Genomic DNA, 63,460 nt, shown 5'->3' on the forward strand with positions numbered 1-63,460 from the left:
TGAGCAAGAACGAGACCCCGTCTCTACTAAAAATAGAAAGAAATGATCTGGACAACTAAAAATATATATATAGAAAAATTAGCCGGGCATGGTGGCGCATGCCTATAGTCCCAGCTACTCAGGAGGCTGAGGCAGGAGGATCGCTTGAGCCCAGGAGTCCGAGATTGCAGTGAGCTAGGCTGATGCCACGGCACTCACCCCAGGCAACAGAGTGAGACTCTGTCTCAAAAAAAAGCTTTGTGTTCTCTTAGTACAAAAATGGTTTCAGAGGTTGGTTGTACTTGCAAAAATTAAAGTGAATCAAAATACATTATAAATCAATAGGTAATAGAAATACAGAATATAGAATATTCCTCCAGTCGAATACCATAGAGCAAGAAATACAAGTAAACTGAAACTACACACACAAACACAAACAACTCTCATCGATTTAATGTTCACAGGAATGGAATAAATTCAACTTGCAAAAGAATAAAAAAATAAAGAAAACTGGAGTGGCTGTATTAATATCAGTAAAAGATTTTAGAACAAGGAATAAATAGGGACATTTTGGAATGACAAAGGGGTCAGTTGATTAAGAAGACATAACAATCCTAAATGTGCATATGCCTAACAACAGAGCTCTAAAGTATATGAAGCAAATTAAAGTTGAAATGAAATGGCATCGCCAACCCATCAGATTGGCAAAATCATAAATTCTGACAGTACCAAGTGTTGGCAAGGATAGGGAGCGGTGGCGATCGCAGTACGCTGCTTGTGAGCGTATGAACACAAACGCTGTCTTAGTTATCTATTGATATATAACGAAGTGTCAAAAACATAGTGACTTAAAACAAAAAGCCTTCGTTTCCTCACACTGTCATGTGTCAGGAATGCGGAAGTGGCTTTAGCTGCACACTCTGCCTTAGGGTCACTCATGAGACTGAATCAAGATGTTGGCCGAGGCCACACATATCTGGCCTTCCTCAATCAAGGGAGTCTGATAGAAGGCAGATCCTCCTGCCCCAAAGGGGAGCCCTAAAGATGTATGACCAAAGCATGCCAGGGCAGAAAATCCCTACCTGCACCCCACCCCTCAGAGGCAGCTCACAGGCATTACCAAGGAGAGGCCCCACATGTCAGGAGCTAAGGCACAAGCTTAGAATCAGGTTGCCTGGGTTCACAACCCCACTGGATCACTACTTACTCAGTAACTGAACAGGCCACTCTGACCCTCAGTATCTTCATCTGTAGAATGGGGATCATGCTAATCCCAGCCTCCTACAATGATGATGAGGGTTAGGTGTGTTGCTATGCCCAGTGCCTGGCACCCACTAAGTGCTCAGAAGTGTCAGGCACTGCCACCATCACTCTCTGGTTTCCTTGGCCACAGCCCCTCACTGCTGAGCAGAGACCCTGAAATCTAGGGATTGCCTGCAGCAGACTCTAAGTATGGTAGATGGCCCCGTGAGCCCAGCAGGCATGGCCGGCAGCAAGACCCTCCCATTCCTGGAGACTAAGGAGGTCACTGCTCACTGCACTTCCCCCCACCAAACAGGCCTGAAAAAGCTGTGGGAGGGAAACCTGCAGGAGTGCAGGGCTCCCCAGCACCTGGGGGAGGCTCGGCTGCTGCAGCTGGAGCTGGAGCCCCGCCCATGTGGGGAAGCCCGAGTTTAATAGAGGATAACTCCTAGACCAAGGGCCTGAAAGGGAAACGGGCTCAGATGACCAGACGAATATGGCTTCATTGGAAGAAAGTAACTCCCTCCCTCCTTGCGCCAACTCCAAGAGCAGAATCTGGAGAAACAAGCTTGGCAGGAGTGTCCTCGGCCTCCAGGAACAGCCTTGCTCCTGAGGCAGAACCAGGAGGCACCTCCCAGCTGTGGCCCAGCACGGAGCCTGCTTCTGGGACAGTACCCAGGCTTGGGGCTCAGGCCTTGGGCAGAGAACCTTCTTTCGCTCTCTGTGCGAAGTGCTCACTGGGAGCTGTAGGCTCCACCTGAAGCTCCCAGGCAGACCCTGGACTGCCCCGCGTCTGGTGTGAGAAGAGTCAAAGGGATTCGGCTCCTAGAGTTCCTGGGATGGGGAGCGTCAGACCCCATGCAAATGGCCCAGCACCCCCAACCCATGAGGGCTCCCCACCCCTCTGTCGCCCTCTGGCTTCGCCCCCCATCACCCCAGTGTCCATCATGCCAGCACTGCCAGGCTCCCCTCCTCTGTTCCTCTTTGCTACTCCCCCGGGGCTTGTCACCTGCTAACACACCACACGTCTTAGTCCGCGTGGTGCTGCTATTACAAAGCTCCTGAGATTGATAATTTATAAAGAAAAGAGGTTTATTTGGCTTATGATTCTGATGGCTGGAAAGTTCAAAACTGAGCAACTGCATCTGGAGAGGACCTCAGACTGCTTCCCCTCCCTGCGGAAGGAGAAGGGGACCTGTGTGTGCAGAGGGCACATGGTGAGAGGGGAAGGTGCCAGGCTCTCTCCAACAATCAGCTCTCAGGGGTACTAATGGAAGGAGAACTCACTCACCTGGGGGGACAGGCATCAATTTGTTCATGAGGAATCCACCCCCATGACCCACACACATCCTACTGGCCCCACCTCCCATACTGGGGTCAAATTTCAACATGAGGTTTGGAGGGGACAAACGCCCAAACCACAGCAGCATATAATTTAGGATTAAATCATGTCCACTGTTTATTGTCTCTTTCCCCCCAACAAGAATATAAGCCGCAGAAGGCAGGGTTCTCTATCTGTTCTGTTCCCTGCTATAGCCAAAGCACCCAGGACATAGTTAGAGCTCAGTAAATATGTGTGCGTGGAAAACAGGAGGAAGGGAGGGAGGGAGGGAGGGAGGAAGGGAGGGAGGCAGAAGGACAGGAGCAAGGGTCAGCGTCAGATGGCAGATATCCAACCACAAAGCAGGGTCCAAGGCCTCTTGAAACCCACAGAGACCAGAGGTAGCTCAACAGCCCAGCCAGACCCCACGCGCCCAGGCCCTGTGCTACGTGGGCAGGTCACAGTCAGAGCCAGGAAGGAAGGGGAGGCTGTGGACCTCACTGGGGGAAGTGTCAGAGCCACAGGGGAATAAGAACTTCTCCCTGCTCACTTCCCATGGACTCATCAGAAGAGAGGGTCAGCACCCTCTGTGGGCCCCGGGATGAAGCCGCCTCCCCCACTGGACCAGCACTCACTGGCAGACGGAAGCTGGGGGAAGGGGGTGTTTCCTGGTGCCAATCATGGGGAAAGCAGCGGGTCCTTAGACAGCAGGTGGATCTTGAAAGGAAGGCCTGGGCACAGAGACAGGCCTACCTGGGTCTCAGACCTCACTTCCTGAGGTCTTGCCTGAGGACGTGGACGGTCCCGGGTGAGGATTACTGACCTGCTGCCTGTGGTGGAAGCCATGGGGTGGGACCGAAGAGGATGCAGTCATTGCTGTCTCCAAGCTGAAAAAGGGGCATTTACCCTGTGCTCTGATGGCCCCAGGTCACAGGTCTCTTTGCAGTTCATTTCTCTGTAGGATGAATGTTGCAGATTGTGTTTTCCAAAATGCTGCAAAAGCATTTCCCCTTCCATATGTTGTCCTGGAAACTGGCCATTCCCCTGTTAATAGTAAGAGTCAGTGTCCCTTCCCCTTGCCCTTTGGCAGGCCTTTGTGACTGCCTCCATTCACAGAGTGTAGCAGAAGTGACCCTACGTGACTCCTGAGGCTGGGTCACAAAAGGTGATACAGCTTCCACCCAGCCATCTCTCTCTTTGGGACCCAGGGCTGCCAAGTAAGAAGTCTGAGGCCACCATGCTGTGAGGAAGCCCAACTAGTTCACATGGGCAGACCACAGGCAGAGCCCCTGAGACCACGTGAGGAAAGAGATGCTGGTCCGGCCCTGATCTGCCCCACCCCCACCCTTCCAACTCCGGCCACTGCCCCAGGACAGCCACATCAGAGAGCTGGTGCCAGAGCCACCAACCAAGCCATTCCTAAATTGCTGACCCACAGATCTGTAAGATATAATAAGGCCCCGGTGTCTTAAGCCAGTAATTCTGAGACAATTTGTCACTTGGCAATAATATAATTCAGCAATAGATAACCAGAGCAATGGAATACTCCAGCTGTCTTCTATTATGCTCCACTGTGCTACAGGGAATAGGGGAAAGATGGAGTATCTGTGCTTGGGTTAAAGGAGGAGAAGCATCTCTTGGGAACAGCGTGGAGGCAGCAGCTGGTTAGTAAGAGAGCAGTAAGGTAATTCTGCAGGGCAGAAGTTGAGGCTATATGTTCTGGCCAGCCAGTCCTCCTTGCCTTGAAGAGGTAGGCTCAGTTTTTAGGGCCTGGTGAGCCCCTTACAGGTATCTCCATTGTACTGAAGAAAAACCTGAGGCCCAAGTGGTTCCGTGCACGCCAAGGTCATTGTGCTCAAGTGCAGTGGAACCAGGACCTAAGTCCCAGGTTTCTCAACTGCAAAGCCTGAGTGGCTCTGCCAACACCATGGATCCCCAAGGAAGAGCCCAGCCGTGCTGTGCACACTGCACAGTGTGAGGAAGCAGCAGGATCCTGCGGCAGGCACGCGAGGCCAGCTCAAGAGGACCCATGCTTGGCCAGGCCCACGTCCTGCCCGGAGGGCGAGGCCACTCCTGCCCAGTAGCCTCATCCCCACTCCCAGGCAGACGCAGACACCTCCATCCACACAGGCGTGCTCCTCCCCACACCCCGCTGTCAGCCTGCCCCTCCCCTACTGCTCTCCACGTACCTGAAAGAACACCTTCTCCGTCAGACAGGGAGCAGGTGCGTTGGGAAAGATGCCCTGTGCCCAGGCAGGTTATAGTGAGGATGAGAACCCCACATCTCGGCCCCTGGCCTTGGGTCCTGCAGGCTTCGGGCAATGCCCAGAGGCATAGCTGTCACGAGGACCACTGCTACGGAAGGTCAGATTCATGCAAAACTAGAAAGCTCCATGCCTGGGACCTGAGCAGGGTGGGCAGCAATAGTGGGACGGGCAATGGGGAACCTTAGACTTTGTGGTGGCAGCAGCAAATTCCCCACAGCCCCCGGTCTGCTACGGGAACACCTCCCAGCTGTGAAAACCTCCCAAGAATTAGATGTTAGGAGGTGGTGCTGGGGGTTCAGGGAGGGGAACTCAGAGGGTGTTATAGGCAGAGTCAAGCCTGCAGAAGGGGAGGGCTGGCGCTTAGAGAGGGCAGCCCGAGGTGCTGGAAGCACAGGGGACCTGGGGCCGCCAGGTGAGGGAGGCCAGCAGGGGCCAGGCTCTGCCCCATAAAGCCCACCCTCCAAACTCACCCCACTGAGTAAACAGAGATGAGTCTTCCCCATAAAAAGGGCCTCCAACCGATGCCATTACTAATCGCTGGCAATAAAACTGCTAAATAAAGAACAGAGACGGAATGATGGATCTACGGGAGGGAGGCCCGACAGAACAATTAGACTTGAGAGACGAACATTCGTTCACAGACATCACCATCAGGCATGTATTATTAATAAAATAGACATTGGGCTCAGTCAATAATGAAAGGAAAGGGGACCCCAGCCTCCCCCACCCCGACAGAGTCTTCCACCAGCTCTCTGCCTTGGCACTGAGCACTATCTGGTACACGCTCGAGACCAGCAAGGCTACTGGACGTTGCCCCACCACGGGCAGGTGGCACTCCCTGTCCCACTCCCGGAGTCACAGGCAGGACTCCAGTGTTTCCCACCGCCAACCCACACCCAGATGCTGCTCCTCCTTTCCAAATTTTAATGACAGTGTCCCCCACTATTGTTGCATAACAAATTATCCTAAAACTTAGCAGCTGAAAACCGCACTTACTATCCTGCAGCTTCTGTGGGTCGGGAACTGTACGTGCTTGGCTGGGTGCCTCTGGCTCGAGGCCTCGTGTCTTTTCTCCCGGGATTCATCTGCCCACGGAGAAACAGGAGCCAAGGGTCAGATCACCTTTCCAGTCCAATGCACACTGCAATTGGGGTCCCCTCTGTCCCCGGGGCTCCATCTTCCTCGCCCCCCCAGGGCTCGTTGCAGAGCAGCCGTCACTCTGCCCAGTCCGTGGGGGGAGCGAGACCAGAAGGAACACAGGCCTTTGGCCCAGGACCCACACGGGGCAGCCAGCTCTGTCCAGATATCCGGACACTAATGAACGCTAGGGAGCGGGCACGTCATTCATTTCCACGAGTCACCGAAGACCACTTGAGCTGAAGCTCTGGAAATTCATAGAGCGGGCGTGCTGGGGGGTGGTAGGCAGCCTGGGGGCCCCACAGACAAGCGGGGGTGTCCCAAAGGCCCTCTGCTCAGGACCTTCCAAACTCACACACTTCCTTCCACATCTCATTGCAACACCTACCCACCCACCTCTGGGCTGGCCAGGGGAGGGCTGGCCTGGGGTGGAGTTTCCCTGCCCTTACCGAGTCAGCAGGAGGACCACCCCGGACAGCCCGGGGGACAGAATCCGGATCTGCACCCCAGGACGCCAGTAGGATGGCATGCTGTCGGTCTCCAGCTGGCCTCCAGCATCCCTCTCCACAGTCCCCAGGCCACTCTGCTGCGTCAACAGGAGAACTGGCCAGGAATCAGCAGGAGGAAGGTGGGGCAGGAATATGTTCCCCTGGCTCCCGGGCTGGACCCTGGGGGCTGGGCATGGCTGGCTTCCGCTCCTGGGGACCAAGGCTTCTGTCCAGCAGCCCTCTCCAGGCGACAGGGCCCGCTGGCTCCAGGGCCCTCCAGCCCTGGTGCACTTGGGCCAGGGGTGCGAATGGCTCCCCACTGTGGCCGGCCCTGCTGCTTCAGCACCTCTTGCTGGCTTCCCTTTCCCACCTACACACTGAACACCCCCGGCTCACCTAGGAAAGTACCCACGCACCTGGCTGGTGGAGATGGGGTGCAGTCGGCACAGAGCTGGAAGCTGGTGGACACACAGGGCAGGAGTGAGAAGGGGACAGAGAGGAGGAGGAAGTCGCGGTGAGAGGAACTGCCCAGGCCTGTCTCATGTCTGTGCAGATGTGTCAGCAGCTGCAACGGGCTGAGGTCAGTGTGGAGTCTCCTTCTGGGACGCCACCTGGCTGCTCGGGTCCAGCTTGACTGTGCAGCTGCCAGTAGGTACAAAGAGAAGTCACAGCCGCCCGCTGCCTGATGACAGCCTTCTCTCCAGCTCAGTACAGCCGCTCGCCCGCCTTGGCCCAGTACTCTCACAACCACAGTTGACTTAATACTTTTTCTTTAAATTAACTCACTTTTTTAATCAAAAAAAAAAACCCGAAAAGAAAACTTAACCCAAAAGAATTGCTATGCCTGTTAATTGTTTCTTAATACCTGTTAACCCCAATGCGTATCCACATAATAGCAATGTCGACACACACACAAACCATCTGAGCATTTGCCGCAGCACGAATGCAACGCACCCCACCCGCGGGGAAGCTGTGTTCCGGCTCCGCGCTTGGGACGCCCAGTCTGGTCCCAGCAAGAGGCATGGTCCCCGCAGCAGCTGGGGGGGGAAGAAAGGGGGCCCCCGGCCCCCCAAGGCAACAAAAAAGGAAACGAACCAACCAACCTAAAACGGGAAAACCAAGCCAACCAAAACAACCCAACCAACAAAAAGCCCTCCCCCCCGCAACAAAGCAAGAAGGCCCAAGAAAACCGGCAACCAACCAAAAACAACCCGCCGCCTCAAGAACGCAACAACCGAAAGGGAAGGAGCCCAGGCTTTGGCATCAGGTGACTGAAGTGGAAATTTTGGCTCTACCGATCACTAGCCATTTCCTTGACTCTGGGTAAGTCACTTAAACCCTCTGAGCTTCCATTTTCTTCAAATGTAAAATGAGAACATAAAATAATACCAGCCTTATACAGTCATGAGCACATCAAAAATAATAGGTGAGAAGTATCTGGTACGATGTCTGGCACAGAGATGGCAGCCATAAATAACCTTTATTTTCATAATCAAAGAAAAGATCCACCCAGCAACCCTTGATATTCCGATTTTTCCCTGTATCCCCTGCAGGGCAAGGCTCAGACCCTCGCCCTGGTTGCCAAGGCCTCTGGCCTCTGGCCTTACCTGTGCTCCCAACTCCTCCCTCCCCAGCCCCGGCTGTCTCTGCTCTCTCCCTTGGGACTACATTGACTCTCGACATAAGTACATCAACTTGCTCACAGGTGTCATTTCCAAACATGATAGTGGCACTCCCAAATCAACTTCTCCTACCAAAGATAGACTTTGAAACATCAGCTAATGCACAACACTTTCAGCTAACAGTGCATACTTAATGTCAACAGAATACAGCAGTGTTCGCGTTATACCAGACCACTGGCCCTTACTATCTTAAAAAAGAAAAAAAAGTGGAAAGGGAGAAGCTAAATTGCCAACTAGAATTAAAGTAGGAAAAAATAAAAATCATTAGGCACACTGCTACCAACAAACTGCTGCTTTCACTCCGATATTCACTGGGCCAATATGGGCACAGGGTGTTCATCTGTGTAAGAAATAAGCCAGTTGAAGAGCATTGGCCAAAGGCAGGAAGGAAACAGGGAAGAAGTTTCTGGAGGTTAAATGCATGGAGCTGGGGAATGGAGACACATGTATGAAGAATGAGCTGCAAAAGAACCTTCCAGAAGCAGAACCATCTGCCCTGCTATGGAGCTCTCCCCAAATGTATTTAAGAGGAAAAAAGCAAAGACCCAACAGTGTATAGGACATGCCACTATTTGTCTGAAAAGGGGATACAGTGAAATCATACCTAACAAGTACAAAGCACACTATCTGGGTGACGGGCACTTATAACTTTGACTCAAGCAGTACAAAAGCAATCCACACAACCAAAACATTTGTATCCCTGTAACATTCTGAAATAAAATAAACTATTTAAAAAAATCATTTCTAAAAGAATAAAAACAAAAAGGGGGCTACGTGTATACACACATCTCTAGAGAGACACAGAATCCAGTAGCAGAGGGCACCTGTAGAGAGAGAGGCTGGAGGAGGGAAGGCCGACAGTGGAGAGGGCCATGAAGCACTATTTGCCACACGTCCTTGTTTGTTCCTGACCATGTGAGGAGGGTGCAGCACAAGGACCCAAATGCAGAGAAGATTCAGGAGTCCATGCGTTATGCTGTGGCTGGCCACAGATTCCTCTGCCAACGCTAGCAGGCTGGCATGCCATCTCCTCTTGATAAATTGTTCCAAAAAGTTAATAAGACAGCACCAAACTCAATTTTGCATTCTCCTAGTCAATCATCTGCAGAATCCCCATCAGCAAGGTTTTTTCCACGTTAAAAATAATTTCCTCCAATAAACACATGAAGAGATGCTCAACATCACTAATCCTTAGGGAAATACAAATCAACACCCCAATGAACTATCATCTCACACCCATCAGAATGGCCACTGTCAGAAAGGAAAACAGAAAATAACAAATGTTGGCCATGATGTAGAGAAATTAAAATCCTCTACACTGTGGTGGAAGGTGAAATGGTGCACGCACTGCGCAAAATAGTATGGCGGCTCCTCAAAAAGTTAAAAAGAGAACTGCCATGTGATCCAGAACCCCACTTCTGGGTATACACCCAAGAGAACCGAAAGCAGGGTCTCAAAGCGGTATTTTACCCCCATGCTCATAGCAGCGTTATTCACAATAGCCAAAGGTGGAAGCGAGCCAAGTGTCCATCGGAGATCAACGGATAAACTAACTGCGGTACACACATGCAATGGAATATTGTTCAGCCTTAAAAAGGGAAGAGACTCTGACACATGTTACAACATGCACACCTTGTGGGCATTATGTTAAGTGAAATAAGCCGGTCAAAAAAAGCAAATATTGAATGATTCCACTTATAGGAAGTCCTTAGAGTAGTTAAACTCATAGCAATTGAAAGAAGGATGATGGTTGCCAGTGGTTACAGGGAGGGGGAATGGGGAGTTGTTATCATTTAATGGGGACAGTTTCGGCTTTGCAAAATGAAAAGTTTTGGAGATGGATGGTGGTGATGGGTGCACAACAATGTGCGTATAATTAACACCACTGAACCGTATACTTAGAAATGGTTAAGACAGTAAATTTTATATCATGTATATTTTACCACAATAAAAAATATGAAAATAATTTCCTCTGCCTCACGTCACTGTATGCTACCTAACAGAACTAGATTCAGGGGTAAAAACAAGTCTTTTAGAAGTTACGTTGTGTTATTGACTGAACGTCTGTGCCCCCCACCCCCAAATTCATATAGCGAAGCCCTAACCCACAGCGTGGCTGTGTTTAGAGATGGGAAAAAGCGATTAAGATTAAATGAGGTCATCAGGGTAAGGCCCCGATCCTATAGGATTGGTGTCTTATAAAAGATACCAGCTCCCTCTCTCTCTCTTTCTCTCTCTCCCCTGCACCCCTTCCTTCCCTCCTTCCCTACCCCCTATCCCAGGAGGAAAGGCCACTAAGGACGCAGTAAGAAGGCTGCTGTCTGCAAGCCCAGAAGAGAGCCCTCACCAGGAGCCAACACTGCCAGCACCCTGCTCTCAGACTTCCAGCCTCCAAAACTGTGAGAAAATAAATTTCTGTTGCTTAAGCCACCCAGTATGTGGTATTTTGGTATAGCAGCCCCAGCAGACTACTGTATGTTGTATATGGTTAATGTTTCTCTCTATATTTAAAGTTTTGAATCATCATAAATAACACATCATGTTTAATACTCTTTTTTTAAACTATACATTCACTGTATGATCTCATGTATCTTAACAGTCTTGAAATAAAAAAAGTGTAGTGATGCAGCACAGACGAATGGCTGCCAGGGGTTAAGGGTGGGGGCAGGGGGAGTAGCATGAGAGAGTCTCTCTAGGGCGATGGAACAATTCTGTGTCCTTATCGTGATGATGGTTACATGTGTCTGCATATGTGTATTTTGCATATGTGTGGACGTTTCATACAATCATTACCTCCTTCCCCCAAAATGAGGACATGTGTAAATTTATAAAATCCAAATAAGGTCTGTAGGTTATTAATACCACGGTACCAGTGTCAATTTCTGGTTTTAATCATTGTACTATGGTTATTTCAATGTTGTTTTGGGGAAAAGTTGGGTGAAAAATACATGGGAACTCTGTACTACTTTTACAACTTATGAGTCTAAAATTATTTCATAATAAAAAGGCTTAAAAAATGTGTCCATAGTTAAAATGGCTATTATCAAAAAGACAAATAGAGGTTGCTGGTGAGGATGCAGAGAAGGGGGTTCTCACATGCGGCGGGTGGGAGTGTAAATTAGTACAGTCACCCTGGAAAACAGTAGGGCACTATCTCAAAAACCCAAAAATAGAATCAACATACAGTCCAGCAACCCCCCCCGCCGAGCGTATGTCCGGAAGGAAGGAAATCGGTCTGTTGAAGAGATAACCTCAGTCTCATGTTCATCGCAGCACCGTTCACAGTCGCTGAGATGCAGGATCCATCTAAGCGCCATCGACTCCCGAATGGATAGACAGAATGTGGTGCTACGCACACAAGGGAACACTATTCGGCCATGGAAGAGGAGATTCTGTCATCTGCAGCAACATGGACGGAACTGAAGGACGTTCTGTGAAATGAAACGAGCCGGGTACAGAGAGACGAACCACACGTTCACACTCCTGTGTGGGAGCTGGAAGAGAAAGATGCTTCCCAGAGGCTTGGAAGGTGGTGGGGAGGGGGAATGAAGAGGGGTCGGTCGATGGGCGCAGAAATACTGTTAGACGGTAGGAATGAGATCTAATGTTCGGTAGCGCAGTAGTTGACAATAATTCGTTGTATAGCGAGTGGATTCAGAACGTTCCCAACACAAGAAATGAGAAACGTTTGAGGCGATGGATACCCCAGTCACCCTGATTTGATCATTACGCATTGCACGCTAATACCTAAATGTCACAGGTACCCCATAAATATGCACAGCTGTTATGTACCCAAAAAACTAAAAATAAAAAAGTATTCAGTAACTGGAGAATTTGTGACATTTTGTAGCTTCCTGGAGACAGAAGCCACGCTATAATGTGGGAGGGGCCGTCAGGCTTCTGCGCACAGGACTCTCGTCCCGTCCCAGGTGCCCCGAGGCCGCCGCGATCTTGCACCCCTCTCACCTACAGGTTTCTCTCTGCCCGGAGGACTCCTCTCTGGCTCCTGCAGTCTGAAGCTCCTCACCCTTGTCTGGGACTCTCCTCCGCCGCACTCCCCGCCCCCAGTGCTGGCGTCTCATCCCACCGCATCCTCATCACCTGTTTTACAGGTGAGGAAACTGAGGCTTGGAGAAGGCAAGGGACTTGCTAAGGTCCCACAGGCACGGGGTGGTACGGGATCCTGGATTCAAGGCCAGGTCTGGTGACGCCCCCAGCTGGGCTTTCATTCTCCCCACCCCTCCGCGCCGGCCACCTCAGGCTGCCACCTGCGGGCTGGCCTCTGACAGCAAGTGTGAGGCCAGCCAATGGGGACAGGGTGCTAACTCAAGGCAGCTAGCAGAGCAGCTGTGCTCTGAGTCCCTGCGGCCTGGGGCCACGCTGCTCTTACATTCCAGGGTAGATAAAGTGCTCCACTTAGGAAGAGCTCTCTCCCCTGCAGGGCCATTAGCTCCCTGACTCCTGAAACAACCATTTGGCCAGCTCTGACAGATGTGGCCATTACACAATCACTTAGCCCTCTCGCTGCTCGGCCAGACCTTGGGAGGGGGAGGGGCCTCGAGGCGGGCAAAGCCCAGGGGAGGGTCCACACGATTCACTTCCTGACACTCCCCTCCTCTCTGCTCTCAGGTTGCGTTTTGCCAGGCCACTTTGATGCAGCAGGAGGCAGCTTCAGACAGCAGGGTGTGCTGCCAATGACCTTGTTCTGAGAGTGGTTCCAAACTGCCTTCCCATGCATCATTGCCTTGGCTCCCCAGACCATCCTATGCCCTCAGAATTAGGATGGTTATCTCCCCTATCCAGATAAAAATAACAAGGCACAGAGGGATTAAGTGGCTTCCCCTGCCCCATGCTACAGTGATTCTGCTGGGGTGTTAGCCCCAAAGCAGGGTCTCCAGGGCTAAGACAAGGGCTGCTCCTCTCTGCTGGCTGGAGACATGAGGCCACCAGAGGCTGCAGCCTTCCCCCAAGGAACGCCTTGGCAGCAGCCAGGCAGCCCTTGACCCGGAAGGCCCCCAGCCTGGGTAATTTCCTCCTACACACCCCCACCACGCTCTGCGGACCCTCGGCTCAGGCTGGATGAGTGCCCCCCCGCCCGCGTGGCCCAGGCTGGGCTGGCGGCCCTCCAGCAGCTGGCGAGCCTCCTCTGCCAGCCAGCAGCAGAGGCATCTCGGCATAGGAGTGGCTGTGGCATCTGGGGCACCCAGCTGAGCCAGGCCAGGGCTGGGCAGCCACAGCCCCAGCATTGTCTGACAACGTGCCCAGCACTGGAGCCCCGGAGGCTCGGAGGGAGCCAGCACAGAGGGAGGGGCGGTGCCCAAGTCCTAAGGAAGAGTGCTAAAGAGCAATGGCCCGTCTCCTGCACACAGCCAGCCTCCAAGAAGAAGCAGATTAGCCCGGCAGGGGCCGTGCCCTCGGCTCAGAGGCCTGAGAGCAGATGGCAGGCGGCAGCAGCTAGCACAGGCCCGACTCCCAAGCCCAGTTTCCTCGGGTCCACCCAGCAATTGCAGAGACCCTGAGGCTTCTAGGGCACCAGTCGGAGCTGCTTTCCAAGGAGATGCCTTGCTTTGTCTTGGGGTGGCTCAGAAAGAGGGGGTTTAAAAGCCCATGTGTGGGCAGGGGGCAGCCCCCTTCTCTAAAATGCCCTTCCCAGAAGTTAGGGGATGGATCCTGGTTTATCCAAACCCACCACCCTGCCTCCTGCTGTGGGATGGAGAGAGCAGATGAGCCTGGCTTTGCCCGGGGACTAGCGAGGGCTGGGAGCGAGGACGGAGCCGCTGCTCTCGGACACTGAGCCTGCAGGGCCCCAGCGCCGCTGGCCGGCTCTCAGCGCACCGCGCCCTTGGACAGCAGGTGTGGTGCTGAGGCTCCGGGGGTCCAAACGCAGAAGCCAGAGTTTTACTGTCATTGGGAGGGTGATCTGGACTCAGGTGGGAAGCTGAGATGGCTCATGGGGACACTGGGTGTTCCACAGCCCCCGGGCCCATGAGTTTCCTGGGGGCGGGCCAGGCCGGGCATACCCATGTGTTCGCAGAAGCTGCCATAGAAGGTTTTGGCCAAGTTCTGGAGAGAAAAATAGCCGCAGGTTGAATTTTCTGAAGCAGGGCTGACAGCGTGCCGGAGGGGGGCCCAGAATGCAGCTGTATTACCATTTTTTAAATGAATGTTCCAAGTCCCTTATAGTCTCTGTCTTTAAGGAATATAGTGTCATCCTTGGGTTTCGTTTGCCTCAGCAGGGACTAGTTTTTCCGTATCCGTGCCCATCTCTGCCTCTGATGTGGTCTGAGGGCGGGGGGTACATGTTCCGGGTGTGTGCTCAGATCACAGGCCCTGGCCCTGAGAGTGGCGTCTCCTCCCCAGGGGAGGGCAGGGCCAGGGCAGCCACGCTTGGCCACACCTAACTGGACCAGAGGGGTTTGCCCGGCCCAAGCTGGACCAATCGCATTCACTCCCCAAGGGATCTGGCTGGGCCCCAAAGCCATGGGGAACCTCCGCCTGGCTAAACCCTGAGTGAGGCTCTCCCTGAGAGCGGAAGCAGACGGGGCGGAGCCATCGGGAGGCAGAGGGGATCGCCAGAGAGGAGCAGAAAGGAGGAGGGTCCTGACAGCCTCCGGTTCTTGTGCCTTCCCACTAGAGTCCCGGGACTAGCGTCCCAACCATCCTGAGCTCCATGAGATTGGATGGCATCCTCATAAAGTCACTTTTTGACTTAATCTGGCTTCAGTGATTCCCATTACTTGAAACTAAAAGAGCCTTCACTGAGCCAATCTCTTCCCTCCCCCCTCCCCAGGCCTCACACCCCCGCCTCTGGGTACCGCAGGTTCCCACCCAAGGTGCCTTTCCCGCCTAAGAGCCTGAGCCTTCTCCTGGAAGTCACACCACCCTGTAGCCCACAGGATTTGTTCAGGAAAAGGGTGTGACCATCCCAGCTCCCTCTGCAGGCTCAGGCATGGCTGATGCCAACCCTCCCGTTTCCTTCTTGAGAACATAAGGTTTTCACCTGGAAAAGGTCACGGCTTTGAGAGGTGCGAGGCTTCGTGGGGCAACAGCTAGCTCTGCAGGGCACTCCCTCTGTGCCAGGCACCACCGAGCCAACCACTCGCTTCATCTTCAGAGAATCGCGCGAGGCTGGTGCCATTATTACACAAGAGAGAACCGCAGCACAGTGAGGTCGAATGAGTCACCCGGAGTCATACAGCCATGAGAGCCGGGATTCTGGACAAGCAGAATGGGCTCTTCACCACTTCAGTCAGGCTCTGAATTTGTCTGAATTCATCACTTTTTCCAGTGAAGCCAGTTAATTTTTTTTTAGACAGAGTCTCGCTCTGTTGCCCAGGCTAGAATGCTGTGGCGTCAGCCTAGCTCACAGCAACCTCAAACTCCTGGGCTCAAGTGATCCTCCTGCCTCAGCCTCTCAAGTAGCTGGGACTACAGGCATGCGCCACTATGCCCGGCTGATTTTTTCTATATAGATTTTTAGTTGTCCGGCTAATTTCTTTCTATTTTTAGTAGAGACGGGGTCTCGCTCTTGCTCAGGCTAGTCTCAAACTCTTGAGCTCAAACGATCCTCCCGCCTCGGCCTCCCAGAGTGCTGGGATTACAGGCCTGAGCCACCGCCCTGGCCAGAGCCAGTTAATTAAGAAGAGTTTTCATTATGTGGATTGGTTGAGTCTCAGGCCCCTCCTTGGTGTCCCCTCCTGCTAGAAAAAACGTATGAGGGGCTCAGACGCTCTGGGCACCATTGACATTGGGAATTCCCACCGAGCCTGCTCCTACATAGGCTAGAATACCTGAAGGCCAGGTGCACTGGCTCAGAGGCAGATAAAATGGGGCAGGCTGACCCCTGTCCCTGCCAGGCTGGAGCCCGGGGAGGGAGAGGCTGAGTCATGTCTGACAGGGCCCTGGGGTGGTGCATCCTCCCCTCCCATAGGCCCACCTAGGACAGAACCCACAATGACCAAGAACACAGCAGAATTATCCCCCAACCCACATCTGTCAACCCTGCCAGCACCAACCAGCGCTAGTGTGCCTCACAGCCCAATTAACCTCATCAATTCATACATTTAGTGCTCTCAGTGTGACAGGCAGCGAGGCTGAGCTCTCCCTCTCCCTATGGGAGGCTACCAGCCATGTAACTTTGGAGAAGTTGCCCAACCTTACTGTGCCTCGGTTTCCTTATCTGTGAAATGGGAATAGCAAGACTTACCTTGTGGATTGATTGTTGGGATTCAATGTGCTAACCTCTGTAAAGTTCCCAGGCAGTGAGTACGTGCCAGAGTCTAAGGAAGGTCTTTCCACCCAACCAGAAGGCCAGGTGCTGGGCACTCCTAAATAAAGCACCAGCCCGGGAATGGGCAAGGGGACCTCCGAGTCCCTCAGTGTCCTACGCCAGGGCCACCCAGCCCCGACTCCCTGCCACGTCCATGGTTGCTCCTCTTCCTGGCAGGCCATCGTCCTCAACAAGGCTGGGCTGCTGCCCCATCACAGTCATGACGTCAGCGGTTTCTAGGCTCCTTCCCCGTAACCTGGAGTGCATTAAGGAATGCACTTCAGTGTGCTTCAACTAATAAATGAATAATAATAATAATCAATCAATCCCTGGGGCCCAGCTTTCTTCCCAGACTGAAGACCAGCTGCCTTTTTATAGTCCCATTACGAACTTCTGCAGACAGGGCAACCTATAGGGGCTCCAAGGAAGGCTGCCTGAAGGGGGCTTCACCAAGAATGGCCTGTGAGCCGTGTCTGTCGATGCCTGGTTGGGGGCTCTGGCCTGCATAGGGGCCCCTGTCTTGTCCAAACATCTGCTAAAAGGTTCCTGAGCAAAGCCCTCAAAGCCCTCCTCCTAGAAGTTTCCAGAAGGGTTCCATTTGCATGCTGGCCAAACAGGAGGATTAGAGAGTGCCACTCCACCCAGCCCTGCAGCCTCAGGGCAGGGAGGAACAAAGACAGGACCTGAGCTCTTTAGGTCTTTCTTTTAACTCTTCTAAATTTATTTGGGTATTTAAACAAACAGAAACTACATCATGCATTGGTTACTTTTTGCTTTTGTACAAGAAAACTAAGTACTCGGTATCTCTGCAGAGGATTGGTGCTTTTTTTTTTTTTCCCTTCTTTCAGTAACACCAGGCAGACTTTTCGATGTGATCTAGTTTTGCACAGTCACTAGAGTGTCGCATCATGAATTATTAAATCAGTGCTTCGTGGTAATACATAATTTCTTATCAATTATTCATGCTAATGTGTGTGTAGTTTACTTAATTGTGTTATTGACGATCAAAAGTAATTTCCTGAAAGTCCTCAAGGACACAAAATTTAATCAGCGTAACTACTTTTCAGATGCAATGCTGTTAAGTATTCTTAATTTGCTCAACAGTTCACTTATTTATGTACCTTTCTGGAGGAAATACGAGTTTAATCAAACAATTAGATTGAAGAGTTAGTGTACATAAGGGCTCGAGCTTACATCGTTCAACCGAACATTCGTAATTACAGGGAGACGGAAGCGACTTTGCCGCTTTTTGGCAAATCGTTTCATCTTTGTACTCAACAAGCAAAATACAGCAGGAAGAAGGATTTGATTTTTTTTTGTTTTAAAGGACACAGTGTGTTTATCAAATGCTTTGTGGTAATCATAGACAAGGCATTTTACACTTAGGAGTATTATTTGTGGGAACCTCTGGGCAGGAGGGGACAATGGGGGCAGGGAATCTGAAAGTAGAACCTTTTGATGATAACTGAAACACAAACAATCATCATAAAAGCAATAACTGTTTGCATGGAAACACCATCAGCGAAAGCCACCAAAGACTGCAACCTTTCAGGTCCCAGGTGCCCCTGCCAGGGAGTGGCAGAGCTGATAAGCTATTGCACATTCCCCTTGGATCTCTTTGAGGTTACCATCCACACAGGAGAAAACAGCCACACTAGACCAAAGCAGAAATCTCTACGAAATTTGGCCCTTAATTAATTCTCTTCGAGCCACAGGGAAGCCATCTTCCCCGTGCTCCATCTCTGCATATACGCCATTCCCGTTTCATTTCCTACTTTTTTTTTTTTTCAGTAAAAAACGCCACCACTGGAGAGCCCCCTCCACGTGCCAGGGACCCAAGGAAAGGTAGTTCATCCAGATGCATAATGGTTTCAGAGGCGTTCCGGGGAGGCTCATTCCCCCTCCAAGGGCTCTCAGCCTTCCCCGGCCCAGAGAGCTACTTTCAAGTTGAGCAACTTCCCACCAACCCTCAGCTGTGTTCGGGAGACAGGCGGGGCCTGCAGGTGGGCGCTTCAGGTGTGGGGCTCGCACTTGCTCTGTGCCCACAATGTCACGATGGCGGCTCCCGGTTCATGGAGCCGATGGCCTCCCTGGCCACATGTGCCCAGTGAGGTCTGCTAGGGCCAGAGCCACCATGTACCCCTGGGACAGGCTATGTCCTGTCGGCCCCTCCCCACCCTACGTCTTCTCGCCTTCTAACCAAGCCCGCAACCAATATCCTCCAACAAGAGAAAGGGCACTGTGGCGAGTCCTGGTCAGGGGAACGAGAGTCGGCTGGGATCCCACCAGTTCCTAGTTCTTAAACAGAGTGAGGGGGTCAGTCCCAGTTCCTACCATGAGACTTCAGCCCCGGGCATCTCTCAAGGATGACCCAGGCCACAGTTCTTGGGGTTGGCAAGACCTTCAGAGGCAGCCTGGGATGGGAACAGGACGGGTGGTGGGGTGAGCAATTCCATCTCCCCCGAGACCTCCGGGCCAGATGGAAACCCCAGGAGACCTCACCGCACAGTGGGCTCCGCTGCTACCAAGTACCATCGAGACCTGGCCAAAGAAGCCAGGGCAACACGGCCCCAGAGGCGGGACTCCAGAAGGACTCTCTGGGTGCCAAGGGAGCTGTGGGTCTCACTTCCCCCTCCTGGGTCCGCAAGGAGGCCCTGGGGCAGCAGGCGTCTCCTGGCTGTTCAGAGAGGTTTCCGCAGGGGCTGAGGCTGGGAGAAGCGGGGTTGGGGGAGGACAGGCCGGGCAGGGCACTCTGGACCCTCATACACTCTTCTCTCCCTCGCTCTGTTCCTTGCTGGGAGAGGTCTTGTCCTGGCTGCCCTCCGGGGGCGCCGGCTTGGTGGCGGGGCCGGGGCTGCTGCTGGCGGACGGCAGGAGGTTGGCCGACTGCAGGACGGCTTCCGAGTGCTCGCGGGCCTTCATGCGTAGGGCAGCCACACTGGCTGTGCGGTTACTCTGGCAGCCGTAGGTGGGCAGGAAGGAGAGCCCCATGGGGTCTGGGACACAGCAAGAGCACAGCGGGCCCCCTGGAGGAAGGAAAACGACAGGCTGTCATCGCTGTCCTCCGTCTGTCCCTTGGGGTTAGGGAGAGGCTGGGGCCTGAAGGAGGGACACATAGATTCCATTTGGTTCCAGATACTGAGGCCCGTCAAGGGACCTGGTGGAGAGCCCAGTGGACTGTCAGAGCATCAGGGAGACCTGGCCAGTCCTGGCTCCCTCTCCAGCCAGCTGTGTGGCCTTAGGCCAATAACTTGACTTCTCTGAGCCTTGGCCTCTGCTGCTGTCGAGTGGGATAGTGCCTCCATCACAGAGCGTTAGGAGGCTCTCATGAAGTAACCCTCACTGCCAAACTATGCGCCGAGGCACCCCTAGAACTCGCAGGGCACTGCGGGGAGACCTGGGACGTTCGGGGGAACCCAGCCACGTCTGTCAGGTGCCGTGCGAGCTGCTGGCTGGAGGCAGTGACCACGCCCTGTTCCTTTCCACGGTGTCATGTCTTGGCGAAGCTGGATTTCGCAAGCACCTCGCAAAACTCCACATGGAATATGAAATGTGGGTGGTGGCGTCCAGTACGACCCAAGATTAGAAAAGCCGCATGCAGCTTACCAAGCGCATGAGCCCACTAGAAAGGAATGGTGGCTATTTAAAAATAAAAGTATCATTTTTCTTTCAATTTATAAGTATTATTTTTCAAATGGCTACTAAGTTGTTGGGACATAAGTACTTACGGAGTTGTTTGCACCTAACCATTTAGTGAACGGGTCTTGCGGATGGCCCAAGGGTGTCGCTGATGGGTTTGAGAAGCACTGAGGGAATGAGTTTGGAAAGTGCTTAGCACAGCGCCAAGCCCAGGTTAATCCTTCTCACCCACAGCCCCTCTTGGCGGGGGATGACACGGGGCATGGCCACAGAATTTCTGAAGGGGCCCCATCCAGGATCGAGGTCCTTATCAAGGTCAACACCCCCTGTCTCCCCCATCCCCCGCTGTCCTGGACAGGCCCACAGGTTTCAGATGGGCTTTAGGCCATTGTTCTGCCACACTGAGCATGGGCTGGAACTCTCCCTGGGGCCACCAAGGGGCAGTACTCATGAGACTCGATGCCCATGCCCACGGGGGCTTGGAAGGCCACCCAGACTGGCACCCACTCCTGGAGGTCAGCCTTCAGGGGCAGCCACGGTTGCATCAGCTCTGCGGGCAGCGGAGGTGTCCCCTCCCTCCTTTCCTGGGGACAGGCTTTGCAGTGACAATGCCAGGCACCTTCCTCTCCCCTCAAGCACATCCGAGCATCTTTCTCTTCCTTGCCCAGCCTGCTGGGAGACAGGAGGAGGCTCACCTTAACCACCCCCAGCAGGCTGCCCCGAGGGGTGGGCACTGCCCATCCCCACTCTCCAGGGGAGGGGACTGAGGCTCTGCATTTGCATAGTTTATTTCAGACCTGGAACCAGAACCTTCTGTGGCCCTTCTGCAAGTATAACAGGAGGTTTAAATGCCCCGTGGCTTCCTGCCTTGATCATGGCCGAGGGGCTGACACAGCAGGCAGCGGACACCAGGCCGAGTGGGAGGCGAGGCACGAATGCACGGCGTCCCGGGGTTCTGAGAGCTCGCCCGCTGCCTGCACGCCCGGCTGCCTTCTAGCCTGGTGTGCATTCGGTCCACCCCAAGTCCTGCTGCTCCGCTTCCCCTGGTGGCTCTGACGCAGACAGCCACACACTGACACCAGTCGCGGAGAGGTGCCCTGCGGATAGTGGCAGTTTTTGCTGGGAAGGATGTCTACGTTAGCACCATGAGCCCCAAGCCTTCCTGAGAACCGGGACCCGCCCCTGGGGCCTGTCTCCCCTCCAAGTCTCCCTCCCAAATGGCGCTCAGTAGGGAGCTGCACACCTACAGTGTGAAGAGAACAGATTATTCAGAATGCTGGTTCCCAGTTTGTATTTTCCTCTCTGTGTCTATTTAGAACTTTTCTTGGTTTTCTACAATGAACGTGAATTTCTTTTAAACTTAGAAACATAACTTTAATTTTAAATGAATGTTAAAAAGAGGAAAGGTTAAATACAGCCCCTCGGCATGTCTGAGGGGGGGTTCGGGGGGCTGGGGAGCCCAGAGCCACACACTCTGAAGGTCAGAGGAGAGCTTGGCAGGGGGTGGGGGCTCCCAGGACCTGGAAGGGGCCACCGTCCACAGGCTCCACCTGTCCTAAGACAGGTTCTTGCCTCTAGCCGAGGTCTTGCTCCAGTGTAAGCATCTGATGGTGAGTTGAACGCTCTGTGACTCGGTGGTGACTGTGACCACCTGCCAGACACGGTAGTGACAGAGCCTCCTTCCCTGGAGCCTATCCCGCCAGGACACACCTGCAGTGGGGCCCCAAGAAAGCAACTCGTAACTATACTCCTGGCCCTCAGAACCCAGATTTGCAGGTTAAGAAACATAAACGAACTCACAGAACCAAGGCTGTGGCAGGGAGAAGAGTCTGTACCTATGGCCTAGCTCACACCCCCCCTACACGCATACACGCGACACTAGATTGATGGGGAAACTGAGGACCAGAGGAAGCTAAGGACTCTGGGATTAAAACCTGTAAAGAATATTCACAAAATGGAATATTATTCAGCCTCAAAAAGAAGGGAATTCTGACACATGCTACAACACGCATGAACCTCGAGGACATTACGCTGAGTAGAATAAGCCGGTTATTATACAAAAGAACAAATACCACATGATTCCACTCTGTGAGGGACCCAGAGCAGTCAGATCCAGGGACAGGAAGGGGACGGTGGTGGCCAGGCCAGGGAGGGGAGCGGGGAGCAGCTCACGGGGGAGCAGTTTCGGTTTTGCAAGCTGAAAGAGTTCGGGACACTGGTTGTGCAACAATGGGAATGTATTTAACACGTCTGAATCGTACACTTAAAAATAGTTACGATGGGAAGATTTATGTTACATGTGTCTTACCATAATTAAAAAGAAAATAAAACCGTTTTTAAAAAAAAACTATGGGCCAACTATTCGGGGCAAAGTGATCAGAGGAGACGAGTCCACACAAGGCTCCCCAGCAAGTGAGGAGCTCCAGGGTCCTTGGGGCCCACCCCACACGCACTCAGCCTCACACCTGTGTGACAGGACACCCTGCATCCACCCCACCTGCCACACCTTTGACCGTTTTCACGCTTCCCTCCAGCCCGTGTCCATGGGGTGGGATCTCCACAGCAGGGCTGACCCCGAGAGATGGACACCGGCCAACAAGACCCTTTGGCTCGCAGCCGATGCCGGCAGCCCAAGCCTGGACTGCAGCTGAAGCATCCATCAAAGGGGCCAATGCTTGTGCGTGGGCGCACAGACATCCGAACAGCCACATCCGGGAATGTGACAAATGGGCCATTGGCAGTCTGAAGGGAGGTCCTTGAGGATGCCTAAGGGGCTTCCCTTTGCCTTGCCCTGACCTGGATGAGGACACGGAAGATGCATCCCTCCAGGACGGAGATACGGGTGAGACAGAGAGAGGCCGTCTGTGCAAGAGACAAGATCAAAAGCTAGCAGGAGACAAATCTACTGAGATGATTAACAGGGAAACGTGTGAAGTCTGTGATCTATCCCAAGGGCCCAGCTGCACAAAGGGAGATGAGACCCAGCAGTAGAGCATGTGGTCAGTACCACTTTGCCGTAAGCTCCTTGTGAAAAAGGGAGTGTAAAGTCCTTCTCCCCTCTGTGATCACGGCACCCTGCCGTAGCCTCCCATCAACAGACACCTCTGTCACCTCCTTAAGGAGTAAAGGAGAGAGACAGAAACGACAGTGAGCTGGGCACATACACAATACACATACTAACTTAAATTGCCCAACAAGAGGCATCTCCTTTAAATCCTATAACCATTTTTTAGAAAAGAAAAAAAGTGATTTCCACAAATGGGATCCTTATAAAACTAACCCTTGATCTCTCAGAGATCTTACAGTACCAACAGACCACCAGGTATCCCCATAGGCCGCCTGCCCAAACAACTTCATGGACCCAAAACACTACTGAGAACCCAAAGTGACAAAACGGAGCTTGCGTGCTCTGGTTCCAGCGTGGCTCGCTCACAAACAGGTACTAAGTGAAAATCCACACCCCAAAGCCCACGCACTTTGCCTGCAGAAAGTATGCTCAAGGCCCTCACCGATGCTTAAAGACTCTTCCGCCTGCGTTTCCAACGTGAGCCGCCTGATTGAGCAAACCGCCACAAACCGGAAAAAGCGCGGCTGCCGAGGGCAGACACGGTGACAGAGAGCACTGAGAGAAGAGGCAAAATTGCATGACGCAGCCAAAACACTCAGAATGACAGTAACCTGGAGCCACCTGGAGCTGTGGCACGCGAAGCGGCACCTGGGATGGCCGCAGCCGTCAGAGCAGGGCCTGGGTGGCCACACAGGGGTTTGACAGGGCTTTGGAAGCCACAGCCAGCCTGGGACCATTAGCAATGGGGACGCCGAGCTGGCATGAGAGAGGCTCAGCACCCCTCTTTATTACATCAGGGAGGTGACAAAACACTTAGAAAACGCCTACCCCCAAACCGAACCGTCCTTGCGGCGATCCTGTCCACTGGGTGACCGCAGGACGGCCGCCGCGGAGGCAGAGAGGTGGGCTCTGAGGCTTGACCCGGGGGCCGGCCGCAGGACCACTCCCCTCCGCTCGACACACCTGCCTGCGGGATACATTCCACAAGGCACCTGGTCCTAAATCCTCGGTCATTACTTCCACAGCCCCATACAAATGGAAGGGCAACGCTAAGCCATAATTCACAGCTCATTCCAATTTCCGGCTAGATTCAACGACAGGCTGAGGAGCCCAGCTTGTTCCGAGTGTCCCCGGAGGACCCAGAACCAACGTGGGACCCGCAGCAACATGCGAACATGCGTGTTCTCACGGTGGCCATTCGCTGGCACTGCCGTCCCACCCGGCCTTGGGCACAATTTCTACACTTTTTCACAGCTTGCTCCTCAGTGAAATTCTCCCATCTGACCAAAAAGTAGAATAATTTATTCTGCCAAGAGAATTTTGAGGATTAAGCCAAACATCAGTCCCATTTTTTAATTACTAGATTGTCAGACTTGGGGCTCTAGAAGGAAGTAGCAGAGCGTTTTTTGGTTTTGCTTTTGTTTTTTCAACCTATCAAAAAGCTATCATCATGAATGGACTAAAAATTAAATTAGGTACAAAGGACGTCATACCAGTGTGGCATGTAGCAATGAAAAACTGTGAATAGCCTAATGGCCCAATAACAGGGAATTGGCTGAATAAGTTACAGTCACCCATATAGAACACACTGCAACTATGACAAAATTATAGGAGTATATTTAGTGCCATGAAAAAGACACCTTTCAAACATTAAGTTTAAAAAACAGGTTAAGAAATAGTAAGTCAACATGATCCCATTTTGGTATATGTGTATACACGTACAAGCTATAGATTCATTGTGTGTGTTCCCCCCAAAAAAATTTATATGTTGGCCAGGCACAGTGGCTCACACCTGTAATCCTAGCACTCTGGGAGGCTGAGGTGGGAGGATCACTTGAGCTCAGGAGCTGGAGACCAGCCTGAGCAAGAGTGAGACTCTATCTCTACTAAAAATAGAAAAAATTATCCAGACAACTAAAAATAGAAAAAATTAGCCAGGTATGGTGGCACATGCCTGTAGTCCCAGCCAGCTACTTGGGAGGCTGAGGCAGGAGGATTGCTTGAGCCCAGGAGTCTGAGGTTGCTGTGAGCTAGGCTGATGCCACAGCACTCTAGCCCAGGCAACAGAGCAAGACTCTATCTCAAAAAAAAAAAATTCATATGTTGAAATCCTAACCCCTAAGATGACGGTATTGGGAGGTGGTGCTTTTGGAAGATGATTAAGCCATGAGGGCAGAGCTGTCATGGATCAGTGCCCTTATAAAAAAGACCCCAGACTTGCCTTGTCTCTGCCACCATATGAGGACACGGCAAGAATTCAGTCATCTATAAACCAGAGAGCAGCCCTCACCAGACTCCCAAATCTGCCAGCACCTTGATCTTGGACTTTCCAGCCTCCAGAACTTCGAGAAATAAATTTCCATTGTTTATAAACCACCAGGTTTATGATATTGTGTCATGGCAGCCCAAACGGACTAAGATATATATGTAATACATACATACATACATGTAGTGTATATGTGTTCATGTATATGTACATCCATACACCATATCAATTTGGGATCATATGTGTACATATACATATAAAAATTATTTAGAAATAGAAAATATTTATAAATTTCAATTAATTTATAAATAAGTTACAAAATATGTTTATTGGAGGTCTATGTGAATAAATATATATTTATAAATGGGAGAAAAGATATTCCAATACCAAAATATTCATGGTGGTTGATTCTTGATGTTAAGGTCATGATTTTCCAATTTGTGTTTATCGTATTTTCTACTTTTTCTAAATTGACTAGGTTTCCCTAAACTGACCCTCATACAGAGGGTGTCCTTTTTGTGATTTGTGACTTCTGTCTCCTCTTACTCAGATGATGGGGACCCACACGTTCTCCTTTGGAGCGGAGTCCCGCCGAGGTTACCAAGGAGCAAAGGCTACGTCCTCAGCACCCGGTGAAGGACGGCTAATGGCCTCAGTCCGCACTGGAGGTATCGACAGCAAACCTGGAGCCGAGGGCACGTGACCGTCACCAGGAGCACTCCGTCCATCTCCCCTTCTGTGGGGACCGAGGTCGTGAGTCCCTCCACATGGGATCGACCACCCCCAGCTGCGAGCCCCTCAAAAGGCCACAGCTCCAGCCCTCTCGCCCAGCCGGCTTCCACATCACCAAAATCTACTCCAGAACCACCCGGTCCTTAAACGCAGCCTGAGGGTTGTTTTGTTTGGACAACATACAACCTCCTGGACACTAAATTAAAACACACAATTAGATTTCCATTAAGTTACAGCGAATTCTGCTGAATTGATCTAATCGGCCTCCATTCCTATATGACATCATGCTTTAAAGGCTTGGCCTGAACATAAATACTTAATGTAATAAATACAGTCTGAAATATTTGATCTCCCTGGCAGTTTAATTGATCTACTACCGAGACTGACAGGAAGAATTAAGTTAGTTCTGTCTGGTCTCTGCCAGTAGCACATTTTCATCGTAAAGGTCGGTGAGCTCCACGCTGGTGACGAGGAGCGTGTCCTGTCACATGCTCAGGTAAAGGGTAACACAGGCGAGCAAGGCGACAAATACCTGGGCTTATGAGACGTTCAACACAAATACCACAGTTCGCTTCTTTTCGCTTTGTAGTAAAAAAAAGAAAGAAACGAATTTGGGAACCAAGAAAACAAGTCCCTAACCCTCAACCAAGAGTTTCAGTGGGAGTGTTGCAGAAGCCTGCAACATCTAAACACAGTTTTAGCTGCTGTGGCTCAGTGTGGCTCCAGTAATCAAATGCACAAGGCCACATCCACACCCGGACACATCGTCTCCTGCCACGGAACTCCTGAAGTACCTTCCCCTCCTCCTGTTTCATGGGTTTTCATCGCCGTCACCATGAGCCATGTTTGGTTTTCTGCCAACCTCTGCTCCCAAACTTGCTGTATGCCCACCCCACGCCTGCACCCTGATCCCACACCCCGTCCCATTTAGCTGCAAAGTTAATGCTCAGTGAATATTTGGGGAAAGGACAAAGGGAAGGAGAATCTGTCCGTCTTGACTGAGTTGGCACATTTTAGTTCCTCAGAACTGCCATCTCCTCGGTTCTAAGCTTTCTCAGCACTCCATGAAAAGAAAAACTGTGATCATAACAAAGTTATCCAACCTGATTAATGTCCAAACCCCTGGGCTAATTTTGCGGTGTCTTTTGATGGACTTGACCCTAAGTCCCGCCCCTCCCTTAATTTCACCTAATATATGTAAGTTCACTGTCTCAACAATCACATATTCACTCAACAAACACTCACTGACAGGAGCCAACTCAGCCAACCTTGCTGACCAGAGCCTTATGCTATGAGGCCATCTCAGGGCTAGTGCAAGTGTCCTATTTCTGCTTGGATGTCTTTGCAGAAATAATAATCACAGCCCCCAGATCCAAGGACCCCCAGCACAGCCAGGGATGCATGTTCTGGGCAATCAGATGCCAATTCACCCAACCCTCCCTCCTTCCAGGGTAGCCACAGCTCTGCTTGGGCGGCTACTTCTCCTGCTGCCTCTGGCCCCTGCCAGAAGCCTTCTGCTCAGCTCCCCGTGCTCCAGGGCCCCATTGATTGGCAGGAAGGCCGAGCCCATCAGCACCCGTAGGAAATGGCTTCTGGAAAGTGAACTGCGGGTTTTCAAGACAGAAAATAACAGCAGGTGCCTGTCAAAGGAACAAAATCGATACAGGGTGTGGGGGCTGGGAGGGGGTACACCTGGGTGCCTGACTCGTCCTCCTCTGACATTCATGCTGTGTGACCTTGGGCAGTCCTAGCTCTTCTCCATGCCCCAGTCTCCCCTGTGCCCTGGAGAAGCAGTGGTAACGCGCTCATTAAAGACAGTCCTTACGAATCCTCAGTGCTGGGTTCTCCAGCCCTGTCTTCCTCACGTCAGCTAGGCATGGAGGGGCAGGGTTGACCAACCACTTTCCTCATGAGCAATGACCATGCTCTGTCCCCTCAGGTCCCCTGCTCCGCAAACACCTGTACCCTCGGAAACAAGCCAGCGGCCCCTGGAGGGCTGTGCTGCTTTCCTGGAGCACCCTGTGCTGCCCACACACCTTGCACTTCAGTGACTGCGCCCTGGAGGCCAGGAGCCCCTCCCACTGGAAAGCAAATGCCTGCAGAAAACACAGCCTCTGTCCCAGAGATCCAAACCCAAGCTCTCAGCAGATCCCAGCGACCTCTCGGCCTCAAAATCCTGACCCTAACAACAGTCACCAGCATGCGCTGGACTTGGATGTACCAGGCACAAACACACAGTCACCACCAGGTATGGCCATTACAGTCCTCAGTCCACAGGGGAGGAGCCTGAGGTCTGCCCCAAGGTGACCCAGCGTTGAGAGGGGGCAGCACTGCCAGGCTCCGCGCCCGCGTCCTGCCTCCTCTCTTCCCTTCTCTCTCCCGGCCCAGCTCCCAGGCTTCCTTCAAGCCCAGCTCGCGCTTCGCCTCTGCAGAGCTTTCCTCCCTCCTACAGAGAAAGATTCCCGCCTCCTCTGGGCGTCCGGCACTTGGCATTCCCTTGTTGCCTCAACAAGAGTACGTGACAGTGGCACCTGAGTTCGGGTTCTTGGCTGGCCTGGCGCCCCCTCCAAGCCCACCCCCAGCCTGCCAGCCCCTCGAGATCAGGATGAGCTTAATTCATTTCCTCATGCTCAGCCCCTAGTTCAGAGTCTAGCAAAGGACGGGTGCTGGGTGGGTGCTGACGAAGACCAGGAGAGCCCTGAGGTTTCTGGAGCCCAGCAGGTGGCCAAGAGTACAGGGCCAGGGCCAAGATCCCCAGTCTCCTAAGGGAGGCCCTTCCTCCAGGCCCAGAGCAGCACGACCTCCTTTACTCCTTTCCCCAAAGCACGCTGCGCTGTACTCCGCGCCAGACTCTGCGCCGAAGCAAAGGGAGGTGGCTCAGAAGGATCTAGAGGTGCGCTGGATACGGTCAGTGCCCTTCATGTGCATATAGGCAGGACTGGAAGTAAGGGGATCAAAAAAAAACACCCAACTCATGTCACGAGGCCAGAGAATGCTTGCTACCTGCAGCAGCTGGTCTCTAAAGATAGCCTTCAATGGGCCACACCTCCCGGTATGCACGCCCTGCGCGGGGTCCTCCCCTTGAGTCTGGGCTGGCCCTGTGAGTGGCTTTGATCAACAGAATGCTGCGCGGCAACACTGTGCCCATCCTGGGCGTAAGCCCTAAGAAGGCCTGGCATCCTTTTTTTACACTCTTGGGACCCAACCACCATCCAAGCCCACTCCAAGCTAGCCATGGAGAGACCATGTGGAGAAAGAGAGAGAGTCCCCAGCCTCCCAGCACCCTGGTCGAGGCACCAAACTCATAAGTGACGCCATCTTGTATGTGCCAGACCCAGGGGCCATGACTGCGAGCTTGGGAGACCCCAAGCAAAAGCAGCAGCAGCACAGCCCAGCAGAGCCCAGCCAGTCCTTGGGACCATGAGGGACAATAAAACAGTTGCTGTTCTATCCTACCAAGTTTTGGAGCAACCACGGTTAAGTGAAACCATACCAAAACCTGGAATGGAGATTATAAGAAACAAAATCACAGCCAATCTCCTCATGATCATAGATGAACACCATAAAGAAAATATTAGCAAACCAAATGCAGTAATACATAAAAAGGATAACACGCCATATCTAATTTGGGTTTATTCCAGGAATGTGCAGTTGTTTTTTTGTTTTCTGTTTTTTGAGACAGAGTCTCACTGTGTTGCCTGGGCTAGAGTGCCGTGGCATCATCCTAGCTCACAGCAACCTCAAACTCCTGGGCTCAAGCGATCCTCCTGCCTCAGCCTCCCGAGTAGCTGGGACTACAGGCATGCGCCACCATGCCCAGCTAATTTTTTCTATATATTTTTAGTTGTCCGATTAATTTCTTTCTATTTTTAGTAGAGACGGGGTCTCACTCTTGCTCAGGCTGGTCTCGAACTCCTGAGCTCAAACAATCCGCCTGCCTCGGCCTCCCAAAGTGCTAGGATTACAGGAGTGAGCCACCGTGCCCGGACTGTGCAGTTGTTTTAACATTAAAAAATCGATCAATAAAATTCGGGGTATTCATACATTGAGAAAGAAAAATCAGGCAATCATCTCAACAGCTGCAGGAAAAGTATTTGATAAAATTCAACACTCATTCATATTCATGATTTTTAAAACAATAATTAAAATAAAATTCTTAAAAATTAAGAAGAAAATATTAATATCTTCACTTGATAAAGGGTATATTTAAAAAATAAAAAAGGAAGCAAACACAACTGTGAAACCCTGAGAGCTTCCCCACGAGATCGAAGGTGAGGATAGGTTACAAGGACCGTGGACTCTATGATTCTGCTCACGTGACCTGTCCACGACAGCACTCGCAAAATGCCTCCACTCCATAGAGACAGGGAGTAGATTCAGGGTTCCCGTGGCCTGAGGAAGTTGGGGGAGTGACTGCTAACAGGTATGGAGTGAAAAAAAGTTCTGAAATTGATTGTAGTGTTGGTTGTACAGTTTGGTGAATAAACTAAAAGTCATTGAATTGTACGGTTATTTGGACAAATTCTATGGAGCATGAATTATATTTCGTTAAAGCTGTTTTTAAAAAAATAGCATATAGCCAGGATGCCTGTTACTACCACTTCTATTCAATACTGTATGAGAGGTTCTAGCCAGCGACGTAAGACAAGAAAAAGAAATTATGAGATTGGAATGGAAGAGACAGACTTTCTTTATCTACAGATGACCTGCTCATGTACATAGAATATCATAAAGAATCTATGACTAAACCTAATTATGTGGATAAATCTTGCCAACATAATGCTGAGACACAAAAAATACATATGTATGCTTCCATTTATATATACGCTGTATACTTTTTTTGTGTATATATATGTATGTAAACTCAAAAGAGTCAAAACTAAACTATAGGCTGAGCATCCCAAATCTGAACATCTGAAATAGATTCAAAATGCTCCAAACCCAAAACTGTTTGAATACCAACAGGATGCTTAAAGGAAATACTCACTGAAGCATCTTAGATTTCAGATTTTCAGATTTGGGATGCTCAACCAGTAAATATAACGTAAATATTACAAAATATCTTTTTAAAAAAGTCTGAAGTAGGAAACGCACCCCAAGCATGTTGGATGAGGGGTGCTCAACTTGTACAGTGTTTCAGGACCTCACCACGGACGCCAGCACGGTGGTGTCCTTCAGGAGGAAAAGTGGCCTGAGTGGACGGGCGCATGGGGCACAAGCCGGGTGGCAGCAGAGGGGCTTAAAATCATTCAATAAGTTCTAGAGGCACATTTTGTGAATTTTTCCAATGAATATTCTATTTCGCAATAAAACCTTTATAAAAATTATCTTTAAAAGTTTTTGCGATTTTTAAAATCACAACACAAAGGGAAAAGTCTTGAAGAAGGAATAAGGAAAGACGCTCTCAGGGGCGCAGAGCAGGTGGCCCCTGGCCCTGAGTCGCCTTACGGGCGAGTGCTCACCGGCAGTGCCGCTCTCGGAAGCTGGATGCTGCGGCCTGGCCTGCAAGCCCGGGGCCAAGGCCGGCGTGCAACAGGGAGGGCACGTTCTTGGCTAACGAAGGGGCCTTGTCCTCTGGAAGGCCATGGCCAGACCCCCTCCTAGCGCTGCCTCCGCGCCGGCACCCTGCCCACCGCCTCCCCTGGTCCTCATACGCACGATGCAGGGCTGGGCTGCCACTCGGGTGGAGCCCCCACTGCAGGCTGGCATCTGTGACATGCGATACCTACAGCGCCTCCTTCAGGCCTTACAGCCTGCAAGGCCTCAGCCGGGCGTGGAGCCAGGCTCCAGCTGAAACCCGTCCGCCTGCACACTCCCCCCAGCAGGAGCCGCTCCCGGGACTGAGGGCCCCCGTGCCTGTGCCTGCCGTGCCCAGCAGGCTGCCCCCTCCCATTTGGGAAGGCCAACAGTGATGTCACTGCCCAGCCGGCCGCTCTGCCCAGTGCAGCGGGGTGGCTGTGACCCCCGAGGTGTGAGCACACAGTGAGAAGCTCTCCCGTGGCAGCTGTAATTATTTTCCACCTCACGCCCAGCTCTGCGAAGCTCGGGTCGAGGCAGCCCAGCTAAGTGCCCAGGGCCAGCGCCTCCTCCGCTCCCTGCGGCTCTCCTGCGCCCAGCCGCGCCCGCCCGGCCCGTGGCCAGCACTTCCCCGGAACAAACCCAAGCGCCTCCCTGCCCATTAATAACCTCCTCTGCATTAATGAATTGTGGATGCAAGGCTGGCCATTAAGACAGCCCGGGAAAATTCTTTGTGTGGTGACGGCCTTTCCTCTGGACAGCCATTATTGTTACGCAAATGCTCCCTGCACAGGGGTAGGGTCCTGCCTTCCTCTTCTTTGAGTTTCCAGGGAACACCCCATCAGGAAACAAGGCTGCCTGGCGAGGACCTGTCTTCTCTGACCATCCCAGAGTACGAGGCACATCACTGCATGAAGCCCCGGGGAGCCCTGGCCAGGAGTCCAGTAAAGGACATACCAGCACTGTCAAAAACTGGAATGTGGGGGAGGGGTTACAAGGAAAGGGTGAATTTTGGCCCCAATAAAGTTTAGAGAAATGAGAGAGGTAGACATTTTACTGGGTCCTTGAAAGGGGGGCGGGACCCAGGGACCACAGCTAGAAATGAGAGTGGCGGACTCCGGGTGACTGTAGCTGGTGTTCAACGGCAGATACTTAACGACAGTCAGCGCCGCCCCCACGTGCCAAACACTGCTCTGAGGGCCTCGCGTTCTCTCCACGCGGCCTCTTGAATTCAGTCCTATTGTGACCAAGGCCCGCACTCTGCAGACGAGCAGCAGAGATCCAGGGCTTAAGCAACCTGCTCAAGACTCACGTGGCTGGAGGATGGAAGGATGGGGGTCCCACTGGGCAGGCCCTCGCTGGAAGCCACTGTGCCAGTCGGCCACTCGCTAACTAAAGGAGAAACCCCCACAAGTGCCTGGCTTTGCACTCCCTGGCTCTGTCCCTGCTGGGCAGCCGCCTCACTCCCTGGCAGGCACAGCCCAGCACCCATCCAGGGGCCTTCCCGGGGAGCCTGCAGGTGGGGCTGCCACAACCGAACCTCTGGGCGCTCTGCCTGGCCAGCCTCACTGGGAGGGCCGTGGCCTCCTGCCCACCAGGGGCTGCCATGCCCTCCCCTCCCAGCCTTGCCCGCTCCCCGTTGCCAACCTCCGAAGCCGCATCTTGCCCGTGCACTCGCCGCCCCACACGCCCCAACACCCAGCCTGCAGCACTGGCACCCCAGCTCCCGGCCCCAGAGCTGCGTCTCAGCCCGTTGGCGCAAACCCAGCTGGCAGCAGAGAGTACGCCCAGCACAGGACGACCACGCGGCAGCGGAGGGTGAGGCTCCCCCGCCCTCGCCCTCCTGGCCTGCGGCGGAACCGCCAAGCCCAGCTTGCTGCGTGTTGCGGCGGTTCCGAGCTGCCAGGCTTCCACGGACAGGGGTCACCTCCCACCCAACCCTGGCTTCCCCAGCTCTCTAGCTGCCCCGACCCGAGGCCCCTGCCCCCAACAGGGATGTCAAGGAATGAAAATTGGTCACTCTAATTTCCTATGAAAGCCTCAACCCAGAGTTCTGTGCTGTCGATGTTGCAGCCTGTGTGCCAAAGCTCAGAAAAGCAGCTGGGAGACCTGCCACCCTTCCTACTTCCTGGACCACGCCTCCCCTCGATGACCCAAAGATAGCAAAGTGCCTAGATGCCCTGCGGAGTTTGTCACAGGATCTCCCCTGGGAAGGAAGAAGCAGCCACAGGCTGGTTCTGGGCAGCGGTCACTGTGCTGCCAGCCCAGCTGTCCACCCCGCCCAGGCTGGAGGCGGGCGTGCGGCAGGGTGCTCGGAGAGTCCAGCGTGGGCCCCAAGAGCATCCCTCCGCTTTTGCCCTGCCCCTGCCTCTCCTCCTCCTCTCTCGGGTGCCACTTGCTCAGGGAGCCTTCCAGGACCACTCCTGTTTCAGAAAACGTTCAACGCCAAAGACTGTCCAGGTAAGTGAACACCCATAAAGCTACTTTAGAGGACCTAAGAATATCGAGGGTCCCTACTTGAGGAAGTCAACAAACTCCACAGCCCCTAAGCCAGCCCACAAACTCCCCAGAGGCTGTCTCACTGTGTATAAGACAAGGACTTCACGTCCGTCACAGCCGTGCCTAGAACCAAAAGCCCAGGACACTCAGCCAGAGCTCTCCGATTTGTAACTGTGCACCACACTCTTCAGTGGGGGCTCCATTTGCTCGCTGGCAAAACTGGTCTTGCCCGGCGGCACTGGGCGCCCTGCGTTGGCCTCACACCCCGGCCGGGTGCCGACGCAGTGCAGGCCAGCCGTGGCTTGGATCCACAGTCACAGGGAGGATCCACGCACCTGGGAGGCACCTAGGGCTAGGCCAGAACCTCGGTGGCCTACCCAGAGACATTCGCTGCCTTCGGTCCAGGGCCCTGTGATCCCAGTAAGACCACAGAGCCTCAGGAAGCAGGCCAGTGCTGGTTTGGGTCTGGGACCTGAAATTAGCTTTGATTCCTTTCTTCTGGGTCAGCTGCAAGTTGCCACGGGCCTGGAGAGGTGGCTTGGGATCTCTGGGCTGGAAGGGGCCCTGGTCTCTGGTGGCCCTTGGGGAGTCCAAACCCCTCCACAGTGGACTCACAGCTGTCCTCATTTGCTGGGGAGAAGCAAGGCGGTGGGGGGTGGTTCAAAGCTGCTCATCGTGCCCCTACAGGTGCTCATTCAAGGCAGCAAATGAATACGTGGTGTCTGATGACGCCAGGCAAGGACAGAGGCACAGTGGGATCCTGGAGAGCACTCTCGACCTCAGAGGGGACACCTGGATGAACCAGTGATGGTGAGGAAGCGCCTTCCCTTCCCTGAGCCTCAGTTTCCCATTTGTGAGAAGAGCCCCATTAGGTGCCTTCGGTACCAGCAGTGCCTCCCAGCCAGCTGAGGCATCCCCTAGCTGGCCAGCGGCCCCTGGGAAGCAGAGTGCAGGCCCAAGAAAAGGAGAGTCGGTTCATCCAGCAGCTCTGCCCAGCCACCTCTGGGGTGCAGGGAAGGTGAGGAAGGCGGGGTCACAGCCCAGAGCTCCTAGCCCTGAGCCAGGCCCTAAAGAATCGGGGTCACTCCTTTGCCAGGCTTAGACTGGGCTATGTGCTTAATTTCTGCAGCCTGGGGAAGCGTGGGAGGACAGGACTGGGCTGCAAGGGTCAGAAAGCTGTCCTGGCCCCAAACCACTCACCACGTGCTCCGAAAATCAGCCAAGCATTGACCCCCGGGAGTGTTTAGAAGCTGGCTGTGCAATGAGAACGCACCTGTCACCCAGAGTCATGGGGCAGAGTCCCCGAAGCTCACCTCTGAGGGCCACCGAGCCCACCTGAATTAGCACAAGGCTGCGCTGACTCAGAGGTAGCCCCAGGGCCTGGCAGCTCAGGATACCGCACTTCCAGAAGTGCCACCACAATGGGGTCAGGTGCTTCTAGAATGCAAAGCTACCCTGACCACATCAGCCTTCATCTCAGAGCAATCCCAGCTCCACTCACTCGCTGTGTCCTTGTACAATGCCGACCGCACGACCGTGAGAATTAAATGGGACTCCGACAGAAGACGGCCTGGCAGAGTGCAGAGGAGGTTTTCGATAATTGCTCATCTGCCTCCAACACAACTTAGCTCATCAGAGATCAAAAAGCCACTGCTCAGAGAGGTCAGGTGGTCAGGTGGAATGGGCCCAGGGGGTCAGGTGGGGGCTGGCGCGTGAAGGTGTCAGGATGAGCCAAGGAGGAGCACTTTGCTGGGGGTGGGGCTGGGGAGGACGTCTGTATGCAGAGATGGGAGGGGCGGCAGAAGAGCCCCCTCGCAGCCCAGTGGGGGGTCACAAGACACCAGCCCCCAGCAGGTCTGACCAAGGATGTGCCGGTTTGGCCCAAAGACTTAGAGGCAACATTTAAAAGATGAGACTGAATGCGTGTGTCCCCCCAAAAGTGGTGTGTTGGGCTCTTGTGATGGTGTGCGGAGCTGGGGCCTTCGGGAGGAACCGAGTTATGAGTGGAGCCCTCACGGATGGGACTAGCGCCCTCGTAAGGCCGGAGCTCGCTCTCCTTCCACAGTGCGGGTTTCTGCCTCCTCCGCAGGGCCCCGCACCCCACGCTCCCGGCAGCAAAAGCAGCAGCAAAGGAAAGTGTGTTTCCAGCGAGGCAGGCACAGGGCAGGCTCCACGGGGTCAGAGCCCGGCCAGAAGGGATTAGGGAAGGGACAGAGCGGAGTACGGAGAGAGGGGAGAAGAGAAGGGTGGACAGATGTCTGTGTCCACGGACCCTCAGGCCAGGCGGCCCAGCTCGGCACCAGCCCCCCCTGCCAGCCCAGCTTCTGTTCTGGGTCCACCGAGCTGGGAGCACCCCCATGGCGTGGGAGACAAAAACCCAGCTCCGTCTCCCTCTCCCACGATGCCCGTGGCCTCCCTACCCTCCCAGCCAGCAGTGCGGCACTCTCCTACGGGCGCCCAGCGCGCCAGGCCTTCTCTACACCAGCCTGGTCTCCTCCTCACCCCCGCCCGGCACTCTTCGCACACGCTGTTCCCGACACCTAGAATGTGTTTCCCTCCTCGTTCCCGGACACCCCCTAGGGGGACTCCATGTCCTCCTGCTGCCTCCAGAAACCACATTCGCAATGCAGATTATTGCCACACTGTGTGTGTGTGTGTGTGTGTGTGTGTGTGTGTGTGTGTGAGGAAGAGAGAGAGACCCACCTGCAAGAGGGGGACCTTGTCCAGGGCAGACCTCAGACTCTAGCACAGGACAACCAGGGGACACCCTCAGGGCCCCTCTCCCACTTCTACTATCAAGAAGCAGCCTGCAGCCTGCACCTGCACCCCCACTGCCTGTGACAGACCAGCCCCGAGGGCAGCGCTAACGCTGGCTTCCCCAGACCCACTCAGGCCCAGCCCCGTTCCCACCCCATCGCTGGAGGAACAGGTGTAGGACTAGGAACCGGGAGGCACTGGGTGAGCCCCAGGAACCCCCCGAGGGACAGCCCCACAGTGCTTCCCTCTCTGGGCCTGACAAAACGTCCCTAACAACTTCCATCCTTCAGGAGACAACAGCCACTGAGAAGAGAGAAAATTTGGGGCCACAAACCCTAATGGCTCAGACCTGCGCCAGGAGTTCCAGGGGCAGGCGAGCGTGCCCGCTGCGCATCCGGAGAGGGTGCTCTCCCCGTGAGCTGCAGGTTAGAACCCGAAACTGGGACTGAGGGGAGGCAGGAATCCGAGACCAATGAGTGCTCACTTTTGAAGCAAGCTCTCCGGGCCCTGTGTCTGTCTGTCGGGAGGAACAGTGCTTAGTGACCCTACAGAAGTCAAACGAGACAGCATTTGTGGAAACTGACGGCGTCTGTGGCCCTGGCAGTGACTGACAGGAGAAGGGAGGAGCACAGAGCCAAGACCATGGCGGTCACACGATCCCCACCGTCCCCACGAGGCCGCACCCACCAGCACAGCCGGAACTCACCTTTCAGGGAGGCCACGTGGGACAAGGCCTGGGCATATGTGGCCGTGTTCAGGAGGGTCCCCGGCAAGCAGGAGGGGAAGAAAGGTCCCGTGGGCCCCACGGTTCGCCCAAGGCTGGCAAAGGAAGGAAATCACATTAAGCTCTGGCCTAAGTCTGCGGTGCCGTCCACGGCCCCCAGGCCCCAGGTCCAGCGGCCTCACCTCTGCTGGGCCTCCAGCGCCTCCTTCTTGCTCCGGGCCTGGTCCCCGGGGGGCGGGGAGTTGATATTTCTCACGGGAGGTGGCGTCACCTCTGCTATGGGCTCCTTGGCTCCCGGCTCCTGCTCAGAGGCCCCTCTCTCCGTTTTCCTCCATTTAGCCCTTCGGTTCTGGAACCAAACCTGAGTTCCCGATGGAAACACACAGCCAGTGACAATCAGATAGGAGACAGGAGGCAGAATCCAAACTCGAGCGCCTGGCCCCCCAGCCGGGGCTCACGGCCCACCTGGCAGCCTCCCCTACACTGTGCTCTCTGAACCGCAGCCTCGGGCCACGTGCAGGTCGGAAGGTCGGCTCAGAAGGCCATGACAGGCATTGTTAAGGCATGGTAAATGATAGAAAGTATGCAAATGCATTGCCCACAGTAAGAGCACAAGTGCTGTGAAATCCTCAACGTTGAGTTACGCTAGTGCATGCATTTGATGGGAAATGTATTTCCTACAGGGGGCAGGTGGGAGTCATGGGCAAAGCAGCCCCTAAAACACTGCCCCAGGGCTTCTCATCAAAACACTCACTCACTCTTCCAGCAGCCTTGTCCTGAGCCCCCGAGTGTGTCTGGCCTCATACCTGTGATCTACCCTTGAGATCGCCTCGATACCCGCCATGACAAGTTCATGGCCAGCAACCCAGAATACACACTAGAAATACTGGCTCTGGAGTCAGCCATGGTTTAGAATTCTGGACCTCGGTAAATCTGGTTTAGAATCCACTGCAACCCTATGAGGAAAGAAGTCCTATCCCCATTTTACAGATGAGAAAATTAAGCACAGAGAGGTTAATTAACTCGCCTGAGGCCATCCAGGTGTTAAACGGCAAATCCCCAATTTGAAGCCCAGTGGCTTGGCTAGAGACCATGATTCCAAGTGTCTGGGGGGAATAATAGTGGCGTTGTTACCCCCAAGCACTCTCAGGAAGATTAACATGCCTGCAAAACACTGAGCACAGTGCCTGGTGCACAGCAATCAATCACTCGGCGAACACGAGTAGCGTCATCGTCTCTGTCACGCTCAGGTTAGGAGGAGGCTTGTGATTCACCTTGATCTGAGCACCTTCTTAGAGGCTGGTGTTGGATTCTTTAAGCCTTGGAAACTAAAACTGCGTTTGCAGGAGGACAGCCTCACAGGGGCAGGCAGCCCCGGCTCAAGGTGCTCCCAGAGGTCAGTGAAATTCTGCTGTTCTTTATCCGGCAAAACCTCTTCCCTCCTCTCCTGGGAGATAATTTCTGGCTAAAAAAAGGGCTTGGCTAGACCTCCCTCCTCTTCCCCCAGGCATCCTCTCCTCCTCCCCCTGCTGCCTACACACCAGCCGGCAGGAGGGCAGCCTGGGTCCGTGAGGCCGAGCCCTCTGCCAGCCCACCCTGTCTCCTACTTTTCATTCCCCTTTAACTGAGTTTCTTTCTTTCTTTTTTAATCTAGTTGGCTTTTAATTGCACATATCAGCAACCATTGAATAATGATTTTATCTATATTCTAAATTTAAGGCAGTTAAATACAAAGCAAAATGCAGACACTTTCTTGCGTCTTAATTGAATGAAGGTCACAGCTATAACAACATTTAATTGAGCTATTTTTCATTATCATATTTTAATGACTTTGCACTGACAGTTCGCCTGCTTCTGAGGAAAGAGCATGATGGAGTCGTTTATTTCCCTATTTAGTTATTGTTTGACAACATCAGCTTCGATTAAGACCCTGCTTCATAGAACATTAATCATATTTGAATGAGCAAGGGGTATAAATGTAAACACATCTCCCTTCCCGCCACCAAAGCCCGCGTCCCCACACCGAGGCTCGCTAAACAAACGCTCCGCGGCCATTGTCTGTCTGCATAATAGCCAACAACAGCCTGAACAACAATTCCCAGCTTTAATTGTCACCACCCCTATCTTACCCTTGCACCTTTCAGGGAGAAGTTATGATCTTCCACTTCTGAATGCTCAATAATTGTGTCATTTATCTCAATTTGCAGTTCAGTCTTTAGGCAGCTATTGGCAAGCTGGCATTAAAAAAAGAAAGGATAGACGGTATCCTGGCCAAAGGAGATTTTCATTTCCAAATAATAATCAGTTTAATTTGCCCGCATATGACCAATGATTCATGTTCAGATTTAATAATCAGGATCACATAATCTGATTATAGGGGAAATAATTTGTTTACAACCCCCAATTTACTGCTCAGAATTCCATTATCTCTTTTCAGCCATTGGTTTTTAAGAGATACTAACATGACCCAGGGGAACCGAAAGCAAACTATTATATTTCCTACAATTAGATCTTTGCATAGTCTTAACCCCAAGCCCCTACATAAAAAAGAACAGAAACAGCATGGAGGAAACCCCATAAATAAAATGAATATATAATTGTGCTCGAAGAATAGCTCGCCCGGAGAGGCGGCACTGAGAATCCGTTCCTCTCGCGCTCAGGCACATCTGCCGGGCTCGGCGTGTTTGTGCGGCAAACATAATCACCGTGCAGCCTCTAAAACGAAATCCTGCTTAGAGACGGTCACCACGGGCCGTGCTCATCTCTGAGGCAGCCCTATCGCTGCTGCCGTTTAAAGATTTTTAAATTGCGTGAGTTCTTTGGGTCCACTTTGCTGAAGGAGTCCGAGTGCAGGGGAAAAGTTGGTCATGATGCAATTTCTGGAAAGCAGATCCTACCCTGCCTCCCATCTGAAAACGCCGTTCTCTGCAATTGACCGGCCTTACCCCGGAGCGGTCAGAGCTGCTTTGAGAATAGCATCTCAGCTCTTTTCTTTTTTTTTTTTTTTTTCCAAAGCAAGGAAATGGATGTGCATTGATGTAATTTAGTACCTTAGAGACGCGGACAAATTAGTGTAGAACATTATCACTAGTTAATTATGAATGACCGATTAATCAACCTAATCTAATATTCCACATTATGTTGATGTTATTAAAGTGCATCATGAAAATGACAGATAGTCTTCATTTGCTTTCTTTGGCCAAATGTGCACTCTGCAGTCATGATGTCAAAAAAAAAGTTTGCCAGTTTTAATATTAGAGAGTTAAATAATTAAAAAGAATGTTTACCTGCACTCTGGCTTCTGTGAGGTTTATTTTCATGGCCAGCTCTTCTCTGGTGAAGACATCTGGGTAGTGCGTTTGGGCAAAAACGGCCTCAAGAGCTTCCAGCTGGTAAAAGGAAAAAATATTTACTGGTGAGAGGCTGCGGCTGGGTGAGGGGAAGCAGATGCATATTTCAAATCTGCCGTGAGTGGTGAGGAAGCAGTTTCACAGATCAAACTGAGGAAGGAGAGGGAGAAAAGAGCTCTTTGAAAGGATCCCACACAGTGAGAATTTCAACCAAGGATGACTTAAGAGCTATGATTTACTAACAACCTCGATGTCCCTCCAAGAAGCAGAAATAAGAAGAGAGGTATGAATAGTACAAATATTTGTGTGCATTTACATGTAAATATTGTCACAGGGATCCAGAAATCTAAGGGCGGCCTTCTGAACAGTTAGAGTAATTCGTGTAGCTTCCCTCCACAGGACGTAGGAGTGGAAACCACCTGCAGCTGTGTCTCCCCACGGAGACCTCGTAGGGGTAACGGGGTCACCTTCCCACTGCTTCCCACCTGCTGCAGTCTGCTCCAGGAGTAAGACAGAGGCTGATCTAAGGAAAGAGCCCGGCTCTGGGAAACACTAGCAAGATTCCAGTTGCAGCCCTTCGCTTATGGGCAACACCATGTACAAGTCAGCCAACTTGCTGGGCTCTGGTTTCCTCATCTACCTGCTGGCTAGGGATAAGAATGTCTGACCTGCCTTCCTCCAAGGATTATTGTAAAGTTCAAATGACATTGCTGACATGCAAATGTGCCCCGAATTGCCAATCTAAGGCAAATGAGAGAGATCATTGTGCCCCTTCACTTACTATCTGGGATCACAAGGTCAAAGCCATCAGCCCTCCCTCCAGACAGATTCCTTGACATATAAATTGTTCAAGAAAACAGAAAGATCCAGTTAACATAATCAGTTGGCCTTATCTTAAAAGACGAGGCAGAGATGCTCAATTCTGATTTTCCAGGAGTAGGAAGCAGCTGATTCTCAGGAAGAGAATCCACATTGTTACCTGCTGAAGAGTGAACGTCGTCCGGTTCCGGCGCTGTTTTCTACGCAGAAACCCATCATCGAAATCCCCTGAAGAGTGGTTGCCGAAGGGTGCAGTGCCTGCAGGAGCAAACCGGGTCAGCCCGGCCGAGAGCCCCCCTGCAGTGGCCCAGCCTCGACGCTCATTCGGGGGATGCTAAGCCGTGCCCCCAGATAGGCGGCCCTGGCGGTCCCAAAGTGTCTTTCTTTGTCAATGCCCCTTCTTTTCTACTCTCTCCCCAAAACCTTTGACTTCAGGCCCAGCTATCCCTATTGCCTGGGGCAGAAGGCAACCTTGATCCCCGAGATGGCCGAGTCTACATCTTGTGAAATTCTGGACTCCAAGCTGGGAAGGGTCCCTGGCTGAGGCACAGCCTTCATCTGCCCTTGGCTCCCCACTGCACCCCTGTTTACCATGCCTCTCTCACCCCCTGCCTCAGATCCTCCACCCTCCCTGTGCTCACCTGACAAAATGCACTGTCCCTTTTTTCTATAAACAATGGGTGTTAAAAGCTGGGGGTTGGAGAGGACTAGGGGAGGAGAGAAAACACCAAGAACTTTTCAGAGCACTTTTCTCCTAGAAGAGCAGAACACGAAGATGTAAGAAGTTTATAAATGAATATTAATTACCGTCGGTCACAGCTCATCAGCGCCATAGTGGATCTGTTATATAGATGTCAATTAACAAGAGATCTGCGCCGATAGCGACTGTCCTGAATGCCGAGCAGACTGAACAAGGCCACTCTCAGAGGGCACCCCACCCTCTGGCCAGGCCTTAGAAAGCACCCACTGCTTCCGCTTCCCTAGGAAAGAAAGGCATTGTCCTTCCCAGCAGCCTCCAAAGCACGCTATAAAGCCAGAACAGAGTTTAGCCCCAAACGTGCATTCAGATCATTTTCCAAATGTGCACTATTTATTTGATAGTCCACAATGGCTTCTTAGGAAAACAAATGAGCAAGTTGTCATTACCAGTGAATGCTTTACCTGCCATGGGCTCTGCTGTCAGAATCGCTGCACGCTCAGCACTGGTTCTCAAGCCACGCTGCCCAGACAGCATCCTCAGGAGGACCTCAGTCCCAAAGAAGCAAAGTCCTTCCGGCTTTTTAAAATCCTGTCTACTAAAGGAAGTCCCTCCTAGTTGTAATTTTACCCTCCAGGGCCACATCCTTTGCCACAATACCCCCACTCTCTGCTAAAGCCCTCGTCCCTCCATCGTCCTGTCCACACTGCACTGTTCCTCAAAACCCTAGTTACAGATGTTTCTCTGCAGCTCACTGGAAACTTAAAAGGAATGGCGTCAAAGCAGTCTTACTTCCGTTACTTTGCAGGAAACCAAACTGTCTCCTTCTGAAACAAAGCACTGGACCGGTGAGGATAGAAAGTAATCTCTGCGGATCTCCGATCACAACCTTCCTCGGTCTTTTAACACACACCTCACTGTCCCAAATCGTTCCACGACACGCACACACAAGATCTTTAAGCGGAACACTGCACGTCAAACTGAATCCTAAAAGACGCCGACAGTTTATCAAATTAATAAGAAGAAAAGATCGGCAACCTAATATAAAAAAGATGAGTACAGGCTTTTTACTTAAAAATAAGTAGAATGGTCAATAATAATTAAACAAAACACACAGAACAATGAAATACGGTTTTCACCACTTTGGCAAAAAGAAATGAGGTGCATAACAAAAACCAGAACGGATGAGAGTGTTATAACCCCTGCGTGCTCTTTCACCATTTGTAGGAGCATCACTGGAGGAGCCTTATTAGAAGGCAATCTGACAACATCCATCAAAAATGTGAGTGCACATACAGCTATTCAATCCAGGAACACACTTGTAAAGTGTGTCAAATGGAAAGTGTTCTGGAAATACAGTGTTCCAGAAACACTGTAATTGGAAGAAAATAGAAACAACCAAAATACCCATCAATAGACACTTTCTGCACAACATATAGTGGAATACTACACAGCTGTTTAAAAGAAATCAGTAGATCCGCACACACTGACATGGAAAAATTTCCAAGATGTATTATGAAGTAAGAAAAGCGAAGTACAGAATGATGTGTCAATGTAATCTCAGTGAAAATAAAGCATAAAATATGCACAAAGATACATAAATGGAATAAAAACATGTTTTTCTAGAAGGAATCATGAAAAACCAACAACAGCAAGTACTTTTAGAAAAAGAGGTGGAGAAGGAGGAGTTTACTTTTCAGTGTGTAAGTTTCTGTTGTATTCAAACTTCTCAGGCAGGTACGATTAGTACTTTTTGATTTAATATCTGCAAAATTATCTGAGACGTGAGATTACAAGCTGTGCTTTGCTTTCTCCTTTATGCCTCTCTAGATTAACAAAAAAATAAAATTCAAAAGGTGGTAGACTGTAATAAGATGTCATATTCCAAAGGTCTGTTCTCAAGCAAGAGATCACTTTCACTTCAGCAACACCAAACTAAACCAAAACACCCCTTCCGGCAATGCTGGCAAACAAACACATCTACAAAGGATGGAAAGTTCTTAAAGACCCATCTCCTTCTCTTCGGGTCATGTCGGTCCTAGTCAGTGTGGAGACAGGATGAGCCCAGGGCACGGGGAGGAAAGGTAAGCCCACCGGGCTGAGCCGAGAGCTGGGGCCACAGCACGCTGGGCTGGGACTCTCCCTAAGTCACTTCGGCAACCCACCCTACAGACAGCTTTCCCCTTAAGTCACCCATGAAGTCCACTACCTGCTAAATGCCCAAACCTCTACCTTCCCCACTTTGACCACAAAGGTGGACCACCAGGTGGCAATCAGCGCAGACCCCAGGCTCAGAAGCACAGAGAAGGTGTGCCCACCATGCTGTCCGGGGATACAGTGTCAGGGGATGCACCTCTCCCACCTTTTCACAGACTCCACCCTGTGTGGATCCTTGGGGGCAAAAGGAGGTAAAATGCAAGTAAGCGTGTGGCATTGCTAAGAAGGACGGCAGAGCTAGCAGGACTTAAACACTGGCCCTCCTTAACCTCCTTTAGAAAATACTGCTGGACTCTTGAGAGCTTTTGGGAAAAACAAAAACAAACATTCTGAAATTCCTCTCTGCGTCAGCCAGCTGAGGCTCGGCTGCTGCTCACGGCAGCCCGGGGCAAAGCGGACAAGCATCCTTGAGTGCCTCAGGTCCCTCAGGGTCCCTCAGGGTCTCATCACCTTTTGCCCTGCCCCATGCCTCCCTCAGTTACTTGGCCTCCAAAATTCTCCCACGGCAGGAATAAATCAGAGGAGTGGGTTGCCAAAGCTCGGTCCTGATATTACTGCCACGGTTACAAAAGTCCTAATGTCCCCGGGCTGAGACTACTGGTCCGAAGAAGTCACTGTTAAAGCCCAGCCTGTGGGGCTGCACATCTGCCTGACGGATACGAACTGCCCCCTCACGTGGAGGACACACCCTTGGATCCCACAGGCCCTGGGAAGGGGCATCCAGAGGGCCAAGCTGTCCCCGTCTTACCACCCCACTCCCACATAACACGTGGGAGCAGAGACCAGACAGGATCTTGAGGGGAAATTACTTCAAAGGCTTGGAGACCCTCAGAGATGGAAACCCTGGCTGCGGGGAGTGGGGAGTGGTTGACGTTTGGGGTCAGAAACCCACCGATTCACAGAGGAGGAGCCATGCCAGGGCACTGGGGCAGGTGGTGGGCAGGACCCCACCTGGCCCCAGCGACAGTTAGGAGGAGGTCAGGGACAGAGGCTGAACTCCGCAGAATTGCAGGCGCGTCCCCTGGAGCACTGTCACCAACTGCCCCCGGCAAGAGCAGCCCAGCAATGGGTCCTTCTCTGCCTTGGCTTTCTGGGATGTTTGCGAAAACACCGTGGAAGATTGATGCAGCCCCCTGGGCTGGGGAGCGCCGATTAGAGGCGTGACACCAGCATCTGTGCTGGGAGGACCCGGCTGGTCCCAGCAGCACGCATAGCCCCCGGCACCCTGGCCCAATCGGGGACTGGGGTGGGAGGCAGGTGGTGATGGGGCGAGGGGGTTGGCTGGAGCGGGGTCTGGAGAGGAGGCCAGGGGCGCCCCTACTCACAGCCAGGAGGCTGCACCCCTCGCGGGACAGGACCCCCCACCACACCACGCGGCAGCCCTGCAGCCACTCCAGCCCTTTCTGGCCAGGTCCGGCCTCGCCAAGCACCCCAGGCGCGGCGCTTACTCACCCTCTAGCTGTGGCGGGCAGTGGAAATAAAACATCGCGGACGGCAGGGTGGGCTGGACGCCTGCGACTTGAGAGGGTAGCCGCGGGACCGACAAGCGCGTGTGGCTCCGGCCTGGCTGTAAAGCGAACAGCGACAGAGCTTAAGTCTCCCCTTTGCCAGCGCTCCCGCCGGCCCTGGGGCGCACCGGGCTCTCCCCTCCCGGAAAGCCCCCTCCTACCGCCCACAGCGCGCTGCAGGGACAGGAGCGAGGCGGCAGCACGGTCCCAAGCCAGGACCCCACAGGGCAGCCCTTCCAGTGGGTCCACCTCCAGACAGCCCTCACCCTGGCCCCAACACCAAACCCGCGTGCTGTGGTTCCCAGCTCTCGTGGGTCCCCGAGCAAGCCTGCACCCCGGCCACCGCAGCCGGTCCGGCAAGCGCGCAAGGCCATCCGTGCGGGCAGCTCAGGCCAGGAAGGCAGCCTAGACCCAAGGCCAGGCGCGAGCGGCCCAGGGAGCGGGTCGGGAGCCGCGCGTACCTCGGCGGGTGGCGGGCGAGGAGGCCGAGCGCGACCGCCTCCGGTCCGCACGCGGGGCTGGGCTGGCGGCGGGCGGGGCTCGGCCCGGCTGGCGCCCGCAGGACTATAGAAGTGACTCGGGAAGTGGCCAGATGTCTTGCTGTCTGTCTACAGCGCGCGCCGCCGCTCAGCACTCGCCTTTATAATCTCACGCATAATTGGCCTTAATCTGATTATTTCCAGCGCTGTCTACAGCGAGTAACTTGGATAGGTCTATTGGGCCTTACAAATGGCCCACGTGGTGTAAAAAAAAAATCCGTCATTTCTCAGCAAACATCAGGAATGTTTTTCCTCTTGTCTTTTAAAAGAGAATAGAAACAACCGCCATCACCCCCCAAAAAAGACTATTTTCTGAACACTCGGCCCCACCCCCACGCACCCCAGGTCCCCTCAGACGCAAACCACCTTTCTGCGGGAGAGCCTGGGTTTGTTCCGCCCTTGTTCAAGGCCTGGCGATTCCCGGGCTGCGAATTGACAAAGCGCTGCTAATTGTCACGCCGGATGGGTTTTGGGGGGACTCTTTGCACACGGCTTTCCTTTCCAAGCGATAGTACAAAAGGAAAGTTTGATTTTGTTCTCAGCAAGGGGTCCCTGAATTTATGTTCGCTTCTTGATGCAAATGATATGCGGTGGGACCTCTCGCAATTACTTTTAAAATGCATCCGAGGCAGACACTCAACGGAGAGAGACCGCCCTTCTCTCTGCCTGGGCGAAAATTAAACTCTAAAGTACCGGGCTGAAATTTTCAAGTCAGGGGCGCGGGATTGGATCAAATCACATAAACTGCAAAAAAAGCAAGTCTAATGGCGCATAATTGGTTCTGTAATAGCATTACACCAGGATAATAGCCCGTTACGGCCCCCTGCACTATTAAGTGCTTCCCTGGCGGAAAGCCTTTATGATATTAAAGGGGGAATATAATGATATTTTGGTTATTAAATGCGTGTAATTAATTTATGCACCACTGAAAATAAAGTTGGTATTATGACCCACTCAAGATGCATCAGAAGATGCAAGTCAGACAACTGTTGATAAGTTCTGGTGTCTGTGTTCCGTCTAGACTGCTGATTTTATTTTGGGACTATGGCTTCTTGGACAGACTACATAAATTGAATATTTTATAAACATTCTAATGCTGCGTTCGGGAGCCTTGGCGAGGTGGTGGGTCGGGTCCCTGCACAGCCCGGGATCCAGACGATCTTAAAGACACAGCACCTTGGAAACAAAAGGCCTGGCCGGCCCACTCGCGGACACCCGCCCGGGTGAGGAGCGTGGAGCTGGAGCGAGAGTGCTGGGCCCCGGCCCGCCGGTGGACGCCCCTCGGAAACCAGACTGGAGGACGAGGAGGCATCGCTCGGGTCGAGGCAAGTCAGGCCGGTTTCACTAAGCGGCCGCTCCTGAGCTCCGTCGCCCCGACGCGGGGAGTCGGCCCCGCCGCGAGGGCGGAACCGCTGGAAACTCCGGCTCAGTTGACAGCGGAGAGAGCCCGCGGCGACAGCTCCGCCGGGGCCACGACTCCGCGCGTCCGGCGCTGGCTCGGGAGGAGCAGGACCGCGGGTCCGGGAGGCGGGTGCGCGGAGGCCGGGGCCGGGGAGCAGGGAGCGCCGCGGCTCCCTGCAGAGGGCTGGAGCCCACCGTGCTTAGCCCAGGTGGAGAGGCAGGCTCCCGCGCGCTGGCTCTGTCTCCCCGTCTCCCTCGGAGGACCCGCGCTTTTCAAGGGCCAAAGGCTCTCCTTGCCCCCCTGGGTCTTCCAAAAGCCCCCCGAGTTTCCCTCCGGCCCCAGGCGGCAGCTGGCTGCCTGCGCGCCCTGTGCGCTCCAGGGCCGGGGCCGAGAAGCGGGCGAAGAGCAGCCAGCCAGCTTCGCCGAAGGGCCCCAGGCGCGCCGGGGCGTCCGTGCGGGAACCCTCAGCACCAGAAGCCCGGCGCCGGGCGCTGCGTCGGCCCCAGAAACCAGTGAGGCCCGAGCCCCGGCCTCGGCTCCCTGTCCCTGACACCGACCGAAGCAGGTTCCCATCAAGGCCCAGAGATGCCGCGGGGACTAGACAGGCCCGTCCTGGGTCTGAGGACAGCGCGCTCCCCGGGCATCCCGGCCGGTCAGAACCCTGGACAGCGGTGCCGTGTCCCCGCCCCATCCCACCCCCGGCCGCAACCCGGAAAGCAGCCGGTCCCGAGGGCCCAACTGGGGCCCTGCGCTGCTCCGGAGTGAGACCCACTGGGCCGGAGCCCGGGCGTTCGGGGACCGACCCCATCCCCTCCCGGTCCAAATCTGAGAAAGTGACTTGGGACCCGCGCTCACGCTCGCAGCAGGGACCGAATCTCCTCTCCGCGACCCCACGCGCGGCTCCTACCCCGCGGCCCCCGACGCGAGCCTGGTCGCCTCTCCGGACAAGCGGCCGAGTCCCGCGAAAACACCCACCTGGCGCGGGCTCTACGCCAGCTCCGGACCGCGCCTCGCCTGTCCCGACGTTCCTGTCCCGCAGCCGCGAGGCCAGGCTCTTTCCTGTTGGCAAAACAGCGAATAAACAACCAAAAACCTTAGGCACGAAAGGCTACAGCAAACTTTGATGACGCCAGCTCCCCCTTTTTTTCCGATTGTCTCCGACCCTCGGGCCTGGAAAAAGGTGACTAACAGGTATTAGCTATGGTCCTCCTCCCCCAAAAAGGGCGTTAGAAACAAAAAGGTTATTTTTCCTTAGTTCTTGTGCGGTAAAATGTGTTTTCCAATTAACCAAATTCGCCGATCTGTCCCGCTTGGACACTCTGATAATTTACTACCTAAAAGTGTACTTTCTTTATCTAAAGACCAAGGTGACTGCTTTTAATTTTCTCTAACCTCTTTACACTTGATGTTCACCAGACTCATAATGTTAATTGGCTTCATATACGGATCATCAGTTTAATGAAGAAATAAATCCTGTGTTGCTTTATGTTTTAACAGTGATTGCTTTAATGAGGAATGTGACGTGTTCCAAAATCAAAGCTGCAGGAGACATCAGAGGGGCTTCTACTAGGACCGAAATGCTTATTTAAAGTTAAAACCGCCGGGTCATATTTCAACATCCCGCCCTCCCTTCCCCCGCCTGGGTTGCCTCCAGCCTCTGCAAGGAGACAATTCTGCAGTCTTCAGAGCTCCTTCTCTCGGTATTTGATACACACAGCCACCGAGTCTGCATTCCCTAGAAGAATCTTCTGGTTACGAAATAGTGGTGCTACTTTGCCTCCTGTCCAGCAGGGCAGACAAAAGCCAGTTCAGAGTAGGGAGTTCAACTTTCAAGGTTGCTCATGTTTTAAAAAGTAAAGTGGGAAGAGAGTAACATTCACACCCCAAGACTCGTGTGCAGATGTGATTGCAGAGGCCGCAATGACTCCCCCAGCGCCGCGCATCCCTGGCGCTGAAAATTCAAGGCTCAGCTCATGAAGGCAGACGACTCCGGCTTAGGCCCAATGAGCTGGTGATGACCCAGCTCATGGCCCCTGCAAATGTCCGCAGGGGACGCACTGGGCTCTCGCCCAGATGACGGGAGCTTTACATCTCCATTATCAATTAATAGCAGAGTAAATCTGCTTTCTCTAATGGGTGTTTGATTTTTCTAATTTTAAGCTGGTTCTATGAAAGGAAAATTGTCATCTCAAAAACACTGAGAGCAGCGATAAAAAGCTGGAAATGGGAGCATCTATACATGTAATCCTTCAACTGTTTTCAGTTGAATTATGAGTCATTTTAAATTGATTCCTGAAAAGAATTCCAAATCCTTAGAAAATGTAAGGGTTGATGCTCTAGGCTGAGGTCTTAAGCATCACACATGGTGTTCATTTCTTACCATTTGCTATGTTTTAGAAAAATTCGGAGAATATTTGAAGACACCTCTGTCCCCATCTTTTGAGCCCAAATACATGAACATATTTTGGACTCGACATCTCAATTGTGCTCAGAGGGGATTTTCCCAACCTTCCTATTAAAACTTTTCTTAGCAGAAACAATTTCAGTAAACATAGCTTAAACCCATAGCAATACAGGGTAAAGCAGATAAAATATGTCAATTATCAGGGAGGGAAAAAAAAATACCAAATTCCTAATTATGTATTTTGGAAGGACTCAGATGATCTGTACTGTTGATTTGATATATATATTTTTAATTTTTTGAAGGCGCTGTAGTATAACCCCCAACAGATACATCTCGGTGTGAACGCAGCACATTCTCTACTTGTGGGCAAATCTATTGTTATTTTGTAGTTCTGGAAATTGCCAAGAAAGGTTGGGTTAGCTAAGCATGATAGAATATATGAGAAAAATAGCAGTTAATTGAAATTCCAGATGAACAGGGGACTTGTGAACGAAAATATATATACACAACAAGGGATAAATATGCATTTTATTATCTTGAAAATTCCCTATAATTCACTAGTTTTACTGTCATGTAAAAGTAATAGCAGCTGCTCAAACGCAAGCCGATTTCCAATGACTTTGCCTGGTACCGTCTGGTGAGCACAGGACAAAGTGTACTCCCATGCGGTTCCCAGGGACCTCACAGCTCAGCCCCAGGCTTTGGCCCTGTCCTTGCTGCTGAGCGTGGAGTGTGGCCCAAGGCCTCCTGACTCTCAGAAGGGAGGAAGCACAGCGCAGAGGCCAGCCCGCTGCCCACAGAGTCCGCGCATCCCCAGCTCCTTTCAAGCAGGCTCCGGTCCTCAGGGCCTGGGTGAACTTGAGCCAGTCACGTACTCTCAGGACCTGCCTGACTCATTCTGTGAAGTGGGACATCGAATGCTGGGGGGAGGATCAAAAGACAGTGCTGGAGGATTTTTAAGGCAGCGAAACTATTTTTCATGATATTGTAATGGTGGATATATGTCATTTGACATTCGTCCAAACCCATAGAATGTACAGCACCAAGAGGGAACCCTAATGTAAACTACCGACTCTGCGTGGTAATGATGTGTCACCGCAGGTGCATCCACTGTGACAACTGTGCCACTCTGGTGCCGGATGTTGATGGTGGGGGTGGCCGGGGGCAGGGCTGGGGATAGAGAGGAACTCTGTACTTTCTGCTGAGTCTTGCTGTGCGTAGAAAACTGCTCTATAACCTGTCACAGGATTAGAGTAAAATGAAAGATTAAAAAAAAGAAAACTGCTCTAAAAAATAAAGTCTATTTTAAAAAATAAAGAGAAAAATTTTAAGCCAGTGCTGAACACAAAGCCCAGCACACAGCAACCACTCTGTGAGCACCAGCTAAGACTGTCATGTTATCATCACCACTGTTATCGTCTTGCTGCTACTACAGCTGTCTACTCTTGAGGGGTCTTTGTCCCCCAGTATGGGGCCCTGTTCCCTGAGAGATGCTGCCATGAGCTGCTTTGGGTACTCACAGGTGGCACCTGCCTCTTCCGGTTGCCTCCAGGATGAGCCAGCCCGGGACAAAGCGACAGCACCCGTGGGAGAGCTCTTCTGCGGCTCCTCGTCCCACCCACTTGCTCCCTTATATTTTTCCATTCTTCACACTTCATTGCCTGGTGTGTTGAGCTTTACTCAGCACACATATTTGGCTAGAAAACCTAAACCAAGGGCCTCTGAGCTGAATCAAAGGTATTTTATTTGGCCAACAGAAATGTTGTAAAAATTTAAATCAATTGCCTTTAGGCTGGACATGTCAAGCATACTTGGCCACAGGCCTCACTATTTCATATTGCCTTCCTGCAGGCCACCTCTCACATGTGTGTGACCCACCCTGTGCCTGCACGTGTCTGACTTTCCCACCCTTGACATAAATTCTGTGTGGGTCTCTAATTATTTTCAGACTGGTAATGACTTCTTGTCAAGTGTTAGGGTAAGAAAGGGGTGTGTTGAGGGAGACCAAGTCCACAGCCTCTGGCATTTAAGGGTCTAGTACAGTCCATTTTTAGCGCCTACTCTGTGCTGGGGGCAGGGGACACAGGCCTGAGCTCGTAGCCTCAGAAGCCATCCCTGAGAGGTTCTGGCTAGGAAGGGAGATGGGGAAGCAAAGAGAAGGAAACTGATGCCCTCTGGAACCACACTGGAGGGCACTGGAGGCCCTGGCCTTCTCTCCACTGCCCTGGAGGGACTTCTGGATGAAAAGGTCTCAGAATGCAGCCACCCTCCTCTGGGGAGGGGCTCCCATCCTCGTTCACCCTCCCACAGCTTCAGCGGGAGAAGACCCCAAGGTCAAAGTCTCTCCTCTATCCCCAGGGTTCACACCAGAGTCAAGGGGTCTTGACGGCTCAGCATTAGCCGTCAGCCTCCTGGCGTGAGACACTGGGGGGCCGGACCTCACATCACACCGGAGTGCATCCTAGGGGCTTGGTTTCTGTAATAATGTCCCAACATCCAGGACTGTTTGGATTGATCCACTGGAGTCACTGGCTTGGAGCAAAATCTGTTCATAAGCATTTAGTTGGTAAGGCTCGCTGACTGTTATTAAGATGTAGTAATGAATTGGTAATAAGAAAACTGAATCAATCCAAGGAAATTTCAAATTGGACCTAGCCCAAAATAGAAGAAAGATCTCGGTCTCCAAGTCTAAATTATTTCACCAATAAACCTCTAGGAAAAGATAATTTTCAAGGTCAGCTCTTGGGTGCAAAGCAGTTCTCCACGAGACTCACAGAATGGAGTTGAGAATGTCACACCCTGGGAACAACAGAGGCAGGGCTGGCGTCCAGGCCTCCCTAGCCCGAGCCCAGCGCTCCTTGCTGCACCCTCCTAAATGAGACATGGTTCCCCTGAAACAAAATACACAGTTATCGCCCATGTTAAGTGCTCAATAAATGTGTGGGATTTAATTGAAATGACTAGTGAAGGAATGAAGAAAGTTTGCTACATGAATGATTAGTAAACACGATGAAGCCTTCCCGTTTCTAACAGACTGGAGTTAGGTGAGCAGCTGCAGGGGAGGGGACTGGGTTTTCAATCAGGCTGACTTGGGGTCAAGCCTGGGTCTTAAACCTCCCTAACTGGCAACGCCCGCCGGCCAGTACCTGATCTGGCCGCAGCAGGTTATTCTCTCTCTGCCTCCTTCTTCTCTCTTTCTCTCTCCTTCCTTCTCTTCCTCCCCCTCCCTAGCTCTCTCTTTCCTTCTTTCTTTCTCTCTCTCTCTCCCCCCTCATGCACGAAGACACACACAGCAGGCGATTTGTAACTGTGACTTCACTGCACTACTCTTGCAGCCCGGGATCTGCAGGGCCCTCCCTCTTGCCATCTGACCAGCCCACCACCATCCGCAGGCTGGTCTCCCAGGGTGCCCCACCCCTCCCCCACACTCCGCTGCTCTGCTCCTCCTTGTTCTCTCTTGGTGACTCAGTTTGCCCCACCTTGCCTGGCATGGCTAGGCCATAGCAGGACTTCTCAGCACGCTCGGGGAGGCAGGAGCACCGCCTCCCTTCCCTCCCTGTGGCCTCGGCCTCACCCAACAGCAGGCTCTCAGAGCACATTTAGATCCCAACAGAAATATTTACTGAAATTGACTGGCGTCTGAGCAAGGCTGGTCCAGGCAATCCCACCTCTCAGCCCCCAAAGGCCACCTGGCGAGGGGCACAGCTGAGCACAGTGACACAATGGGAGCAGCCCTCATTGACCTGCCAACCCGTTCGCTTCTCCGTTCGTTCCACAGATAGCCGTGGCGTGCCAGTTGTGTGCCAGGTAACACTCAGGAGTTGAGTAAAGAAAACCCCAGGGACCCGGGGAAGTAGGGGCGTCGGGAGAGCCTCCCGCAGCCACGGTAGCGGAGCTTGCCAAAGCCAGACCTCCAGCGACAGGTGGAAGCTCCCGTGGTGCAGCCCTGGAGAAGAGCTCAGCTGTCCCAGCCAGAGAGGGAGGCCGCGCCCCCCAGCCTCGCTGAGCCCCAGCTCAGGACCAGGCCTCACCTTGTCGGGGAGACGGAGGTTCACCCCGTGACCCACGCATCCTTCTCCTTCACCCGCCCGTCCCTTCAACAGATGCTCACTGAGAACCACGTTCGTGCCAGCCTTACACGGGGCACAAGAGAAAAGAGATGTCTTTTCTTTCACAGGGCTTAAACCTTTCACTACAATATTTGTATCTGTGGGTGGGGCCGTGGCCTTTTTTACTAATGTCATCTCCCCACCCGGACTGTAAATGCCATGAAGGAAGAAAGCAGGTCAGCTTGGGCTCGGCAGTGCCTGGCACCTAGTAGGCGTGCAGTAAAGGTCTGCCGAGTGCACACGTTCATCAGACAAGCTGTGCAGCCTCCAGTCACAGAGGACACAGCCGTGAACAAAGCATCCAGGAAACGTGCCTCAGACAGCGAACAAAGCCAGTGCCTCCCTGCAGTGCTGGCCCGGTGTCCTTCAGGGCTCTCTGGGACAAGTCGGGGCTTGAACAAGCACATGAATTAAGGAGGGACAATCAATTGTCTCTTCTTTCCCGTATCTGTTGCTAAATGTAGCTGAGGGCTTTCGAACAGTCACAAGGAGACACCTCCCACACGGTCATGGGGCCCACGGCTTGCAGAGAAAGGCAGACACCCCTCTAGTCCTGCGGCAAAGGCTGGGACGGTAGAAAATGCTTCTCTCCAACCTGCTTCCCCTGACTTTACCCAAGAACCAGCCTACTTGCTTCTCTGCCCCCACTCTGCAGCCCGCAGTAGCAGAATTAACGCCGTGTTTCAGGTCCAAAGTCCTTGTCGCTGCCGTCCACCTCTAGGGTCATCTTCCCTTTTTGCGCGTCATTTTCCCGTCTGCAAAAGAGAAGCGATTCCCATCTGGAAGAAGTACTTCATGCAACGGTAAAATCCTCCACAGACGGTGGTGGAGGTTAGCAAGTGTGATGTCCCTTTCGCAGAACCGGGGGCGGGGAGTGACAGCCCTTCCACAGCTGACATCTGTCCTCATTCCAGAAACGCCCCCTTTCTCCTTCTTTCTCCCCCTTCCCGCCCTCTGTCTCCCCTTCCCTTCTTACCCCTTCCCCGCCTTCGTACCCCCTCCCCCCAAACCAGCCTCTATCTGGCAACGCCCATGCTAAACTCGGCTGGGTCCAAGTGATGCCAGTTCCCCACTCCCTCTCCCAGGAGCACCTGCCTTGGTTCCCACTGCCTTCATCCCTTTAACCAGGAAATAGTGTTTGCAGTGGGGAAGGGGGAGGGGGGAGGAGGGGTGAAGGGGAGGGGACCCTCATTTCTTAATTTAAGCAGAGGTTACCGCCTGGCTATCCTGCCACAGTGAGAGTGGTTTTGTTTGGCCAGAATCGGTGTGAGCTTTGTTTTATGTTGTCTAAGATGCGAGAACGATTGCAGGGAAGGCAGCCGGCCATGGCCCATACCCTGCCCTTGTAACATCTTGCCTCGCACAGTGACGATTTTTGTCTGATGTCTGAGACATCTGAATTTATAATCCCTGAATAGATTTTTTAAAGTGGTGGGTTTATGGTTGACTTTCCTTTTATCGTACTCTTCAGAAAAATTTGTCTAAAGGAAAGTAAATCAATCAATGAATTAAATGTTAAGATCTTTTTAAAAAGCACATAAGACAAAAAATTAAAATGATCCATAATCTCACAACCTAAAAATAAGAGTCGTCAGCATTCTATCACAGAGCTTACCAATATTTTTAATGAATTTATTATATGTATACTTTTAAAAGAAAAAGCGAGATCATAGTACTATCGGGTTTTGCAGGGTTTTTTCCGTTTAACAATATATTGTGAGTATCTTTCCGTGGTATTAAATATTCTTCCTCGATATTCTTAGTGGTTCTATAAGTAGTCAGGGTCTATGTCCAGTTTCTGTAATAGACACCCACAATTAAGGCAGTTTGTTTCCCACTGATGTGGACATCTGGGGGCGGGATGGCTCTGAGGGTGGCAGAGCTTCCTTTAGTCTGGGTTCTCCACCACCCCTCGGGTGTGGCCCTTGTCCTCATGGTCCAGAGGCTCCTCGTGGTCCACTGCAGCGATCAGGGAGGTTAGAAAGTGGCAGGAGGCTCACTCCTTCCCAGACCGGACATCGCACCTGTTACCTCTGCTTTCGTGCCCTGAGCCAGAGCTACAGCCACTCCCAGCGGTCAGGGAGGCTTAGAAATAGTTTTTGTCTTGGCATTCACGTGCCCAGATAAACACGGCAGGTTCTACCATAATAGGAGAAAAAATAGATATTCGGGACGACTGTCAGTATCTGCCACGATCGTATTGTACTTTGGGAACTCTTGTGGGACCTTCATATTTTTGTTGTTATTTTCTTAAGATAAACTTTCGGTAGAGAAATGATTTGATCAAAGAATAACCACATCTAAGATGCCTGAGAATCACACACTCTGTGTCTCATTTCTGTGAAAGCCAGTTGGTGGCCGATTCTCACGTAAATATTTTCCTCTTTGTCTTCATTTCCACCTTGAGCAGGCTGCAGCTCCCCACCCTGTAACGGGCCCGTCTCTGTGGGTAGTTAGACATCAACGAGCGTAACCCCACACTGAAAAGCCACATTCCTGATGCAAATCCCACAGGCCTCTGAGTCAGCTGCCCTAGTCAGGAGGTGGCAACGTGGGATCCAGACAGGGTCTCAGGGACGGTCTGGGATGCCAGATGCTGCTGGCGAGGACCCAGGGGCCAGGTCTGGGTGGGAGGAAGCCCCTGAGCCTGCAGACAGACACTTGGACAAAGATGCCCATTGGGGGCAGAGGTCACCAGCAGAAAACCCAAGGCCAAAGGACCCTGGGGTGGGGCTGCAGGGCTGGAGGGGCAGGTCCTAGAACCATTGGGCACAAGCTCAGGGCTTTCTCTTCCAAGACCAGGGGAAAGATATTCACAAGGTCAAATACCAGAGGACTCGAGACCCAGGGCCAGGGACTGATTTCTCTCCCAGGCGGGGTCATCGGGCACATGGCGTACGGTGGTCCTCGGAACCTGCCCCAAACCCACTCAGCTCCTCGCCGGTCTCAGAGGACTGTCACCAGTAGGTAGGGCTCTCTGCCTGTGACCCCACAGGGAGACCTTCAGTGGCCATACTTCCTGGGTTGCTGGACAGTACTGTGAACCGCATAAAAATACAAATTCAGAATAGCAACTAGTGCCTGAGAGGGAGAACAAGGGAAACAGAAGGCAGGTAGCTTAGGCAACCGCATCTTGGGAAGCAGAGAAGTGGAGGCAGGGAGGGGTCTCTGCGTCCCCTGTACCCTCCCAGCCCAGCTTCCTCACACTGGGCTGAGGAAGGCACCAACCCACCGGGGGATTTCTGCAACAGGCACTGCCGTCCTGAAGTCGGGAGGAGCCACCCAACCCAGAATCTCCCCCATCCATTTCAGCCAGAGCCAAGAACTGCCACCAGGTGGCACCAAACTGCAAAGGGAGTCGCTCCTGCTGTAGGCGGCTTCACGTCCAAGGTGGGAGCCTGGGATGATTTTTCTGGGTGTTTCCAGCTCTCATCAAGGGCCCTGGCACAGTAGGGGGTGGGGGGATGAAAAAATGTGCAATGTCTGCTGGCCGGAGAGTGGACGAATAGACGGATGGATGGACAGATGCGGGTTTCCACCCGGGGACCAGGTCTTCCCTCTGTGCCAGGGGATGGACAGCAAGAGGTACCTGGTGGTGTCCTCACGCTCCGCATCTCACCTGGGGCAATCAAAGGGAAAGCTCCTTCCTGCACCCTCTTCCGTCCACCCTGCTCCCAGCCTGTCCAGCCATCAGCCGCCTTCCCACCCGTGCTTGCTCTTCTCTCTGCCTGGGGAGCTGCCCCTGGTTGGCCCTCACACCTCTGGCCCTCACTGCACCCCATTCTCAGCTCAGAGTCATCTCCTCGAGACTTCCTGGACCACCGCAGCCCATGCTCGCTCTCCACCACTCTCCGCCCCGGCTCCGGCTCTGGTTTCCTTCTTCACCATCAACGCCTTCCGGCACGTCGTATCAGCACATGCTTGGCGTCCGTCTGCCTGCTCACGTGGAAGCTCCCAGCTTCACCTTGGCTTCTGGAACAGCACCTGGCACACAGCATTTTGTTACCTGAATGAACCCCAGCTCCTCCTCTAGCTGGACCAGCACCGGACAGTCCCTGGGACTCCCGGCCACCGCCCAGAACCGCTGGCCACCCCCGGCCAGGACGCCTGGCCACCCCCGGCCAGGACGCCCTCCACCAGGAGAGTTCGTTATCCCTGGGAGGTGCGCCTTGGCAGTCCAAAGGCGACTTCCCCTTAATTACCCTGCTAATTAGGATCCCCGCAGTCCTCGACTCTGCACTGACGCTGTTGCAAACCTCGTTTCCATGCAAAGTCCAGGATAAACAAACCCAATATATTTTGTTTTAATTATTGCTGTTTAATGGGCCATAATGAAACGATGGGGAGGGTGCACAGAAGGCGTCATCTGGAGTGTCCACCGGTGCCAGGGCTGCTGGCGAGTGGGAGCCCCGAGGTTCGGGTTTCATTTACTGTAATCCCGGCTGCCTCTCTGTGCCCAGAAATCCCATCACTTATTCATCCGCCTTCGCCTTTGGCGCTGAGCCCGTCCCCCGGGCAGGATGTCCGCCCTCCTGGGGAGCGATCAGGAACCCGGGGTCACGGGGCGGCGCACGTTCCCCACGCAGCCGGTGCCTGCATTTGCTCCCCGACTCCTGGAGGCTGCAGGCAACTTTTAAATAAGTGCAGACAGTCTGATAAGCCACACAGAAAAAGGCATTTTCTTTTATCTTGGTTTTCTTCCCTCCGTTTTTATGGGCTCACACCGTGCATTGTGCATATGCCGACTATACGGTATTGTCTTTCTTTGGGCAGCTTTAGGGTAGGGAACTTCTTCCGTGTCTGTTTTCCTACTGAGGGTTCAGGATTCCTGGTGGAAGGTTCATGATTTGTAAGAGTTCTCAATGCCATGAGATTTTAGTCTTCTGTTTGTTATCTTTTCCCAGTTTCTTGTATGGCAGTGGCCGTGTGTCCCCTCAGATGACAATCCCAACTTCCTCAGCCCTTTCGTCTTAGTGAGGGTGGAGTCGCCCCCCACCCCCTGTGCCCCCACAGGCACCTGCGGTAGGAGCACTGGGGCTGCAGGGCTGCTGTCCACGAGTCGAGAGAGGCAGCATCCAGCGCTGGTTCTCCGGCTACCCCAGAAGAGGAGCCCTCCCCCTCCCTCAAACTCCTGGGCTCAAGCGATCCTCCTGCCTCAGCCTCCTGAGTAACTGGGACTACAGGCACGGGCCACCGTGCCCAGCTAATTTTTTCTATTTTTAGTTGTTTGGCTAATTTCTTTTTATTTTTAGTAGAGACAGGGTCTCCCTCTTGCTGAGGCTGGTCTCGAACTCCTGAGCTCAAGCAATCCTCCCGCCTCGGCCTCCCAGAGTGCGGGGATTACAGGCGTGAGCCACCGCGCCCCACCCTGGTTATTACTTTCTGCTGCGTTCTCCTCTGCTTTGGGGATGTGGCCGAGCTGGTGGCCACGCTGCCGTGTCCCAGGCGGATGCCCTCGGGGTTCTCAGGCCTCCGCCAGAGTCAGAGACAGGGAGCCTCCCCTCAGCCAGGAACCTGCCTCTGGCCCCTCAAGGCAGGTTCTTGTTTGCTGTCACCCAGACTGTACGACCGCAGGGAGGGCCTCAACCCTCTGGGCCGGAGGGGCCTGGCAGTGGGGGATCTTTCAGGTGTGTGACCTCAGGTGGGCCGCTCCAGCCCCCACAGCCTGAAGCCCAGGCTTGTCTGGCTCTAATTTCCAGGTGGGCGCTGGGGGCCAGGTGCTGCCGGCCACACCCTCTTGTCACTCCTTTGGTGCACAAAGCAGAGCACGTGGTTCAGCACACAGCATACAACAAACCTTTTTCTGTTAAAAATGTTTTTATTTTGAAATAACTCCACACTTTCAGAACAGTTATAAGAGTGGCAGAGAACTGCTGTTTGTTTTACCATGTACCCCAGTTCCCCTGTCTCCTCCTCTCCTCTCTCCCTCTCCACACATGCACACACACACAGACACGCACACAGACACACAGAGACACATACACATGGACACGCACGGACACACACATGGACACACATGAACACACATGGACACATACATGAACACAAACGGACACACACAGACACACACACATCTTTTCCTGAACGTTTGAGAGCAAGTTGCAGACACCGTGCCCCTTTGCTTCTAAACATTGCCGTGTGTTTTTCCTAAGAACAAGGACAACCTCTTACAGAACGGCAGGGCAGCTATCAAAACCAGGAACTCTGACACTGACACAGCGCCATTGCCTGATCCCTGTTCAGATTTTGCCAACTGTCCCAACACTGCCCTTAGCGGCTCCCCTGCCTGCCTGTCCTGGGTCACGTGCAGCACTTGTCACCCAGCCCTTTAGTCTCCTGCAGTGGGACAGTCCCAGGCCGTCCTCAGCCCTCGCTGCCTTCACGTCTCTCGGTGTGCGTCTACCTGAGACGTCCCCACCAGCAGGTGACGAGTTTTAGCCTATGTGGTGTGGTGCCCTGACTTTTATCCCCGGTGGGGCGGTCTCCGGCTGCAGGCTACGCTCGTCTCTGTAGGAATCTGTGGGAAATTACTCTTGAGAGTTTGTCACTACCCTGTTCCTCATCAAGCCTTTGCCCACTGTTTTCACCTTCATTGGTGACTTTTGCCTGAATCCATTACCACGGAGGTAGCTGCCGGAGGATTTTCCGACCCCATAATTCCTTCTGCATTTACTATTGGCATTTACTGGAAGGAAGAGCTGTTCCTACTTACTTATTTACATCAGAATGGACTCCTGGAATTTTATTTTATTCAGTAGATTATAATCCATTAGTATCATCATTTATTTTGATGTTCAAATATTCCTGATCCCAGCCAGGAGCTGCTCTGAGATAACTCTTGTGGCCTTTTGACAGCTTCCTGTTGTTTTTGGCCACTTCCTCGCCTCCTGGCACAGCAAGATGCTTCGAACTCATTTTGTACTTTCCCTGCCCTGGCTGGAATCAGCCATTTCCCCGAGGAGGCCTGTTCCTCCCTCTGCCCCCGCCACTTTCAAACTATTCCGAAATAACTTCAATCTTATGTAACATTTGCAAGCCCGGCTCCTGTTTCAGTGGGGAATCGTATTTAGAAGCCAAGGAGCCCTTTTCGAGGTCATTGCTACCAGAGTGCCATTTGTATTATGTATTTATTTTATATTTACCCTTGTGAGCATAAGAATATTGGGCTTATGATTAGTGCTACAAAGTGTCTACGTAAAATACATTTTTGGGTACCAGTGTGAGGCAATTTACAGAAAAAGGTGAAGTCAGTAGTAGACCCTGGACACAAAGGTGCAATGCAAATGATTGACATCAGGGAAGTGAATGAACAGAACCTGGGCCACGATTGTGCCAGACTTGGGTTTGAGCTCTGCCTCCTGTCAGATCACTGGCAGCGTTAGATTCTCATAGGAGCGCGAACCCCACTGTAAACTGCATGGGAGGGCTCTAGGTTGCGGCTCCTTGTGAGAATCTGATGCCTGACGAGCTGAGGGGGAGCTGAGGCAGCGATGCTAGCGCTGGGCAGCGGCTGCAAATACAGATTATCATTAGCAGAGAGGTTTGGCTGCACAATAAATGCAGTGCGCTTGAATCATCCCCGAGCCATTCGCCCCTCTGCCCCCCATCCAAGGAAAAATTGTCTTCCATGAAACCGGTCCCTGGTGTCAAAAAGGTTGGGGACCGCTGCTTTAGACCAACATGACCAATTAGAAAATGTAGTGATCTCAGCAATGTAACAGATAAGATTACCCAAAGACCTTCTGTATAACAAGAAATGTTGTTCATAATGTTAAATATAATGGACCAAAAATCCTTTTAACAGCATAGCTGAGATCTTAGCAAAGTCAAGTGCCAGAGGCCACAGAGAAAGAAACTATAAGCAGAGTGGTACATGCTCACTGTAAAGTGCTGTTCCTGAAATCTAGGAATTTGGATTTAACAGCAAGGCATGGAGAGACAAAAATGTGGGCACGCTTCAGAAACAGAGTCAGAACTCAGGCCCCCACATACAGCCACGGCCCTCGGAAAAATGATGGGCTAGAATAGAATCCACCTCCTGGTACGGCGAAGATTTTCTGTTTGGCCTGGACTTTATCCCCCCTCCTATGTCACCCCTGCACCCCTGCACTCTGAGAATGCATAACTCTTAAGTTCATATGAGTTTGGGGTTCAAACTTACATCACCATGTGATTCGAAAAGCTGCAAGTCAAGAATTAACAGAAAAATCGATCCCAGGCTGACAGTACACATGGGACACAGCAAATACAAAACCACGCTGGTAAGGCAAGGCTTACGCCACAGAGGAAGCCCCCTGAAAACGACTCGCACCCGACATCACAAACACACACAAAACAATTCGCTATGAAGAAAAGCCAACAGACACAACAGAGAACAGGGTGAATGACAAGACCTACAGCCAATACAGTAATCTGATGGAGATTATAAAACAATGATGTTCAAAATTATTGTAGCCATAAAAAGAAAAATGCAGTACGAAAAGAGAAAAGCACTGAGACAAAATCAGGAAGCTTAGAGAGCAGCAGTTATAAAATTAAAAATTCAATGAATAGCTTAACCAGAGAAAGCAAATGAGGAGAAGCAGTATTCAAAGAGATATGCCTGGCTTCCCAGAATTGTTGAAGGACATGAATCCTTAAATTCAGAAAAGCACAAGTTCCATACAGGATAAAAATAAACCCACACAAATCAGAAAATGCAGAACACCAAGGACAAACATAAAGAAACAACTTAAAAAACTGAAACAAAATGGACAATTTTCTAGAAAAATGTAACATCAAAATTGATTGCAATATTGAACACCTAAAAATATTTTTCAAAGTGTACAA

At 52.5% G+C, this 63,460-nt stretch overlaps 1 protein-coding gene across 1 annotated transcript; it reads right to left on the reverse strand.

Annotated features, from left to right (window-relative positions):
* Positions 1–19,145: 19,145 nt before the first annotated feature.
* Positions 19,146–46,836, reverse strand: DRGX (dorsal root ganglia homeobox). The gene is made up of 7 exons (XM_012663864.1): positions 46,639–46,836; positions 46,122–46,236; positions 41,916–42,013; positions 40,874–40,975; positions 37,769–37,947; positions 37,569–37,681; positions 19,146–19,411 (listed from the first exon to the last, which is right to left on the reverse strand). The coding sequence occupies exons 2-7, from the start codon at positions 46,153–46,155 to the stop codon at positions 19,146–19,148; spliced, it is 792 nt and encodes a 263-aa protein (XP_012519318.1). The 5' UTR covers positions 46,156–46,236; positions 46,639–46,836.
* Positions 46,837–63,460: the final 16,624 nt, after the last annotated feature.

The sequence above is a fragment of the Propithecus coquereli genome, unplaced genomic scaffold (genome assembly GCF_000956105.1).
Source record: "Propithecus coquereli isolate 6110/MARCELLA unplaced genomic scaffold, Pcoq_1.0 Scaffold839, whole genome shotgun sequence".
Lineage (NCBI taxonomy): Eukaryota > Metazoa > Chordata > Mammalia > Primates > Indriidae > Propithecus > Propithecus coquereli.

What these genes read in the sequence shown, in the direction of transcription:
- DRGX (XM_012663864.1), bottom strand. Translation starts at nt 46,155, where the DNA reads ATGTTTTATTTCCACTGCCCGCCACAGCTAGAGG. An exon ending in GCGCTGGAGGCCCAGCAGAG is followed by an intron (nt 37,682 to 37,768) that starts GTGAGGCCGCTG and finishes TTCCTTTGCCAG; the next exon opens with CCTTGGGCGAACCGTGGGGC. An exon ending in CCACGTGGCCTCCCTGAAAG is followed by an intron (nt 19,412 to 37,568) that starts GTGAGTTCCGGC and finishes TCCTTCCTCCAG; the next exon opens with GGGGCCCGCTGTGCTCTTGC.